The sequence below is a fragment of the Triticum aestivum genome, chromosome 6A (assembly GCF_018294505.1).
Source record: "Triticum aestivum cultivar Chinese Spring chromosome 6A, IWGSC CS RefSeq v2.1, whole genome shotgun sequence".
Classification (NCBI taxonomy): Eukaryota; Viridiplantae; Streptophyta; class Magnoliopsida; order Poales; family Poaceae; genus Triticum; species Triticum aestivum.
Genome location: NC_057809.1, coordinates 508,711,610 through 508,783,698, shown reverse-complemented (window position 1 = coordinate 508,783,698; position 72,089 = coordinate 508,711,610).

The window sequence follows — 72,089 nt, the reverse complement described above, 5'->3', positions numbered from 1 at the left end:
GCTCAAAAATGACTTAGCCCACTTCTTTTGCTCATCAGAAAATACTGGCTTGGGCTCGGGCTCTCTTTTCTTCTTGCAGTCCGCCTTCCATTTCTCCAAATCAGCAGCCGCGGCCGCGTCGACTTCCTCGGCACTACGTTCCCAAGGCCTTGTGGGGAGAGGCTTCAGTGATGGCTCCGGTACCTTTGTGGTCTTAGGTACATAAGGGTCCGGGTTAATAATCCAGGACTGCTTCTGCTTCTTTGCCGGAGGTGGATTGGGGGGCGGCGTCTGATCACCCGCCGGACGAGGACTGGGGGGCGGCGGCTGATCACCCGCCGGACGTTGTGGACTGGGGGGCGGCGTCGGCTGACGTGACGGAGGTGTAGGTGAACCGCCACCACCACCACCACCACCACCACCGCCACCGCCACCACCACCACCGTAGGGGGGTGGACTTGTTGTCCTTGGCGCCTCGCCTGGAAACTTGATAAACTTCTTTTGCCATAGAATGAAATGGCGCTTGACATCTCCAAGTCTTTTCTCCCCTTCAGGTGTAGCAATGTCAATCTCCAGGTCCTCAAACCCTTGGACTATGTCCTCCACCGTGACACGAGCATAGCCATCTTGAATGGGGTTGTTGTGGTGGAGTGCTCCAGGTAAACATGGTAAAGCACTGCCGATGGCTACCTTCATGGACATGTTCCCGATAGGATAATACAGATGACATTCTTTCATCTCCTTTATATCGTCCACGGGGTAGCGAGGAGGCTCCGGTGAAGTAATTTCGACCACCAGAGGCTCCGGTGCAGTAATTTGGACCACCAGAGGCTCCGGTGCAGTAATTTCGATCGTCGGTGCATCTGCACCAGCCGGTGGGGCCTCCGTGGAAGCCACGCTGCTTCTCCGCTGCTGGCTTCCGAGATCCGCTGGATGATCTTCATGCTGCACCCGAGCTGCATCTCTTTCGGCTACTAGTACACTCATGGTTTTCTTCATCACATCCATTTCCGATGCCAACCGCGCCACAACATCTGCTTCCCGATCCATCTTTCTCTTACGGCTTCTGTAACCGTACGGGTCATCGTTCTGGGGGAACCCTATTTTCCACGGAATGTGCCCCATGCCTCGTACACGTCCTCCGTGTTCAGGATTCCCGAGGGCTTTTGTCAGCGCGTCGTTCTCTCTGTTGAACTTGATCTTCCCCTGTTGAGCATCCCTCATTGCGTTAATAAGGGCTTGGGTGGGTTTAATTAATTTGCCCCGGTAAACACACTTCCCTGTCTCCGGGTTCAGCGTTCCCCCATGCCCGTACCACCAGCTTTTGGCCCTTGGGTCCCATCCCTCCGTACCTGGACGGATTCCTCGCGCCCTCAGCTCGTTCTCCATCTTCTCCCACCTAGGCTCCCAAAGGCGATACCCTCCTGGCCCCATAATATGATTGTACTCCTTCTTAGCCGCATTTTCCTTATTTTTTTTCGATATTTGAATAAACTGCTCCGATTTCTTTTGCTTCACAAATTCTGGCCAATCATGTTTTAGTTTCTCATATTGTCCTTTGAAATCCGGAGTCTTGTTCTGCTTGACAAAGTCATGGGCTAGATTTTGCTTGAATTTCCGGAATGCGTCGGCCATCTTATGAAGAGCGAACTGTTTGACTAGCCTCCTCCTCTCCTTGTTTTCCTCAATCTTGTTACCCTCCGCATCGAATTTGTTGTATTCCGGAGGTAGAACGAAATGTTCCATAAGCTTCTTGAAGCAATCTTTTTTTGTTCTCTTATCGACAAAAGTGAAACCATCAATTCGTGCCTTCTTTGGCTCATTCCACTCCTGGACGGTGATCGAGACGTTGTCTCTAACAATGGCTCCGCATTGGCTGACAAACTTGGTGGCGTTCTTGCGGGGCTCCAGCGGCCTGCCGGTTGCACTGTCGACAACCTCGATGGTGCATGTTTCTCCTTGTTTCATCGTCTTGGTTGCGCCACGCTTTGACGACGTACTCGATTGTTTCGACGATCCGGCCGAGGGCTAAAATAAGAAAGAGTCGCGCGCGTTAGTACACACATATTTATTCAAATCAGTTAGTTTGTATCACCAGAGGCTCAATGTATATATATACCTCGGCGCCGGAGGTGGTTGCTACTTCCATTTGAAGATCGTCGTTTATCGACGTTTGTTCGGCATCATCTTGCTGACGGCGCCCTTCATCTTCATCGTCAAGGTTCAGATAAGAAGAGATATCATCTTCTTCTTCTCCGGTCGGCACATATAGAATATCGCCGTTTATGATGCCGAACATATGTGCTTCACCGTCCGGATCATAGTTGTCCATAATCGGGTCAGCTCTATCGTCCGCCATTATGTCAGTCCTGAAAACATGTAGTAAAAACAAATTAATTAAGTGAAGAAGGGGGGCGGTGGCGGTGGCGGTGGCGAAAGGGCGGTGGCGAAAGGAGGGGGCGAGGAAGGGGTGGGAGAGGGTGTCGCGGTAGAGCGCGAGACGGGGCGGCAGACGACGGCGTCACGGAGAGGGGAGGCGAGGACAACACATTTATAACCCTCACCGTCCCCTCTCGATCCCTAAAAAAACACCGCGCGCATCGCCGCCCCCTCGCCGCCCCTCTCCGTATAAACAAATTGTCCGAACAGAGCTTGGAGTAGAGTGGCTAGGGTTTGGCCAGGGATGCGGATGGAGACGAATATATGTGGGGTCGGGATGGCCCATGTGCAGGGTGGGGGGTGCTGGCCACACTCTTTTTTCTTTTCTTTTTCATTTCATTTCATTTTTTCTTTTCCTGTTTTTATCCTTTTCATCTTTAAAACAATTCAGTATATCAAAATATAGCAATGAAAAAAGATATTTGAGAAATCATAAAATGTATGTGAATTCAAAAAAATGAATCATAAAATGTTCATGGATACAAAAACATTGTGATTTTGCAAAAAAAAAAGGTTTTCAAAAAATGTTGATGATTTTGTGGAAAAAACAGGAATAAAAACATATTGTGTATTCAAAAAATGTTTAGGGATTTCAGAATAGTTCACGTATTTAATTTTTTCACTGATTCATGACATATTCGTGAATTTAAAAATTATTCGTGTATTTCAAAAAATTGATTTTATTAGACACAAAAAAATTCATCAAAACAAAAAAATATTAATGAATTCCAAAACATATTCTTTCTTCTTTCTTTCTTCTTTCTTTTTTTCTTCTTCCTTTTTTTTCTTCTTTCTTTTTTTCTTCTGTTGTTTTCTTCCTTTTTCTTTTTTTCTTCCTTTTTCCTTTTTTCTTCCTTTTTCTTGTTTTTCTTCTGTTTTTCTTTTGTTTTCTTCTTCCTTCTTTCTTCTTCTTCCTTTTTCCTTTTTCTTTCTTCTTCTTCTTCCTTTTTCTTCTTCCTTCTTCTTCTTCTGCCGGCGCGCGGAGGACGGCAGGCAGGGCCAGCGGGCGGCGGGCGGCAGGGCGGCGGGCGGCGGGCGGCGGGCGGCGGGCAGCGGGCAGCGGGCAAGGGCGCAAGGCACGGGCGGCGGGCAAGGGCAGGGCACGGGCGGAGGCGGCGCTCACTGGGGACGGGGGCGGCGGCGCGCAGGGCTTCGGCGTCGGCGTCGGCGTCGGGGCAGGGCTTCGGCGTCGGCGTCGGGGCAGGGCTTCGGCGTCGGCGTCGGGGCAGCGCTTCGGCGTCGAGAGAGAGGAGAATGAGAAGTGGCAAAACTGCTAAGTGCAGTATTTATAGACGCACCTTTAGTCGCGGTTGGAGAGGCGGACCGCGACTAAAGGTACCCTTTAGTCGCGGTTGGAGAGGCGGACCGCGACTAAAGGTACCCTTTAGTCGCGGTTGGAGAGGCGGACCGCGACTAAAGGTACCCTTTAGTCGCGGTCCGCCTCCCCAACCGGGACTAAAGGGTTTTGGCGCCGCTTCCGTTCCCGCGCAGAAAGACCCTTTAGTCGCGGTTGGAGAGGCGGACCGCGACTAAAGGTACCCTTTAGTCGCGGTTGGAGAGGCGGACTGCGACTAAAGGTACCCTTTAGTCGCGGTCCGCCTCTCCAACCGGGACTAAAGGTCTGTGCTAGAACTGGCGCGGTTCGGTGGGATGTTTAGTCCCACCTCGCTAGCCGAGAGGCTTCGACAGTGGTTTATAAGCGCGGCTGCGCTCACCACTTCGAGCTCCTCTCAAATGCAGGCTTACGGGCCTATTCTGTCACTATGTGCCTGTGGGCCTACTCGGCCTTCTGCGGGCCTGAATCCTGGCCCTTTAATGGGTTTCTAGTCGTATTCAGGCCGTGGTGGCCCAGTAGGTGGCATATTTTCTTTTTTTCTTCCTTTTTTCCTTTTTCCATTTTTCTTCTGTTTTTTTCTTCTGTTTTTTTCTTATGTTTTTCTTCTGTTTGTTTTTTTCTTCTGTTTTTCCTTTTTTCTTCTGTTTTTTTCTTCTGTTTTTTTCTTCCTTTTTCCTTCTTTCTTCTTCTTCCTTTTTCCTTTTAAAATCAGAAAAATAAAACTAATTCATTTTAAAACCCCTTGAAGGTTTGACAAAAGGTTTGATACATCATTCAGTTCATCGACCAAATACAAAGTTTGGTACAATAAATTATTACACATCAATTCTTCCCTTGTGTCCCTGCTTGCTTACGATTGTGCCGTATCCATGGAGCATCCTCATCATTTAACTTAATGCTTGGGTCAATGTTCACTTTGAAGGGCGGAATTTCACCAAACATATTATAATCTTCTGACATGTCTGTCTTGTCCTTCACTCCCACGATGTTTCTTTTCCCTGAAAGAACAATGTGGCGCTTTGGATCATCGCATGATGTACTGATCGTTTTCTTATCTTTCCGTTTCCTCGGTTTGCTACTCATGTCCTTCAAATAAAAAACCTGAGCGACATCTTTGGCAAGGACGAATGGTTCGTCAAGGTAACCAAGATTGTTGAAATCCACCATTGTCATTCCGTATTGCTCGTCCACCTTTACCCCACCTCCTGTTAGCTTGAACCATTTGCACCGGAACAAAGGGACCTTAAAGGAGGGTCCATAGTCAAGTTCCCATATCTCCTCTATGTAACCATAATATGTGACCTTTTGCCCATTCTCGGTTGCTGCATCAAAGCGGACACCACTGTTTTGGTTGGTGCTCTTTTTATCTTGGACGATCGTGTAAAATGTATTCCCATTTATCTCGTACCCTTGGAAAGTCGTTATAGTCGAAGATGGTGTCTTGGCCAACATGTACAGCTGATCTACAACATCATTGTCATTCATTAAATGTTTTCTCAACCAACTGCCGAAAGTCTCCATGTGGGCCTTCCTAATCCAGGATTCAGGCTTCCCCGGGTTGTCCGAGCGTAAAATATTCTTGTGTTTCTCAAAGTACGGAGCCACCAAGCTGGAATTGGTCAGTACAGTGTGGTGTGCTTCAGTCAGAGAATGGCCGTCCATACATATCGTTGATTTCCTTCCGATCGTGCCTTTTCCACTTAGTCTCCCCTCGTGCCGCGATCGAGGAAGACCAATCGGCTTAAGGTCAGGAACAAAGTCAACACAAAACTCAATTACCTCCTTATTTCCATAGCCCTTGGCGATGCTTCCTTCTGGCCTAGCACGGTTACGAACATATTTCTTTAATACTCCCATGAACCTCTCGAAGGGGAACATATTGTGTAGAAATACAGGACCGAGAACGAAAATTTCTTCGACTAGGTGAACCAGGAGATGCGTCATAATATTGAAGAAGGATGGCGGGAACACCAACTCGAAACTGACAAGGCATTGGATCACATCGTTCTGTAACCGTGGTAGAACTTCTGGATTGATTACCTTCTGAGAGATTGCATTGAGGAATGCACATAGCTTCACAATGGCTACTCGAACATTTTCCGGCAGGAGCCCCCTCAAAGCAATCGGAAGCAATTGCGTCATAATCACGTGGCAGTCGTGAGACTTCAGGTTTTGGAACTTTTTCTCCGCCATGTTTATTATTCCCTTTATATTGGACGAGAATCCAGACAGGACCTTCATACTGCTCAGGCATTCAAAAAAGATGACCTTCTCTTCTTTGGTCAGAGCGTAGCTGGCACGACCTTGAAACCATTCCGGATGCCGGTCATCAGGGTCTTTCAAACGTTGCTGGTCCTGCCGTGCTTCCTTTGTATCATTTGTCTTCCCATACACGCCCAAGAAGCTTAGGAGGTTCACACAAATATTCTTCGTAACGTGCATCACGTCGATTGCAGAGCGGACATCTAGGACTTTCCAATATTCTAGCTCCCAGAATATAGATTTCTTCTTCCACATGGCTGCGTGCCCGTCAGCTCCCTTCGGAACTGATTGTCCGCCAGGACCCTTTCCAAAGATGACTTTCAAATCCTTGACCATATCAAATACCTCAGCACCAGTGCGTTCCGCAGGCTTCGGCCGGTGATCTGCCTTGCCGTTGTAATGCTTGCCTTTCTTTCTTACTGGATGAATTTTCGGAAGAAATCGACGATGCCCAAGGTACATGTTCTTCTTACAATTTGGCAAATGTACACTTTCAGTCTCATGTAAGCAGTGCGTGCATGCATTGTATCCCTTATTTGACAGTCCCGAAAGGTTACTAAGAGCAGGCCAATCGTTGATGGTTACGAAAAGCAACGCTCGTAGGTCAAATTCCTCTTGTTTGTGCTCATCCCACACACGGACACCACCCCACAGCTGTAAAAGTTCATCAACTAATGGCCTTAGGTACACATCGATGTCGTTGCCGGGTTGCTTCGGACCTTGGATGAGCACTGGCATCATAATGAACTTCCGCTTCATGCACAACCAAGGAGGAAGGTTGTAGATGCATAGAGTCACGGGCCAGGTGCTATGGCTGGAGCTCTGCTCGCCAAAAGGATTCATGCCATCCGTACTTAGAGCAAATCTTATGTTCCTTGCGTCAGCTGCAAAATCTTTGAACCATTTGTCGATCTTTCTCCATTGCGTTCCATCTGCGGTGTGTCTCAACTCCCCGTCCGACTTACGGTCCTCTTTGTGCCATCGCAACAACTTGGCATGCTCTTTGTTCCTGAACAGACGTTTCAACCGTGGTATTATAGGAGCATACCACATCACCTTGGCGGGAACCCTCTTCCTGGGTTTCTGGCCCTCAACATCGTCACCAGGGTCATCGCCTCTGATCTTATAACGCAATGCAGTGCATACCGGGCATTCATTCAAATTCTCGTATTCACCGCGGTAGAGAATGCAGTCGTTGATGCATGCATGTATCTTCAGAACCTCTAAACCTAGAGGGCAGACAACCTTCTTTGCTTCGTACGTACTGGCGGGCAACTCGTTATCCTTTGGAAACATATTCTTCAACATTTTCAGCAAGTTTTCAAATGCCGAGTCAGCTACACCTGCCTCTGCCTTCCATTTCAGCAAATCCAGTGTGCAGCCCAGCTTTTTCAGACCATCATCGCATCCGGGGTACAGCGCCTTTCTGTGATCCTCTAACATGCGATCCAAATTCTCCCTCTCCTTTTCAGTTTCGCAGCGTCTCCGTGCATCAGCAATGGTCCGACCAAGATCATCAACGGGATCATCACGTGCCTCTTCTTCACCTTCCCCTTCACCTTCAGCATCCTCCATGAAAGTATCACCGAAATGAGCAAGATAGCTTTCATCGATGAAATCATCCCCTTCTTCATCTTCTTCCATTATAACCCCTCTTTCTCCATGCTTGGTCCAACAATTATAGCTTGGCATGAAACCGTGCCGAAGCAGATGCATGTGAACATCTCTTGAGGAAGAGTAACCCTTCTGATTCTTACAGATAACACATGGACAGATAACAAAACCCCCCTGCTTGTTCGCATTAGCCACTACGAGGAAATCTTTCAAACCCGTAGTGAACTCGCCGGAGAGTCGGTTACCGTACATCCATTGCCGATTCATCTGCATTATTATAATATAAAATATATAATTAACCATCATGCATTTGTTAAACTAACTAGCTACAAACAATATAAATTAAACAATGAACTGCACACATGCATATTTTATCAATGACACACATGCATGAAAGGTTCAAGTTGCTAACCGCGATCGAGGAGGAAAAAATAAATGAGGAACCTCAAGTGTGGCTCCAACACTTCATATCATGTTTGTTTCACCCTCTTAGGGCATTTCATCAAACACCTTGTGTGCATAAGAGGAACCAAAAGCAAACCTACACCCCCTTGTGAAGCTTGTGAAGAGAAGTGGCACCAAATGGCTAAGTGAGCGTGCTGAACTGGTATATATAGGGGAGGAGCTTTAGTCGCGGTTGGCCTGGCCAACCGCGACTAAAGGCCTTTGCGCACCTTTAGTCGCGGTTGGCCTGGCCAACCGCGACTAAAGCCCCTCACGTGCACCAGCTGGCCACCGAGCGCCCTGGGCCCAGGCCTTTGGTCGCGGTTCGTCTGCCGAACCGCGACTAAAGACTTCATTAGTCGCGGTTCCTACAGTTTCGCGACTAATGGGGCTGGACGGAAGCCTCTTTTTCTACCAGTGCTACCTCACCAAAGAATGTAGCGAGATCACCCTTTAGGAGGCCTGCTTGCTTCTGCGCTCTGCTTCTAGCTTCAATTTTCTAGAGCACCACAATTGTTGGAGTAGCACCATCGAAGACCACCGCGTTTCTATGTTTCCACATCACCCAGAGGCCTAGTGCTATCAAGGTTCACAGATCCCTCTTGTCTTTGTTAAGGGCTTGGCAAGATTTATACCAATCGACAAGGGAGCTATGAATAGTGGGCGCCCAATCCGGCTTGCCTAAGGGATTCATCATCACCGCTCACACAATTCTTGCGAGTACACACGTTAGGAGGATACGATTGATGGTCTCTTGGTGCTGGTTGCCGAATGGGCATGATGCCTGGTGGGGTAGTCCACGTCGAGCTAGGCGGTCCGACGTCCAACATCTATTCCTAGCAGCCAGCCAAGTGAAAATCTACATTGCAGGGGTGCCTTCAATTTCCAGGCGCATACAACTTAGGGAGCACCTACCCCAGAAATTGGCTGCATAGGCTGAGCTTGCTGAGCACTCTCCGTTTTGTTCCAACAAATGCAGAACAATTATTCTTTAGAATTAGTTTTTATTTCACTCTTGATCGGAAAGTTCTTTAATAGAACCTATAGCAAGCACCACCATCGTTTGTTCCAAAAGGACTTGGGCTACGGTTGAACTTATAGAAAACACGCCACCTGTCGCAACCCAACCACTTCCTTACAAGGTAGCGGGAACGTGGTACAAGTTGTATCCGGTAGCCTACATCATGTGATCCGCAGTTAAAAGGAGAAAACCACTAGTCACTAGTTGCTAGGGATTTTCAGTTGAACTGTATGTATATGGAATTTGCAAGTGATAACATTTGTGGATGTCATGAACACCCTTGTGACGGTGTTCCAGAGAATGAGAGACGTCGTCGAACATTGCTTAGGCGCCGGCGGCGAGGGCAGGAGGACAATATTGATATACCCAGGACCCATGTTTTTATTTTCTAATTTTAAAGATGGTCTTGTAAAGCTAGAGAATTTTGATATGTATATGGTTTTGGCCTTCCCACAATTTTTTTAATCATTTATGCGTGTACACTCTCTTTTGAAGTAACTGTAATATCATTGCAAGGATGTTGATTAAACTGCGGTTCCGCACTCACGAACTTGTAGATAGCTAACAAAGCACTAATTAATTACAATCTCAACATGCCGGGAAGTTCGGATTTCACCGCTTTCGTTCTAATTCATGGGTTGATAAACTGATATGACATTTATTTAGTTATAATCAACAACATTACAAGCGGATACCCACTGCTACAACGGCAGCAATATACCACTTGCCACAATTTCATGCCGTGCTAGAAGGGCTCTCAATAGTAATTATAGTAAATCAATAATAGGTTGGGAGTTAATGCCTCCCTTGCCTCTGCATGGGCATTTACTATATATGGTGCAGATCTTCAGCTATGACTTTAGCTATATATGGTGCGAATAGTGTTGAACTTAGGTTACTGCGCGTAGTCGCAGAAGCCGTAGCTGCACTTGTTGCTGCATTGGTTAGAGCAGGTGCCGCAGTTTTTCTTGTCGGAGAGCAGATCCACGCAGCTCCCGCCGCAGCACGTCCGCCCATGCTTGCACGCCTTGTTGCAGCCGCCGCAGTGCTGGGCGCTGGCGACGGTGTCCACGCACTGGCCGCTGCAGCACGTCGTCCCCGTCGCGAGACATGCTTCAGCCGACTTCTTCGAGCACTCGTACTCTGACAGAGGCAGGTGGGCAGCGCCGCCAACAAGCAGAAAACGGCTCCTCCTTGCCGGTGGTTGTTGGGTTCCGCTGCTGCCGGCCGTGGCTGTAGCGACGCCGATGCTAGTGGCAAGCATCGTGATGAGGAGAAGCAGGGCGGCGTTCGCCATTGTGGAGACAAGAAGTAATGCAGATGTAGGCGGTTGGCTTATTGGCTCGTTGCTCTTGATTAGCAGGGAGCTGAAGGATGTGCTTGTTGTGTGGAGGGAATGTCTCTCAAGGGTCACTCTTTATATAGAAGAGATCATAGGCAGGAAGTCAGCAGGGTAGCTATGCTCTCTTGAGGTTGACTTTCTGGTGCAAAATTTCACTTCAACATGAAGCCAAGAAGCCACTTTTGTCCGGAACAGAAAACTGATTGAAAATAAACGAAGGGTTCCAGGTACAACGCTCACATGGAGTCTGGAGGTTTGAGAAAGATTAATTAGGAGCCGATTGGTCAATCCATAGTCCAGGTACTTGCAAAGCAACCAGTTCGCAACAATAGCGTTGAGCAGGCACAGAGAATGGCTGCGGCACTGTCGTAGCAAGAAGTGTAACTAAAGTAAACGTCAGTAAAGCTCCACGTAGCACTGATTTTGAATAACTAATGCACGGGATGAAATGAACCAAGTGCCGGCGGTCCTCGCATGCTAGACGTGTTGTGCGATCATAAGCCGGAGACTTATAATAAGGTAAGAAAAGATTAAGTATGATAAAATCAACACTCAAACTAATGCACATGGTGGTGGGCTGGTGGCTTTACATGCTACACCCTCAAATCGTGCAAAAGAGCAAAGGCCAGCAAGTCATCCTCTATTAATTTACATAAGCTATACATTGTACTTAGCTGTAATAAATATATACGCCAAGATCATCCTCCCCAAGATTGAGGTGGCTACAGATTGTCTTTTGTGGTGAACATCCACGCGAATAATATATGGGACTATGGAGTGATCATCGAGGAGTTAAATGAACTGTCAACTTGATTTGCATGAAATCAGTTTTATTCATGAGAGGTGACAATTTAACTTTGAAGCCCACAAGTGAGGTAAGGGGCAGATTTAAGCCTCGGGTTTGGTCGTCGTGTCTAGTTATCACCTGCGATATACTCCCTCTATTCCAAATTATCTTGTGTATAAGGTCACTTTCGGACAAATGTTTGATCAAAAATTACACTATTAGTATAGCGTTTGCGATATACAATCATAATCACAAACAAGTACTTCAGAATACGAATCTAATGACATCAATTTTAAGTCCCGTAAAATAAATACATACTAGTAGGTAATAACGGAACCGAATATGCAGCGTATTTTGAAGCGGTGAAAATATTGGCCTTGTTCCTAAAACTACAATGTAAGGATTATAAAGCCGTTGCTCAAAAAAGGTTTTGTTCATTTGGATGTTCTAAAACCGTTTGGAGAAAAGAAAACCCCTCTACTTTGGTATCGGCACCAACTATGGGCAAAGTTGTGCCAAGGCTGTCAAACTAGGAAATAGACTAACAAGTCAGCTCACAAGATGAAAACACACCATTGCATGCAGGTTACCATTTTGTTACACTGATACTAACCTAAGACGGGACACCATTGACGTCATGACGATTGATTTCTCCATTGGCATTCACAATGGTCGCGTCATAGTGATGTAGTTTTTAAGGACGACATCGCAAGAATAAGTTGGTAATCTAAAATTGTGTCTTCAAAAAAAAAAACTTGTATGTTGAAGGTGTTGGCTTCATGCATTCTCACCTTCTCGAACTCTGAACACCACCTAAAGATGGAAGACAACACATACATAGATGGTGTCGATTAATCAGTGAAAGTTGGATAGAGGTTGCTCACCCTAGAGAAACAACATAAGATCCTTGTCGTGAATTCAACAAGTGAGCCATGTTACCAGACTAACCCTTTGCTAACGGAGCTTACCTAGCAATATTTAATTGGGACTTTAATTTCTAGCTAGCCTAACTATTTTCCAAATATTTGTTGGTAACTGTGTGGCTGCCTTATGACTGCCGACTATTTACCAAAATTTCAAATTATTCGAAAACATAAATTCCAATTGTGATGAGAAACCTCATAGAATAATACTATGGAATATTCCCGTATACATGTTAACTACAAACCCCATCCTCACGCCATTTGGTAACCAAAGTTTAGGTCTCACTTTATCATGGCAACTTATATGCTTGCCTTGTTTTATTTTATTTTCACGGAAAAGAGTGGGGATTTTTCCTACTACACGTATCTTTAATATTTTAGGAGTATTTGTACATGATATATACGAAAGGAGAGTACAAGACAGAAAAGGGCACCAGAAAAGAGAGGCCAAAATGCTAGCCTTATAGAGAAGCAGCATAATTGTATAAGATGTGTTTCATGGTTGCATCATGACAAATCTATTAGTTCACTTGATCAAGTCAAATAAGTTAAATATATTTCACATACTGATAGTCAAACTTAATTATAAAATGTTTTATTGCACACATTTTAGAATGCTACTTGTTTCCTAGTGGATGCAGTAAGTCTTAAAGCATTGTGTTCCAACAAATGCAGAACAATTATTCTCTAGAATTCGTTTTTATTTCATTCTCGATCAATAAGTTATCTTGTTTTGCAACAAAAACTTTCAATCTATTCATCATTATTCATGGTAGTATAAAGAACACCAAAAGTAAGAGAAATTACATCCAGGTCCGTAGACCACCTATGAACGACTATATGCACTGGAGCAAGCCGAAGGCGTGCCGCCGTTATCGCCCCTTCCTTATCGGATTCGAGCAAAGCTTGTTGTAGTAGACAGTTGGAAAATCGTCATGCTAAGGCCCCATAGGGCCAGCGCAACAGAACAGCAACCATCGGCGATGAAGAAATGCGTAGATTAGAAGTATCCAATCTGTAGAGCCACAAACATAGACGAACGAAGACGTGATCCAAGTAGATTCACCAAAGACAAATGCCGACCAAATCATGCGAGATCTGCTGGAGACACACCTCCACATGCCCTCCGACGACACTAGTCGCACCGCTGAAATGGGGGCTACGCGAGGACAACCGTATTCCATCTTCAGAAAGTTGCCGCCTTGTCTTTCTGAACAGGACACAAACCCTAAAAAAACAAAAATACATCTAAAAACGGTGGAGAAGCCTTCCCATGGGTAAAGGCAGAGATCCACTACGCCTCCATGGGCCAAGTCCAGAGAAGACGAGGTAGATCTGCGACGCAGCCCGCAGGAGGCGAGAAACACGGGTCGCCCTTGCCTCGCGATAGCAAAGGCGAACGGGTACTATCCCTTGTCTGATCAGTAAGTTATCTAACACAACCTAGAGGAAGCACCATCACCGCTTGTTCCAAAAGGACATGGCGCTTCGGGGTTCCTACCGTGACTCAACCGCTTGTCTTACAAGGTGGCGGGAACATGGTAGAAGTTTTATCTGGCAGCCTGCGTCATGTGGCCACCGTAAAAAGGAGAAAATCCCTCCAGTAATTGGTTGCTAGGAATTTTCGGTTTGACTATATGTATATGGAATTTGCAAGTGATAACAATTGTAGATCTCAGAAACACCCTCAAAGCGAGGGTAACGGTTACCCTAGGGTGTTCCAGTGATGTAGTTGAACAGGCGCGGCACGCGAGGGCATGAGGAGGACAGTGTTGATATGCCCAGGTCCCATGTTTTTATTTTCTACTTCCAAAGATGGTCTTGTAAAGTTAGAGAATTTTGATATATATTGTTTTGGGCCTTCTAACAATTTTTCTAATCATTTATGCATCTACATTCTCTTTTGAAATAACTGTAATTCCATTGCAAGGACGTCGATTAAAATAAGGGTTCCGCACCCACGAGTTTGCAGGATAGCTAACAAAGAACTAATTAATCACAATCTCAAGATATCGAGAAATTCAGATTTGATCAGTTTCATTCTGACTCACGGGTAGATAAACTGATATGACAATTTTCCAGTTAATCAAAACCACTATAGCGGATACCACTGCTACAGCAGCAGCAATACTAATTATCACAATTTCATGCCTTATTAGCAGACTCGTCAATAATTATAGTAAATCAGTATGTTGGTAAACTGTAGCTCAATGCCTCCCTTTGCCTCTGCATGCGCATGCACTATATATGGTGCAGTTCTTCAGCTAAGACTTTCGACGGCAGACAGTAGTGTTGAACTCTGATTATTGCGCATAGTCACAGAAGCCGTAGCTGCACTTCTTGCTGCATTGGTTAGAGCAGGTGCCGCAGTTCTTCTTGTCGGAGAGCGGATCCACGCAATGCCCGTCACAACACGTCCGTCCATGCTTGCACGCCTTGTTGCAGCCGCCGCAGTGCTGCGCGCTGGCGACGGTGTCCACGCACTGGCCGTTGCAGCACGTCGTCCCCGTCGCGAGGCATGCTTCGGCCGACTTCTTCGAGCACTCGTACGCCGACAGAGGCAGGTGGGCAGCCCCGCCAATAAGCAGGAAACGACTCCTCCTTGCCGGCAGCCCGGGGCTCACGCTGGCGCGTGCCATGGCTGAGGCAATGTCGCTGGTCGTGGCCAGCACCGTGATGAGGAGAAGCAGGGTGGCGTTCGCCATTGTGGAGACGAGAAGTAATGCAGATGCAGGCGGTTGGCTTATTGGCTCGTTGCTCTTGATTAGCAGGGAGCTGAAGGATGTGGTTGTTGTGTGGAGGGAATGTCTCTCAAGGGTCACGCTTTATATAGAAGAGATCATGGGCAGGAAGTCAGCGGGGTAGCTATGCTCTCTTGAGGTTGACTTTCTTATGCAAAATTTGACTTCAAGATGACGCCAAGAAGCCATTTTTATCCGGAACTAAAAATGATTGAAAATAGACGAGAGGTTTTAGGTACAATGTTCATATGGAGTGTGGAGGTTTCAGAAGATTAATTATAGGTTGATCAATCCATAATCGGGTGCATGCTAAGCAACCAGTACGCAAGAATAGTGTTTGAGAACAGAGAATAGCTGCAGAGATTGTCGTGGTACAAAGTGTAACTAAAGTAAACCCACAGTAAAGCTCCACGGAGCACTAATCCTGCACAAGTAACACACGGGATACAGTGAACCAAAATGCCGTCCTTCCTCGCATGGTAGACGTGTTGCACGATCATACGGTGAGCACTTAAAATAAGGCTAGCAACGAGTAAGGATGATACAATTAACCCTCAAATTAATGTATAGGGCGGTGGCTTGACACCCTACACCCTCTTCTCGTGGACAAGGAAAAAACCATCATCAAGGCATCCCCCGTGGATCAAACGGTACTTTTTCTTTTTTCTGAAAGCAAAGCAAAGCTTCTTTTACTGTACCCCCTAATAGATATGGACCGTCTATTATCAAAATCTAAGGGTGGCGATCCATCCATACTGCTCAACTGCGGGAGGACCATCGCCAGCGGCATAGGTACCATTGGCCGCTTCAGGTGGAGCAGTATACTTGCCGTGAGGATGATTTAGGAAGAGAAAAAAGTCAGCCCGCCTCATGACCGAGCGACCCGTTCTCTTCACTTGTTCTGCTCGGCCGTAAGCACGCGTCCGTCGGCTAGGATTCCAGCGGCCGCCTCATCACTTCCATATTGTCGACCATGCTCGTGGACCGATGCTGCTACCACCGCCCGTGCACCTGTAACGTCTTCCTCGACGAGGCCTTCTTTCGTCCCGGCTCCCCTTCCGCTCCTTCCGGCGGTCGCCGCTGCATCTCATCTTCTTCCGCGTCCTTACTCAGCCATGGCCGTGGACTGAGCGCGATTTCGACGAGCTCCTCTTCTTCGGCAGGGCCGCTCGCGACCGCTGGGCGCCATATAGCTAGGGAAATTAGAGGTGGTATTTCAGAAGCCACCAATCATCGACTCTATCAATCAACCAAAAACAGAACATTTCCGTCGAGAACGTGACCTATACTGACTAGGGCGTGGACGTACAACAAGGGTGATACGAGGCCCGGCTGGAGGTTCGACAACACTACGGCCAGGTCGACCAATGTCCGACGGTCAAGGTCAAGCACGCGGGCGGAAGCCAGTGGCGAGGGCGAGCTGGGAAGCCAGGACGTAGTGGCGAGTTCGATGACGGCGGAGCCGACTAGTCGTCAAGTGGGCGGCGGGGAACAGGGCGACAGCACAACCAGGACGGACATACCAATTGCTGATGGGTTAGCGTTATTCTAGAAAACGGAAATCTGACGAGACTGCCCTCGGGAAATCAACGGCGTAGATGATTGTATACTGCTCACTTTCATCTATAGCAGTATAGGGTACCATAAAAAAGCTCTTATAGATTAGCGGTGCGTGGGCAAATCACCCAATGCACAAGCAGCCACTGAGGGCGGTACATCATTTTCCCACTCCATGCATATACCAGGCATACACATACGACCAATCTGGCCCAATTCATGTGCTGCGGTATTCTCACTCTGTCTACATGCGCGAACCCTATGTCTCGCAAACCAAAGCTTGAGCTGGAGCTTAATGTCTTTAAGGGCGACAGCGTAAGGCGACGAGTCATTTTTGCGTACGTCAAGCGCCTCGGCCAGCAGCTGGGAGTCGGTCTCGAATATAACCCGGGCAGCGCCAATGTCAGCCGCAAGAGCGACCGCTCCAGCCGTTGCCTGAATTTCCGCTCCAAAGGCATCCTCATTTTGCTCTTGTCGACTTGCTCTAGCCGCAATGATGTGCCCTGTAGAGTCCTGGATCACAGAGCCCCACACGCAGAAATTACTGCCGGGTATAAAAGCTCCGTCGAGGTTAACTTTGAGCTCGTCTGCACTAGGTGGCTGCCATTTCCCCGTCTGTCTATCCTTCTTGTTAGGCACAAATCTTTCCTCATACTCCAAGGCGCTGCATCTCATCCTTTTTATAGTTTCAAAGACCCCCGGAGCTAGCTCCCCCTCTCTGATCTTGTTTCTAATGTTCCACCAATGCCACCACAAAGTGATGACAATTACCCGTCTGTTTTCAGAAAAGCCCCACAGGGCATCCAGCATGGCGCGCACACTTGTTAATTCCTCTAGCTTGCTTCTCTCCTCCTCCATGCCCAGCTCCCTCCAGGCTTGCTTGACGTGCTTGCATTTTATGAACAGATGCACTCCATCTTCCTCAGCTCTACTGCAGAAGAAGCACTTCGACTAATCTAACTTAAGGCCCCTCCTCATCAAATTTACACATACAACCAACGATTCATGGCACGGCCGCCAGACAAACATTTGAAGCTTCCGTGGGCACGACATTTTCCAGATCCTTTTCCAGGACTGATCTCCGGTTGCATCCAGTCGCCCTCTGCCAGCTGAGCTCGTCCCTGGTGCCCCATTCTGCTCATGTTTGCCTAGCTCGACGTGCAGCTTATAAGCGCTTTTGACCGAGTGGTTCCCCTTGCTATCAAAGTGCCAGGCGATGAAATCATCCACACCGTCTCTCAAGGGGATTTGTAAGATATACCGGGCATCTTCTTCATAAAAAGTGTCTCGCACTAGTTCTTCGTCCCACTGTCTGGTAATCGGGCTTATAAGTTCCTCGACCCTAGTCAGCAGGCTCGCCCCTCTCGGCGTAATGACACGTCTCGACCAGGTCCTTGGAAGCCACGGGTCGCTCCAAATATCCACTATAGCCCCATCACCAATCCGCCATATGTATCCTTGTTTCACAAGATCCAGCCCATGTAGGATGTTGCGCCAAGAATATGAGATGCCATCATGAGCTACCGCCTCAATTGCACTGCTATGCGGGAAATACCGGGCCTTGAGAACTCTAGCACACAAACTCTCAGGGTTTTGGATCAATCTCCAACCCTGCCTCGATAGCATAGCAATATTGAAACTATGCATGTCCCGGAAGCCTAGACCTCCCATTGCTTTGGGTTGAATAAGTTTGTCCCAGCTTAGCCAGTGCATCAGATTCTGTTTGTCTTGTTGACTCCACCAGAAGTTGCCCAGTAATGTGTTCAGTTCCGTGCAAAAGGTTTTAGTCAGATCGAAGCAGGACATTGCGTAAGTAGGGATTGCCTGCACTACACCTTTAACAAGCACTTCCTTGCTCTCCTTTGCCAGTAGCCTCTCGTGCCAGCCATAGACCCGCCCACACATATTCTTCTTTATGTATGCAAATGTCTCCCTTCTAGAACGCGCGACGTGTACAGGGAGGCCAAGGTACTTCTCATTCCAATTTTCACTCATTATATTGAGTGTATTCTTGATGCTCTCTTTAAATCCATCCTCTGTATTGGGACTGAACATGAGGGCTGACTTCTCTACATTGATGCATTGACCCGGACATTCTTTGTACAACTGTAGTATCTCATGTAGTGCCTCGGCCTCTTGTTGCTTCGCCTTTATCAACAACATCGAGTCGTTTGCAAAGAACAAGTGTGATACGCATGGTGCTCTCGGGCACACCTTGATCCCACTTACCTTCCCTCGCTGTTTTGCATGATGGAGTAAGGCTGACAGCCCCTTGACACATATCACAAAAAGATAAGGGGAGGCCGGATCCCCCTGGCGCAATCCTCTAGATGGGCAGAACTGGTGTGTAAGACCCCCATTAACTTTGATCTGGTATCAAACCGTTCTGACGCATTTCATGATTAAGTCCACCCACTCTCTCCTGAAGCCCATCTTGCACATCATCGCCTCAAGGAAGCACCACTCTACTCGATCATATGCCTTGCTCATGTCGGCCTTCACCGCCATGTACCCATCCTTCCAACTCTTCTTGTTCATGACATAGCGAGAAAGCTCATAAGCGATAAGTACATTATCCGTTGTTAATCTTCTCGGGACAAACACACTCTGGTTGTCAGAAATCAGCGATGGGAGAATCATCTTCAGTCTGTTGGCTATCACTTTGGAGACTAACTTATACAGAACATTGCATAGGTTGATCGGCCGTAGATCCTTTATCCTCTGTGGATTCTTTACCTCGGGAATTAGGATCACATGCGTGTCGTTCCATCCTTCAGGCATGTCTCCTCCATTTAGCACTCGCAGCACCTCATCCATTACTTGGTCCCCCATGAAATGCCAATGCCTTTTAAACATAATCGCCGGCATGCCATCCGGTCCCGGGGCCTTTAGATCGCCGATATGGTCAAGGGCCGCCTTTACTTCCTCACGAGTGAATTCAGCAAGCAAGATGTTGTTCATGGCCTCAGTTACCCGCGCCTGCACCTTTTCAAGGAGTTCCGGCAATCGATGAGGATTAGAGGATGCTAAGAAAAGGTCCTGAAAAAACGAACACACATAGTTAGTTAACTCCTCACCTTCCTCTACCACCGTTCCATCCTCCTTCCACAACTCCTTTATTCGGTTAGTTTTCTTCCTAGCCGAGGCTTCCGACTCCAGATATTTAATGTTCATATTGTCATCCCTAAGCCACCACATATGGGCCCGTTGCTTCATTTGCGCATGCTTCTTCTCCTCAAGCTCCTCAATCAGACACCGCAGCCGAGCCTCTTCTTTGATTTTATGCTCCGACACTATCTCCCTCATGCACGCTTCCAGCTCTTTTTTTTTCCCTTTTTAGTCTTCCCCCCAACTCCCCTACTACCTCCCTGCTCCATATGCTCATATCTCCCGCCACTTTTTGTAGTGCTTTGGCCACCTTTCCATCCCCCGTCTCCCAGCTCTTCTCCCAGGCTCCACGTACTATAACTTCACACCCTTCCTCTTATAACCAGTGAGCCTCAAACCAAAAACTCCCATCCCCTTTCTACCACTCCCTATCAAGAGCTTCTGTATTCAAAATAATAGGCTGATGGTCAGAGTGTATGGGCAGGCCATTAATCACTGTGTACTCCAGGAACTGCTCGCACCATTCTGCATTCGATGTGGCCCTGTCCAATCTCTCACAAATATATGTGCGCAGCTCCTTGCTATGATTCCTCCACGTGAAAATGTCCCCCTCAAATCCAATGTCACCAAGCTCGCAGGTCTGCAAGGCCTCCCGGAAGCCATCCAGGTAATGTTGGGGCCGGGCTGCCCCTCCTGCTTTCTCCATGGTCATCAAAATCTCATTAAAGTCGCCGAGACATAGCCAAGGCCTTCCACCCTGATGTTGTTGTTTCAGAATGCGCATCATTCTGCAGGTCTCCTTTTTCCTATCCATTTCCGATTCTCCGTACACACCCGTGAGCCTCCACACCAAACCATAATCCCTCCTTACATCAACATCTATATGCCTCCTCCCAGACGATCTCAGAGTCACATCCACTTCCTTCCTCCAGAACTATGCCACACCTCGACTCCTCCCCTCTCCCTTCCATGAGCACATGTGGGTGAGCCCTAACAGCCACCTAAACCGGTCCAACTCCTTCTCCTCCATCCTAGTTTCACACAAAAACAGAATATCGGGTTCCTCCACTCTTCCCAGATCGAGAAGAGAACGAACTGTCGGGCCATTCCCGAGCCCCCACCAGTTCCAACTTACAATTTTCATTGGTTCCGATAGGGCTGCCCTAACAGCCCGGCCGATATAGTCGTGTTGTTCTCTTCATCCTTCTGATCTTCTGCCTCTGCCATCCTCTCCCCCGCTTGCACTACAACCTCTCCCTGCTTGCCCCTCTTTGCGTTAGCAGCAACATCTATGTCCATCTCCTCCCCACCTTGTTTAACCAACTCAACACCCAATTTCTCTTGTTTATCGTCTCCTCCTGTGCGTACCTTACACCTGAATGTTTTGCCCCTATTGCCTTTACCTTCCTTCCCTTCAGCCCCTTCCCATCGCTCCTGCATTCTGTTCTCCAACGCCCCTTCCTTACTCTCCTCTACCGACTGACTACCACTCCCTGCATCCACTGAATCCTTTCCAAGCTCATAGCCAACCATTTCCTTCGCTCCTTTATCAGCACTATCAGGTCCAAAAGTAAGTTGTTTCACTGTGTGATTCTTCCCTGCTTCTATCTTCTCCCTGACCTATTTGCCTTTGATTGGACTATTGACATCCATCTCCTCTCCTACCCCACCATTATCAATGTTTTTAGATGATGTTTGATCCTTCCTCCAATTTGATGCATCGCTCCCCGAACCACCAGTGCCCCTCTCCAGGTTGTACTGTCGCCGCTCGCCCACTAACTGACTGCTTCCGGTGCCTCTACCCGTACTGTTTGATCTTGTGCCACTGCTGCTCCTACTGCCTGATACGTCTCCAGCGTATCTATAATTTTTGATTGTTCCATGCTATTATATTATCTGTTTTGGATGTTTAATGGGCTTTAATATACTCTTTTATTATTTTTGGGACTAACCTATTAACCGAAGGCCCAGTGCTAGTTTCTGTTTTTTTTGCCTATTTCAGTGTTTCGTAGAAAAGGAACATCAAACGGAATCCAAACGGAACGAAACCTTCGCAAGGATCTTTCTTGGAACAAACGCAAACCAGGAGACTTGGAGTGGAAGTCTAGAACTCCGTGAGGCGTCCACGAGATAGGAGGGCGCGCCCCCACCCTCGTGGACCCCACGGAGCTCCACCAATGTACTTCTTTCGTCTATATGTACTCTTATACCCTAAAAGCACCAGGGGGAGCCACGAAACCACTTTTCCACCGTCGCAACCTTCTGTATCCGTGAGATCCCATCCGGGGCCTTTTCCAGCGATCTGCCAGAGGGAGATTCGATCACGGAGGGCTTCTACATCAACACTATAGCCTCTTCGATGATGTGTGAGTAGTTTACCACAGACCTTTTTATAGGTGGCTGCCATTTCCCCGTCTGTCTATCCTTCTTGTTAGGCACAAATCTTTCCTCATACTCCAAGGCGCTGCATCTCATCCTTTTTATAGTTTCAAAGACCCCCGGAGCTAGCTCCCCCTCTCTGATCTTGTTTCTAATGTTCCACCAATGCCACCACAAAGTGATGACAATTACCCGTTTGTTTTCAGAAAAGCCCCACAGGGCATCCAGCATGGCGCGCACACTTGTGAATTCCTCTAGCTTGCTTCTCTCCTCCTCCATGCCCAGCTCCCTCCAGGCTTGCTTGACGTGCTTGCATTTTATGAACAGATGCACTCCAGCTTCCTCAGCTCTACTGCAGAAGAAGCACTTCGACTGATCTAACTTAAGGCCCCTCCTCATCAAATTTACACATACAACCAACGATTCATGGCACGGCCGCCAGACAAACATTTGAAGCTTCCGTGGGCACGACATTTTCCAGATCCTTTTCCAGGACTGATCTCCGGTTGCATCCAATCGCCCTCTGCCAGCTGAGCTCGTCCTTGGTGCCCCATTCTGCTCATGTTTGCCTAGCTCGATGTGCAGCTTATAAGCGCTTTTGACCGAGTGGTTCCCCTTGCTATCAAAGTGCCAGGCGATGAAATCATCCACACCGTCTCTCAAGGGGATTTGTAAGATATACCGGGCATCTTCTTCATAAAAAGTGTCTCGCACTAGTTCTTCGTCCCACTGTCTGGTAATCGGGCTTATAAGTTCCTCGACCCTAGTCAGCAGGCTCGCCCCTCTCGGCGTAATGACACGTCTCGACCAGGTCCTTGGAAGCCACGGGTCGCTCCAAATATCCACTATAGCCCCATCACCAATCCGCCATATGTATCCTTGTTTCACAAGATCCAGCCCATGTAGGATGCTGCGCCAAGAATATGAGATGCCATCATGAGCTACCGCCTCAATTGCACTGCTATGCGGGAAATACCGGGCCTTGAGAACTCTAGCACACAAACTCTCAGGGTTTTGGATCAATCTCCAACCCTGCCTCGATAGCATAGCAATATTGAAACTATGCATGTCCCGGAAGCCTAGACCTCCCATTGCTTTGGGTTGAATAAGTTTGTCCCAGCTTAGCCAGTGCATCAGATTCTGTTTGTCTTGTTGACTCCACCAGAAGTTGCCTAGTAATGTGTTCAGTTCCGCGCAAAAGGTTTTAGTCAGATCGAAGCAGGACATTGCGTAAGTAGGGATTGCCTGCACTACACCTTTAACAAGCACTTCCTTGCTCTCCTTTGCCAGTAGCCTCTCGTGCCAGCCATAGACCCGCCCACACATATTCTTCTTTATGTATGCAAATGTCTCCCTTCTAGAACGCGCGACGTGTACAGGGAGGCCAAGGTACTTCTCATTCCAATTTTCACTCATTATATTGAGTGTATTCTTGATGCTCTCTTTAAATCCATCCTCTGTATTGGGACTGAACATGAGGGCTGACTTCTCTACATTGATGCATTGACCCGGACATTCTTTGTACAACTGTAGTATCTCATGTAGTGCCTCGGCCTCTTGTTGCTTCGCCTTTATCAACAACATCGAGTCATCAGCAAAGAACAAGTGTGATACGCATGGTGCTCTCGGGCACACCTTGATCCCACTTACCTTCCCTCGCTGTTTTGCATGATGGAGTAAGGCTGACAGCCCCTTGACACATATCACAAAAAGATAAGGGGAGGTCGGATCCCCCTGGCGCAATCCTCTAGATGGGCAGAACTGGTGTGTAAGACCCCCATTAACTTTGATCTGGTATCAAACCGTTCTGACGCATTTCATTATTAAGTCCACCCACTCTATCCTGAAGCCCATCTTGCACATCATCGCCTCAAGGAAGCACCACTCTACTCGATCATATGCCTTGCTCATGTCGGCCTTCACCGCCATGTACCCATCCTTCCAACTCTTCTTGTTCATGACATAGCGAGAAAGCTCATAAGCGATAAGTACATTATCCGTTGTTAATCTTCTCGGGACAAACACACTCTGGTTGTCAGAAATCAGCGATGGGAGAATCATCTTCAGTCTGTTGGCTATCACTTCGGAGACTAACTTATACAGAACATTGCATAGGTTGATCGGCCGTAGATCCTTTATCCTCTGTGGATTTTTTACCTCGGGAATTAGGATCACATGCGTGTCGTTCCATCCTTCAGGCATGTCTCCTCCATTTAGCACTCGCAGCACCTCATCCATTACTTGGTCCCCCATGAAATGCCAATGCCTTTTAAACATAATCGCCGGCATGCCATCCGGTCCCGGTGCCTTTAGATTGCCGATATGGTCAAGGGCCGCCTTTACTTCCTCACGAGTGAATTCAGCAAGCAAGATGTTGTTCATGGCCTCAGTTACCCGCGCCTGCACCTTTTCAAGGAGTTCCGGCAATCGATGAGGATTAGAGGATGCTAAGAAAAGGTCCTGAAAAAACGAACACACATAGTTAGTTAACTCCTCACCTTCCTCTACCACCGTTCCATCCTCCTTCCACAACTCCTTTATTCGGTTAGTTTTCTTCCTAGCCGAGGCTTCCGACTCCAGATATTTAATGTTCCTATTGTCATCCCTAAGCCACCACATATGGGCCCGTTGCTTCATTTGCGCATGCTTCTTCTCCTCAAGCTCCTCAATCAGACACCGCAGCCGAGCCTCTTCTTTGATTTTATGCTCCGACACTATCTCCCTCATGCACGCTTCCAGCTCTTTTTTTCCCTTTTTAGTCTTCCCCCCAACTCCCCTACTACCTCCCTGCTCCATATGCTCATATCTCCCGCCACTTTTTGTAGTGCTTTGGCCACCTTTCCATCCCCCGTCTCCCAGCTCTTCTCCCAGGCTCCACGTACTATAACTTCACACCCTTCCTCTTATAACCAGTGAGCCTCAAACCAAAAACTCCCATCCCCTTTCTACCACTCCCTATCAAGAGCTTCTGTATTCAAAATAATAGGCTGATGGTCAGAGTGTATGGGCAGGCCATTAATCACTGTGTACTCCAGGAACTGCTCACACCATTCTGCATTCGATGTGGCCCTGTCCAATCTCTCACAAATATATGTGCGCAGCTCCTTGCTATGATTCCTCCACGTGAAAATGTCCCCCTCAAATCCAATGTCACCAAGCTCGCATGTCTGCAAGGCCTCCCAGAAGCCATCCAGGTAATGTTGGGGCCGGGCTGCCCCGCCTGCTTTCTCCATGGTCATCAAAATCTCATTAAAGTCGCCGAGACATAACCAAGGCCTTCCACCCTGATGTTGTTGTTTCAGAATGCGCATCATTCTGCAGGTCTCCTTTTTCCTATCCATTTCCGATTCTTCGTACACACCCATGAGCCTCCACACCAAACCATCATCCCTCCTTACATCAACATCTATATGCCTCCTCCCAGACGATCTCAGAGTCACATCCACTTCCTTCCTCCAGAACTATGCCACACCTCGACTCCTCCCCTCTCCCTTCCATGAGCACATGTGGGTGAGCCCTAACAGCCACCTAAACCGGTCCAACTCCTTCTCCTCCATCCTAGTTTCACACAAAAACAGAATATCGGGTTCCTCCACTCTTCCCAGATCGAGAAGAGAACGAACTGTCGGGCCATTCCCGAGCCCCCACCAGTTCCAACTTACAATTTTCATTGGTTCCGACAGGGCTGCCCTAACAGCCCGGCCGATATAGTCGTGTTGTTCTCTTCATCCTTCTGATCTTCTGCCTCTGCCATCCTCTCCCCCGCTTGCACTACAACCTCTCCCTGCTTGCCCCTCTTTGCGTTAGCAGCAACATCTATGTCCATCTCCTCCCCACCTTGTTTAACCAACTCAACACCCAATTTCTCTTGTTTATCGTCTCCTCCTGTGCGTACCTTACACCTGAATGTTTTGCCCCTATTGCCTTTACCTTCCTTCCCTTCAGCCCCTTCCCATCGCTCCTGCATTCTGTTCTCCAACGCCCCTTCCTTACTCTCCTCTACCGACTGACTACCACTCCCTGCATCCACTGAATCCTTTCCAAGCTCATAGCCAACCATTTCCTTCGCTCCTTTATCAGCACTATCAGGTCCAAAAGTAAGCTGTTTCACTGTGTGATTCTTCCCTGCTTCTATCTTCTCCCTGACCTATTTGCCTTTGATTGGACTATTGACATCCATCTCCTCTCCTACCCCACCATTATCAATGTTTTTAGATGATGTTTGATCCTTCCTCCAATTTGATGCATCGCTCCCCGAACCACCAGTGCCCCTCTCCAGGTTGTACTGTCGCCGCTCGCCCACTAACTGACTGCTTCCGGTGCCTCTACCCGTACTGTTTGATCTTGTGCCACTGCTGCTCCTACTGCCTGATACGTCTCCAGCATATCTATAATTTTTGATTGTTCCATGCTATTATATTATCTATTTTGGATGTTTAATGGGCTTTAATATACTCTTTTATTATTTTTGGGACTAACCTATTAACCGGAGGCCCAGTGCTAGTTTCTGTTTTTTTGCCTATTTCAGTGTTTCGTAGAAAAGGAACATCAAACGGAATCCTAACGGAACGAAACCTTCGCAAGGATCTTTCTTGGAACAAACGCAAACCAGGAGACTTGGAGTGGAAGTCTAGAACTCCGTGAGGCGTCCACGAGATAGGAGGGCGCGCCCCCATCCTCGTGGACCCCACGGAGCTCCACCAATGTACTTCTTTCGTCTATATATACTCTTATACCCTAAAAGCACCAGGGGGAGCCACGAAACCACTTTTCCACCGTCGCAACCTTCTGTATCCGTGAGATCCCATCCGGGGCCTTTTCCAGCGATCTGCCGGAGGGAGATTCGATCATGGAGGGCTTCTACATCAACACTATAGCCTCTTCGATGATGTGTGAGTAGTTTACCACAGACCTTTTTATAGGTGGCTGCCATTTCCCCGTCTGTCTATCCTTCTTGTTAGGCACAAATCTTTCCTCATACTCCAAGGCGCTGCATCTCATCCTTTTTATAGTTTCAAAGACCCCCGGAGCTAGCTCCCCCTCTCTGATCTTGTTTCTAATGTTCCACCAATGCCACCACAAAGTGATGACAATTACCCATCTGTTTTCAGAAAAGCCCCACAGGGCATCCAGCATGGCGCGCACACTTGTGAATTCCTCTAGCTTGCTTCTCTCCTCCTCCATGCCCAGCTCCCTCCAGGCTTGCTTGACGTGCTTGCATTTTATGAACAGATGCACTCCATCTTCCTCAGCTCTACTGCAGAAGAAGCACTTCGACTGATCTAACTTAAGGCCCCTCCTCATCAAATTTACACATACAACCAACGATTCATGGCACGGCGGCCAGACAAACATTTGAAGCTTCCGTGGGCACGACATTTTCCAGATCCTTTTCCAGGACTGATCTCTGGTTGCATCCAATCGCCCTCTGCCAGCTGAGCTCGTCCCTGGTGCCCCATTCTGCTCATGTTTGCCTAGCTCGACGTGCAGCTTATAAGCGCTTTTGACTGAGTGGTCCCCTTGCTATCAAAGTGCCAGGCGATGAAATCATCCACACCGTCTCTCAAGGAGATTTGTAAGATATACCGGGCATCTTCTTCATAAAAAGTGTCTCGCACTAGTTCTTCGTCCCACTGTCTGTTAATCGGGCTTATAAGTTCCTCGACCCTAGTCAGCAGGCTCGCCCCTCTCGGCGTAATGACACGTCTCGACCAGGTCCTTGGAAGCCACGGGTCGCTCCAAATATCCACTATAGCCCCATCACCAATCCGCCATATGTATCCTTGTTTCACAAGATCCAGCCCATGTAGGATGCTGCGCCAAGAATATGAGATGCCATCATGAGCTACCGCCTCAATTGCACTGCTATGCGGGAAATACCGGGCCTTGAGAACTCTAGCACACAAACTCTCAGGGTTTTGGATCAATCTCCAACCCTGCCTCGATAGCATAGCAATATTGAAACTATGCATGTCCCGGAAGCCTAGACCTCCCATTGCTTTGGGTTGAATAAGTTTGTCCCAGCTTAGCCAGTGCATCAGATTCTGTTTGTCTTGTTGACTCCACCAGAAGTTGCCCAACAATGTGTTCAGTTCCGCGCAAAAGGTTTTAGTCAGATCGAAGCAGGACATTGCGTAAGTAGGGATTGCCTGCACTACACCTTTAACAAGCACTTCCTTGCTCTCCTTTGCTAGTAGCCTCTCGTGCCAGCCATAGACCCGCCCACACATATTTTTCTTTATGTATGCAAATGTCTCCCTTCTAGAACGCGCGACGTGTACAGGGAGGCCAAGGTACTTCTCATTCCAATTTTCACTCATTATATTGAGTGTATTCTTGATGCTCTCTTTAAATCCATCCTCTGTATTGGGACTGAACATGAGGGCTGACTTCTCTACATTGATGCATTGACCCGGACATTCTTTATACAACTGTAGTATCTCATGTAGTGCCTCGGCCTCTTGTTGCTTCGCCTTTATCAACAACATCGAGTCGTCTGCAAAGAACAAGTGTGATACGCATGGTGCTCTCGGGCACACCTTGATCCCACTTACCTTCCCTCACTGTTTTGCATGATGGAGTAAGGCTGACAGCCCCTTGACACATATCACAAAAAGATAAGGGGAGGTCGGATCCCCCTGGCGCAATCCTCTAGATGGGCAGAACTGGTGTGTAAGACCCCCATTAACTTTGATCTGGTATCAAACCGTTCTGACGCATTTCATGATTAAGTCCACCCACTCTATCCTGAAGCCCATCTTGCACATCATCGCCTCAAGGAAGCACCACTCTACTCGATCATATGCCTTGCTCATGTCGGCCTTCACCGCCATGTACCCATCCTTCCAACTCTTCTTGTTCATGACATAGCGAGAAAGCTCATAAGCGATAAGTACATTATCCGTTGTTAATCTTCTCGGGACAAACGCACTCTGGTTGTCAGAAATCAGCGATGGGAGAATCATCTTCAGTCTGTTGGCTATCACTTCGCAGACTAACTTATACAGAACATTGCATAGGTTGATCGGCCGTAGATCCTTTATCCTCTGTGGATTCTTTACCTCGGGAATTAGGATCACATGCGTGTCGTTCCATCCTTCAGGCATGTCTCCTTCATTTAGCACTCGCAGCACCTCATCCATTACTTGGTCCCCCATGAAATGCCAATGCCTTTTAAACATAATCGCCGGCATGCCATCCGGTCCCGGGGCCTTTAGATCGCCGATATGGTCAAGGGCCGCCTTTACTTCCTCACGAGTGAATTCAGCAAGCAAGATGTTGTTCATGGCCTCAGTTACCCGCGCCTGCACCTTTTCAAGGAGTTCCGGCAATCGATGAGGATTAGAGGATGCTAAGAAAAGGTCCTGAAAAAACGAACACACATAGTTAGTTAACTCCTCACCTTCCTCTACCACCGTTCCATCCTCCTTCCACAACTCCTTTATTCGGTTAGTTTTCTTCCTAGCCGAGGCTTCCGACTCCAGATATTTAATGTTCCTATTGTCATCCCTAAGCCACCACATGTGGGCCCGTTGCTTCATTTGCGCATGCTTCTTCTCCTCAAGCTCCTCAATCAGACACCGCAGCCGAGCCTCTTCTTTGATTTTATGCTCCGACACTATCTCCCTCATGCACGCTTCCAGCTCTTTTTTTCCCTTTTTAGTCTTCCCCCCAACTCCCCTACTACCTCCCTGCTCCATATGCTCATATCTCCCGCCACTTTTTGTAGTGCTTTGGCCACCTTTCCATCCCCCGTCTCCCAGCTCTTCTCCCAGGCTCCACGTACTATAACTTCACACCCTTCCTCTTATAACCAGTGAGCCTCAAACCAAAAACTCCCATCCCCTTTCTACCACTCCCTATCAAGAGCTTCTGTATTCAAAATAATAGGCTGATGGTCAGAGTGTATGGGCAGGCCATTAATCACTGTGTACTCCAGGAATTGCTCGCACCATTCTGCATTCGATGTGGCCCTGTCCAATCTCTCACAAACATATGTGCGCAGCTCCTTGCTATGATTCCTCCATGTGAAAATGTCCCCCTCAAATCCAATGTCACCAAGCTCGCAGGTCTGCAAGGCCTCCCGAAAGCCATCCAGGTAATGTTGGGGCCGGGCTGCCCCTCCTGCTTTCTCCATGGTCATCAAAATCTCATTAAAGTCGCCGAGACATAGCCAAGGCCTTCCACCCTGATGTTGTTGTTTCAGAATGCGCATCATTCTGCAGGTCTCCTTTTTCCTATCCATTTCCGATTCTCCGTACACACCCGTGAGCCTCCACACCAAACCATCATCCCTCCTTACATCAACATCTATATGCCTCCTCCCAGACGATCTCAGAGTCACATCCACTTCCTTCCTCCAGAACTATGCCACACCTCGACTCCTCCCCTCTCCCTTCCATGAGCACATGTGGGTGAGCCCTAACAGCCACCTAAACCGGTCCAACTCCTTCTCCTCCATCCTAGTTTCACACAAAAACAGAATATCGGGTTCCTCCACTCTTCCCAGATCGAGAAGAGAACGAACTATCGGGCCATTCCCGAGCCCCCACCAGTTCCAACTTACAATTTTCATTGGTTCCGACAGGGCTGCCCTAACAGCCCGGCCAATATAGTCGTGTTGTTCTCTTCATCCTTCTGATCTTCTGCCTCTGCCATCCTCTCCCCCGCTTGCACTACAACCTCTCCCTGCTTGCCCCTCTTTGCGTTAGCAGCAACATCTATGTCCATCTCCTCCCCACCTTGTTTAACCAACTCAACACCCAATTTCTCTTGTTTATCGTCTCCTCCTGTGCGTACCTTACACCTGAATGTTTTGCCCCTATTGCCTTTACCTTCCTTCCCTTCAGCCCCTTCCCATCGCTCCTGCATTCTGTTCTCCAACACCCCTTCCTTACTCTCCTCTACCGACTGACTACCACTCCCTGCATCCACTGAATCCTTTCCAAGCTCATAGCCAACCATTTCCTTCGCTCCTTTATCAGCACCATCAAGTCCAAAAGTAAGTTGTTTCACTGTGTGATTCTTCCCTGCTTCTATCTTCTCCCTGACCTATTTGCCTTTGATTGGACTATTGACATCCATCTCCTCTCCTACCCCACCATTATCAATGTTTTTAGATGATGTTTGATCCTTCCTCCAATTTGATGCATCGCTCCCCGAACCACCAGTGCCCCTCTCCAGGTTGTACTGTCGCCGCTCGCCCACTAACTGACTACTTCCGGTGCCTCTACCCGTACCGTTTGATCTTGTGCCACTGCTGCTCCTACTGCCTGATACGTCTCCAGCATATCTATAATTTTTGATTGTTCCATGCTATTATATTATCTGTTTTGGATGTTTAATGGGCTTTAATATACTCTGTTATTATTTTTGGGACTAACCTATTAACGGGAGGCCCAGTGCTAGTTTTTGTTTTTTTTGCCTATTTCAGTGTTTCGTAGAAAAGGAACATCAAACGGAATCCAAACGGAACGAAACCTTCGCAAGGATCTTTCTTGGAACAAACGCAAACCAGGAGACTTGGAGTGGAAGTCTAGAACTCCGTGAGGCGTCCACGAGATAGGAGGGCGCGCCCCCACCCTCGTGGACCCCACGGAGCTCCACCAATGTACTTCTTTCGTCTATATATACTCTTATACCCTAAAAGCAACAGGGGGAGCCACGAAACCACTTTTCCACCGTCGCAACCTTCTGTATCCGTGAGATCCCATCCGGGGCCTTTTCCGGCGATCTGCCGGAGGGAGATTCGATCACGGAGGGCTTCTACATCAACACTATAGCCTCTTCGATGATGTGTGAGTAGTTTACCACAGACCTTCAGGTCCATAGTTATTAGCTAGATGGCCGCTTCTCTCTCTTTGGTTCTCAATACAAAGTTCTCTTCGATGTTCTTGGAGATCTATTCGATGTAATACTTTTTGCGGTGTGTTTGCCGAGATCCGATGAATTGTGGATTTATTATCAAGTTTATCTATGAATAATATTTGGTTCTTCTCTGAATTCTTATATGCATGATTTGATATCTTTGCAGGTCTCTTCGAATTATCGGTTTAGTTTGGCCTACTAGATTGATCTTTCTTGCAATGGGAGAAGTGCTTAGCTTTGGGTTCAATCTTGCGGTGTCCTTTCCCAGTGACAGTAGGGGCAGCAAGGCACGTATTGTATTGTTGCCATCGAGGATAAAAAGATGGGGTTTATATCATATTGCTTGAGTTTATCCCTCTACATCATGTCATCTTGCTTAAAGCATTACTCTGTTCTTATGAACTTAATACTATAGATGCATTCTGGATAGAGGTCGATGTGTGGAGTAATAGTAGTAGATGCAGAATCGTTTCGGTCTACTTAACACGGACGTGATGCCTATATTCATAATCATTGCCTAGATATTCTTATAACTATGTGCTCTTCTATCAATTGCTCGGAAGTGATTTGTTCACCCACCGTAATACATGCTATCATGAGAGAAGCCACTAGTGAAACCTATGGCCCCTGGGTCTCTTTCTTATTATATTGCATCTCTTTTTATTTACATCGCATCTTGTTTACTATTTTGCAATCTTTATTTTCCAATCTATACAACAAAAATACCAAAAATATTTATCTTATTATCTTTATCAGATCTCACTTTTGCGAGTGACAGTGTAGGGATTGACAACCCCTTTATCGCGTTGGTTGCAAGGTTCTTGATTGTTTGTGCATGTACTAGGTGACTTGTGTGTTATCTCCAATTGGATTGATACCTTGGTTATCAAAAACTGAGGGAAATACTTACACTACTTTGCTGCATCACCCTTTCCTCTTCAAGGGAAAACCAACACATGCTCAAGAGATAGCAAGGAGGATTTCTGGCGCCGTTGCCAGGGAGATCTACACTCAAGTTAAGACATACCAAGTACCCATCATAAACTCTTCTCCCTCACATTACATTATTTGCCATTCGCCTCTCGTTTTCCTCTCTCCCACTTCACCTTTGCTGTTTTATTTGCCCATTTTTTGTTCGCCTTCTTTCGCTTGCTTCTTGTGTGATTGTGTGTTGGATTGATTGTTTGTCACGATGGCTCAAGATAATACTAAATTATGTGACTTTTCCAATACCAACAACAATGATTTTATTAGCACTCCGATTTCTCCTCTTACTGATGTCGAATCTTGTGAAATTAATGCTGCTTTGTTGAATCTTGTCAGGAAAGATCAATTTTCTGGCCTTCCTAGTGAAGATGTGCTGCTACCCATCTAAACAACTTTGTTGATTTGTATGATATGCAAAAGAGGAAAGATGTGGATAATGATATTGTTAAATTGAAGCTATTTCCGTTTTCTCTTAGAGATCGTGCTAAAACTTGGTTCTCTTCTTTGCCTAAAAATAGTATTGATTCATGGAACAAGTGCAAAGATGCTTTTATCTCTAGATATTTTCCTCCCGCTAAGATCATCTCTCTTAGAAACGATATTATGAATTTTAAGCAACTTGATCATGAGCATGTTGCACAAGCTTGGGAGAGGATGAAATTAATGATATGTAATTGCCCTACACATGGTTTGAATTTATGGATGATTACACAAAAATTTTATGCCGGATTGAATTTTGCTTCTAGAAATCTTTTAGATTCGGCCGCAGGAGGCACTTTTATGGAAATCACTTTAGGAGAAGCTACTAAACTCCTATATAATATTATGGTTAATTATTCTCAATGGCACACTGAAAGATCCACTAGTAAAAAAAGTTTGTGCGATTGAAGAGATTAATGTTTTAAGTGGAAAGATGGATGAACTTATGAAATTGTTTGCTAATAAGAGTATTTCTTCTGATCCTAATGATATGCCTTTGTCCACTTTGATTGAGAATAATAATGAATCTATGGATGTGAGTTTTGTTGGAAGGAACAATTTTGGTAACAACGCATATAGAGGAAACTTTAATTCTAGGCCGTTTCCTAATAATTCCTCTAAAAATTATGGTAATTCCTACAACAACTATTATGGAAATTTCAATAAGATGCCCTATGATTTTGAGACTAGTGTTAAAGAATTCATGAGTTCGCAAAAGAATTTCAATGCTTTGGTTGAAGAAAAATTCCTTAAGATTGATGAGTTGGCTAGGAACGTGGATAAATTTCTCTTTATGTTGATTCTTTGAAACTTAGATATATTCCACCTAAGCATGACATCAATGAGTCTCTCAAAGCCATGAGAATTTTCATTGATGAGTGCAACGAAAGAACCGCTAGGATGCATGCTAAAAAAGATTGCTTTGTAAAAGCATGTTCTTCTAGTTTTCATGATAATGATGATGAAGATCTAAAGGTGATTGATGTGTCTCCTATTAAATCTTTGTTTTCCAATATGAATCTTGATAAATAAGGGACTAGAGATGAGTCAACTTTAGTTAAAAGGCATCCCAATTATTCAGAGTTTTTAGATCATGATGCTAAAATTAATAAAAGTGCGATTGAAGAGGTCAAAATTTTACATAGCAATGAACCCACTATTTTGGATTTCAAGGAATTTAATTATGATAATTGCTCTTTGATAGATTGTATTTCCTTGTTGCAGTCCGTGTTAAATTCTCCTCATGCTTACGATCAAAATAAAGCTTTTACTAGACATATCATTGATGCTTTAATGCAATCCTATGAAGAAAATCTTGAACTAGAAGTTTCTATTCCTAGAAAACTTTATGATGAGTGGGAACCTACTATTAAAATTAAGATTAAAGATTATGAATGCTATGCTTTGTGTGATTTGGGTGCTAGTGTTTCCACGATTCCAAAAAATTTGTGTGATGTGTTAGGTTTCCGTGAATTTGATGATTGTTCTTTAAATTTGCACCTTGCGAATTCCACCATTAAGAAACCTATGGGAACGATTAATGATGTTCTTATTGTTTCAAATAAGAATTATGTGCCCGTAGATTTTATCGTTCTTGATATATATTGCAATCCTACATGTCCTATTATTCTTGGTAGACCTTTCCTTCGAACGATTGGTGCAATTATTGACATGAAAGAAGGAAACATTAGATTTCAATTTCCGTTAGGGAAAGACATGGAACACTTTCCTAGAAAGAAAATTAAATTGCCTTATGAATCAATTATGAGAGTCACTTATGGATTGCATGCCAAAGTGACAATACCTAGATCTATTCTTATTTTTATGCCTAGCTAGGGGCGTTAAACGATACCGCTTGTTGGGAGGCAACCGAATTTTATTCTTGTTCTTTACTTTTTGTTCATGTTTAGTAATAAATAATTTATCTACTGTTATGATTTTTTTATGTTTTAATTAGTGGTTGTGCCAAGTAAAGCCTTTAGGATCTTCTTGGGTGATTGTTGTTTGATCTTCCTGAAGAAAACAGAAAGTATGCGCTCATGAAAATAATTTTCATTTTTTCACATAGAGAGATAAAATACCAATTCCAACTGCAGTCGATCAACATACAAATTATTTAGGTCGTCCTAATTTTTCAGAATTTTTGGAGTTACAAAAGTATTCGAAACCTCCAGATTGCTACAGACTGTTCTATTTTGATAGATTCTATTTTTCGTGTGTTGTTTGCTTATTTTTACGAATCTATGGCTAGTATCGGGGGTATGAACCATAGAGAAGTTGGAATGCAGTAGGTTTAACACCAATATAAATAAAGAATGAGTTAACTACATTACATTAAAGTGGTGGTTTATTTTCTTATACTAACGGAGCTCATGAGATTTTCAGTTAAGTTTTGTTTTGTGAAGTTTTCAAATTTTGGCGGTAAAGATTTGCTGGATTTTGGAACAAGGAGTGGCAAGAGCCTAAGATTGGGGATTCCCAAGGCACCCCAAGGTAAAATTCAAGGACAACCAAAAGCCTAAGCTTGGGGATGCCCCGGAAGGCATCACCTCTTTCGTCTTCGTCTATCGGTAACTTCACTTGAGGCTATATTTTTATTCACCACATGATATGTGTTTTGCTTGGAGCGTCTTGTATGATTTGAGTCTTTGCATTTTAGTTTACCACAATCATCCTTGCTGTACACACCTTTTGGGAGAGACACACATGAATCGGAATTTATTAGAATACTCTATGTGCTTCACTTGTATCTTTTTAGAGCACGGTGGTGGTTTTATTTTATAGAAATTATTGATCTCTCATGCTTCACTTATATTATTTTGAGAGTATTTTGGAATAGCATGGTAATTTTCTTTGTTTATAAAACTAGTCCTAATATGATGGGCATACAAGATGGGTATAATAAAAACTTTCATATAGAGTGCATTAAATACTATGAGAAGTTTGATACTTGATAATTGTTTTGAGATATAAAGATGGTGATACTAGAGTCATGCTAGTTGAGTAATTGTGAAATTGAGAAATACTTGTGTTGAAGTTTGCAAGTCCCATAGCATGCACGTAAGCAGGGACGATTCCAAGGGGGGACGAGGGGGGCTAGACCCCCCCCCCCAACGATCACGTTTCCCCTTAATCACGATGAGGTGTTAGCAGATTTTTGTGTGTACGCACATGATTTGTGTTTGTCTCGCCCCCCCTATGGCCTCTCGTAGTGAAAGCCCATGTATATATCACGTAGTTTAGCAGGTCAAAGCCCATGTATATGCACACGTAGTGTAGCAGGAAAATTGGCCCAAATATTATAGGAGAAGAAAAAGGAAAGAAAAACAGCCCACCGTGAAAGAGGACCCAGGCTCACGCACGTCGCACGTACACGGTAGTTTTCTCTAATCGCTTGTTTCCGATCTGCTAGTTTCTGCGATCGGAAAAAAATCGCCGCCGCTGCCGCCGCCTCCGCCTAGTAGGCAAGCTCCGTCGTGCAGATCTACAGGCACATTCCGGCCGGCCGACAGCGACCAAGCGAGGAGAAAAGGCTGGTTTGTTCTTTTTAGGATTAGATGAGTTTGTGTCTTACAATGTCATAGTAGAACTACATACAAGGAAAACTAATAAGAAAATTTTTGATTCTCTAATTGTGTTTGTGTAGACATGAAGATGAAGAGAGATGAATCAATTCATAATTTTTTATGCCAATTGGTTCAAGCTGTCAGCTGTGAGCATGATGCAAATGCAAACGATCTGCAACCTAGCCAAGAGAACTACCCTAATCCTGCTGAAGATGATCATCAACCTGATCCCACCATGGACCTAACTATGCATGACTTCCTCTATGCCTCCATGGTACGACTCCTCTCATCAACATCAAATCTAAAAAAAAATTGTCTAACATGAATGATCGTTGATTGATGGGCATGAAAATCAGATTGGAATCAATTATTTGTAGTCCAGTGTACCAAATTTTGCTATATAAATTTAATAAAATTTGAAGTTGTCTTGTAAAAGATGGAAAATTTGGTAGTCTTCTTCTATTGTTTACATCAATGAAAACATGGTTTCAGTTTTGGCCTTTTACACGGTCTTAATGTTTTTTGGCTGGGTTGAAGCTCACTAGTATGTAAGAGCTCAGGTGAGGGACTCGCCCCCCCATACCAAATTTCTGGCTCCGTCCCTGCACGTAAGGTAACCGTTGTGTGACAAATTTGAAGCATGAGGTGTTCTTTGATTGCCTTCCTTATGAGTGGCGGTCAGGGACCAACAATGGTCTTTTCCTACTAATCTATCCCCCTAGGAGCATGCACGTAGTGCTTGGTTTTGATGACTTGTAGACTTTTGCAATAAGTATGTGAGTTCTTTATGACTAATGATGAGTCCATGGATTATACGCACTCTCACCCTTCCACCATTGCTAGCCTCTCTTATGCCATGCAACTTTCGCCGGTACCATAAACCCATCATTTACCTTCCTCAAAACAGCCACCATACCTACCTATTATGGCATTTCCATAGCCATTCCGAGATATATTGCCATGCAACTTTCCACCGTTCCATTTATTATGACACGCTTCATCATAGTCATATTGCTTTGCATGATCATGTAGTTGACATCGTATTTGTGGCATGGCCACCATTCATAATTTTTTATACATGTTACTCTTGATTCATTGCACATCCCGGTACACCGCCGGAGGCATTCACATAGAGACATATTTTGTTCTAAGTATCGAGTTGTAATTCTTGAGTTGTAAGTAAATAAAAGTGTGATGATCTTCATTATTAGAGCATTGTCTCATGTGAGGAAAGGATGATGGAGACTATGATTCCCCCACAAGTCGGGATGAGACTCCGGACGAAAAAAAGAGGCCATAAAAAAAAGAAGGCCCAAACAAAAAAATGAGAGAAAAAGAGAGAAGGGGCAATGTTACTATCCCTTTTCCACACTTGCGCTTCATAGTAGCACCATGATCTTCACTATAGAGAGTCTCTTATGTTATCACTTTCATATACTAGTGGGAATTTTTCATTATAGAACTTGGCTTGTATATTCCAATGATGGCCTTCCTCAAATTGCCCTAGGTCTTCGTGAGCAAGCAAGTTGGATGGACACCCACTTAGTTACTTTTGTTGAGCTCACATACACTTATAGCTCTAGTGCACCCGTTGCATGGCAATCCCTACTCACTCACATTGATATCTATTGATGGGCATCTCCATAGCCCATTGATACGCCTAGTTGATGTGAGACTATCTTCCTCCTTTTTGAATTCTCCACAACCACCGTTCTATTCCACCTATAGTGCTATGCCATGGCTCGCGCTCATATATTGCGTGAAAGTTGAAAAAGTTTGAGAATGCTAAAGTACGAAACAATTGATTGGCTTGTCATCGGGGTTGTGCATGATGGGATCATTTTGTGTGTCGAAAATGAAGCATGACCAAACTATATGATTTTGTAGGGATGAGCTTTCTTTGGCTATGTTATTTTGAGAAGACATAATTGATTGGTTAGTATGCTTGAAGTATTATTATTTTTATGTTAATATTAAACTTTTGTCTTGAATATTTTGGATCTGAACATTCATGCCACAATAAACAAAATTACATTAAAAATTATGTTAGGTAGAATTCCACATCAAAAATTCTATTTTTATCATTTACCTACTCGAGGATAGCAGGAACTAAGCTTGGGGATGCTTGATATGTCTCCAACGTATCTATAATTTTTGATTGTTCCATGCTATTATATTATCTGTTTTGGATGTTTAATGGGCTTTAATATACTCTTTTATATTATTTTTGGGACTAACCTATTAATTGGAGGCCCAGTGCGAGTTTCTATTTTTTTGCCTATTTCAATGTTTCATAGACAAGGAATATCAAACGGAATCCAAGCGGAAAGAAACCTTCGTGAGGATCTTTCTTGGAACAAACGCAAACCAGGAAACTTGGAGTGGAAGTCTGGAACTCCGTGAGGCGTCCACAAGATAGGAGGGCGCGCCCGGGGGTAGGCGCGCCCCCACCCTCGCGGGCCCCATGGAGCTCCACCTACGTACTTCTTTCGCCTATATATACTCTTATACCCTAAAAACATGAGAGGGAGCCACGAAACCACTTTTCCACCGCCGCAACCTTATGTACCCGTGAGATCCCATCTGGGGCCTTTTTCGGTGATCTGCCAGAGGGGGATTCGATCACGGAGGGCTTGTACATCAACACCATAGCCTCTTCGATGATGTGTGAGTAGTTTACCACAAACCTTCGGGTTCATAGTTATTAGCTAGATGGCTTCTTCTCTCTCTTTTGTTCTCAATACAAAGTTCTCCTCGATGTTCTTGGAGATCTATTCGATGTAATACTTTTTGAGGTGTGTTTGCCGAGATCCGATGAATTGTGGATTTATGATCAATTTTATCTATGAATAATATTTGGTTCTTCTCTGAATTCTTATATGCATGATTTGATATCTTTGCAAGTCCCTACGAATTATTGCTTTAGTTTGGCCTTCTAGATTGATCTTTCTTGCAATGGGAGAAGTGCTTAGCTTTGGGTTCAATCTGGCGGTGTCCTTTCCTAGTGATAGTAGGGGCAGCAAGGCACGTATTATATTGTTGCCATCGAGGATAAAAATATGGGGTTTATATCATATTGCTTGAGTTTATTCCTCTACATCATGTCTTCTTGCTTAAAGCGTTACTCTGTTCTTATGAACTTAATACTGTAGATGCATGTTGGATAGCGGTCGATGTGTGGAGTAGTAGTAGTAGATTGCTACCTGTTGAGCACTGCGTTGGTTTTCCCTTGAAGAGGAAAGGGTGATGCAGCAAAGCAGCATAAGTATTTCCCTCAGTTTTTGAGAACCAATGTATCAATCTAGTAGGAGACCATGGGCGAGTCACCTCGTACCTACACAAACAAATAAGAACCTCGCAACCAACGCGATAAAGGGGTTGTCAATCCCTTCACGGCCACTTGCAAGGGTGAGATCTGATAGAGATAATGATAATAAGATAAATATTTTTGGTATTTTTATGATATAGATTGAAAGTTAAGATTGCAAAATAAAAAATAGATTGGAAACTTATATGATGGAGAATAGACCCAGGGGCCATAGGTTTCACTAGTGGCTTCTCTCAAGATAGCATAAGTATTATGGTGGGTGAACAAATTACTGTCGAGCAATTGATAGAAAAGCGAATAATTATGAGAATATCTAGGTATGATCATGTATATAGGCATCACATCCGTGACAAGTAGACCGACTCCTGCCTGCATCTACTACTATTACTCCACACATCGACCGCTATCCAGCATGCATCTAGAGTATTTAGTTCAAAAGAACAGAGTAACGCCTTAAGCAAGATGACATGATGTAGAGGGATAAACTCATGCGATATGATATAAACCCCATATTTTTATCCTCGATGGCAACAATACAATACATGTCGTTTCCCTTTCTGTCACTGGGATCGAGCACCGCAACATTGAACCCAAAGATAAGCACTTCTCCCATTGCAAGAAAGATCAATCTAGTAGGCCAAACCAAACTGATAATTCGAAGAGACTTGCAAAGATAAACCAATCATACATAAAAGAATTCAGAGAAGATTCAAATATTGTTCATAGATAAACTTGATCATAAACCCACAATTCATCGGATCTCGACAAACACACCGCAAAAGAAGATTACATCGAATAGATCTCCAAGAGAATCGAGGAGAACATTGTATTGAGATCCAAAGAGAGAGAAGAAGCCATCTAGCTACTAGCTATGGACCCGAAGGTCTGAGGTAAACTACTCACACATCATCGGAGGGGCCATGGAGTTGATGTAGAGGCCCTCCATGATCAATGCCCCCCTCCGACGGAGCTCCGGAAAAGGTCCCAAGATGGGATCTCTTGGGCACAGAAGGTTGCGGCAGTGGAAATAGGGTTTCGTGGTGCTCTTGGATGTTTTTGGGTATATGGATATATATAGGAGGAAGAAGTAGGTCGGTGGAGCTACGAGGGGCCCACGAGGGTGGAGGGCGCGCCCAGGGGGGTAGGCACGCCCCCTGCCTCGTGGCCTCCTCAATTTTTCTTGACGTCCACTCCAAGTCCACCGGATCACATTTTTTCCAACAATAACTCTCCCGAAGGTTTCATTCCGTTTGGATTCCGTTTGATATTCCTTTTCTGCGAAACACTGAAATAGACAAAAACAGCAATTTGGGCTCGGCCTCCGGTTAATAGGTTAGTCCCAAAAATAATATAAAAGTGTAAAATAAAGCCCAATAACATCCAAAAGAGATAATATAATAGCATGGAACAATCAAAAATTATAGATACGTTGAAGACGTATCAAGCATCCCCAAGCTTAATTCCTGCTCGTCCTCGAGTAGGTAAATGATAAAAACATAATTTTTGATGTGGAATGCTTCCTAACATATTTCTCAATGTAATATTTCTTTATTGTGGCATGAATGTTCAGATCCGAAAGATTCAAGATAAAAGTTTAATATTGACATAGAAATAATAATACTTCAAGCATACTAACTAAGCAATCATGTCTTCTCAAAATAACATGGCGAAAGAAAGTTATCCCTACAAAATCATATAGTCTGGCTATGCTCTATCTTCATCACACAAAATATTAAATCATGCACAACCCCGATGACAAGCCAAGCAATTGTTTCATACTTTTAATGTCCTCAAACTTTTACAATTTTCATGCAATACATGAGCGTGAGCCATGGATATAGCACTATAGGTGGAATAGAATGGTGGTTGTGGAGAAGACAAAAAGGAGAAGGTAGTCTCACATCAACTAGGCGTATCAACGGGTTATGGAGATGCCCATTAATAGATATCAATGTGAGTGAGTAGGGATTGCCATGCAACGGATGCACTAGAGCTATAAGTGTATGAAAGCTCAACAAAAGAAACTAAGTGGGTGTGCATCCAACTTGCTTGCTCACGAAGACCTAGGGCAATTTGAGGAAGCCCATCATTGAAATATACAAGCCAAGTTCTATAATGTAAAATTCCCACTAGTTTATGAAAGTAACAACATAGGAGACTCTCTATCATGAAGATTATGGTGCTACTTTGAAGCACACGTGTGGAAAAAGGATAGTAACATTGTCCCTTCTCTCTTTTTCTCTCATTTTTTGGGCCTTCTCTCTTTTTTTGGCCTCTTTTCTCTTTTTTTCGTCCGGAGTCTCATCCCGACTTGTGGGGGAATCATAGTCTCCATCATCCTTTCCTCACCGGGACAATGCTCTAATAATGATCATCACACTTCTTTTTACTTACAACTCAAGAATTATAACTCAATACTTAGAACAAAATATCACTCTATGTGAATGCCTCTGGCGGTGTATCGGTATATGCAATGAATCAAGAGTGACATGTATGAAAAAATTATGAACGGCGGCTTTGCCACAAATACGATGTCAACTACAAGATCATGCATGGCAACATGACAATGATGAAGCGTGTCATAACAAACGGAACGGTGTAAAGTTGCATGACAATATATCTCGGAATGGCTATGGAAATGCCATAATAGGTAGGTATGGTGGCTGTTTTGAGGAAGGTATATGGTGGGTTTATGGTACCGGCGAAAGTTGTGCGGTACTAGAGAGGCTAGCAAGGGTGGAAGGGTGAGGGTGCTTATAATACATGGACTCAACATTAGTCACAAAGAACTCACATAGTTATTGCAAAAATCTATTAGTTATCGAAAAAGTACTACGTGCATGCTCCTAGGGGGATAGATTGGTAGGAGAAGACCATCGCTCGTCCCCAACCGCCACTCATAAGGAAGGCAATCGATAAATAAATCATGCTCCGACTTCATCACATAACAGTTCACCATACATGCATGCTACAGGAATCACAAACTTCAACACAAGTATTTCTCAAATTCACAACTACTCAACTAGCATGACTCTAATATCACCATCTCCATATCTCAAAACAACCATCAAGTATCAAACTTCTCTTAGTATTCAATGCACTTATATGAAAGATTTTATAATGCCAAAAGAAAATTGCCATGTTGTTCTAAAGGACTCTCAAAATAATATAAGTGAAGCATGAGAGGTCAATTATTTCTATAAAATAAGACCACCACCGTGCTCCAAAAGATATAAGTGAAGCACTAGAGCAAAAACTATATAGCTCAAAAGATATAAGTGAAGCACATAGAGTATTCTAATAAATTCCGATTCATGCGTGTCTCTCTCAAAAGGTGTGTACAGCAAGGATGATTGTGGTAAACTAAAAAGGAAAGACTCAAATCATACAAGACGCTCCAAGCAAAACACATCTCATGTGGTGAATAAAAATATAGCTCCAAGTAAAGTTACCGATGAACGAAGACAAAAGGGGGCTTTTTGGTGTCCTTGGATTTTACCTTGGGGTATCTTAGGCTCTTGCCACTCCTTGTTCCATAATCCATCAAATCTTTATCCAAAACTTGAAAACTTCACAACACAAAACTTAAAAGAGAATCTTCGTGAGCTCCCTTAGTAAAAGAAAACAAACCACCACTTCAAGGTACTGTAATGAACTATTTATTTATATTTGTGTTAAACCTACTGTATTCCAACTTCTCTATGGTTCATAAACTCTATTACTAGCCATAGATTCATCAAAATAAGCAAACAACACACGAAAAACAGAATCTGTCAAAAACAGAACAGTCTGTAATAATTTGTAACTAACACAAACTTATGGAACCCCAAAAATTCTAAAATAAATTGCTGGACGTGAGGAATTTATCTATTAATCATCTTAAAAAATAATTAACTAAATAGCACTCTCCAATAAAAAATGGCAGCAATTCTCGTGAGCGCTAAAGTTTCTGTTTTTTACAGCAAGATCAAAAAGACTTTCCCCAAGTCTTCCCAATGGTTTTACTTGGCACAAACACTACTTAAACACAAAAAACACAAACAAAATAGAGGCTTGATAAATTATTTATTACTAAACAGGAGCAAAAAGCAAGGAATAAAAATAAAATTGGGTTGCCTCCCAACAAGCGCTATCGTTTAACGCCCCTAGCTAGGCATAAAAGCGAAGATAGATCTAGGTATTGCCATCTTTGGTAGGCAATCCATAAGTGGCTCTCATAATAGATTCATATGGCAATTTAATTTTCTTTCTAGGGAGGTGTTCCATGCCCTTCCTTAATGGAAATTGGAATCTAATATTCCCTTCCTTCATATCAATAATTGCACCAATCGTTCTAAGGAAAGGTCTACCAAGAATAATAGGACATGAAGGATTGCAATCTATATCAAGAACAATGAAATCTACGGGCACATAATTCCTATTTGCAATAATAAGAACATCATTAATCTTTCCCATAGGTTTCTTAATAGTGTAATCCGCAAGGTGCAAGTTTAAAGAGCAATCATCAAATTCACGGAAACCTAGCAAATCACACAAAGTTTTTGGGATCGTGGAAACACTAGCACCCAAATCACACAAAGCATAGAATTCATGATCTTTAATTTTTATTTTAGTAGTAGGTTCCCACTCATCATAAAGTTTTCTAGGGATAGAAACTTCCAACTCAAGTTTTTCTTCATAAGATTGCATCAAAGCATCAACGATATGCTTAGTAAAAGATTTATTTTGACTACAAGCATGAGGAGAATTTAGCACGGATTGAAACAAGGAAATACAATCTATCAAAGAGCAATTATCATAATTAAATTCCTTGAAATCCAGGATAGTGGGTTCGTTGCTATCTAAAGTTTTGACCTCTTCAATCCCACTTTTAACAATTTTAGCATCAAGATCTAAAAACTCCAAATTTTTGGGACGCCTTCTAACTAAAGTTGACTCATCTAAAGTTCCATCATTATCAAGATTCATATTGAAAAACAAGGATTTAATAGGGGACACATCAATAACTTTTAGGTCTTCATCCTTATTATCATGGAAACTAGAAGAACACACTTTTACAAAGCAATCTTTCTTAGCACGCATCCTAGCGGTTCTTTCTTTGCACTCATCAATGGAAATTCTCATGGCTTTGAGAGACTCATTGATATCATGCTTAGGTGGAATAGATCTAAGTTTCAAAGAATCAACATCAAGAGAAATTCTATCCACGTTCCTAGCCAACTCATCAATCTTAAGCAATTTTTCTTCAATCAAAGCATTGAAACTCTTTTGCGAACTAATACATTCTTTAATACTAGATTCAAAATCAGAGGGAATCTTATTATAATTTCCATAAGAATTGTTGTAGGAATTACCATAATTATTAGAGGAATTACTAGGAAATGGCCTAGAATTAAAATTACCTCTATACGTGTTGTTACCAAAATTGTTCCTACCAATAAAGTTCACATCCATAGATTCATTATTATTCTCAATCAAAGTAGACAAGGCATATCATTAGGATCAGTAGGAGCACTCTTATTAGCAAACAATTTCATAAGTTCATCCATCTTTCCACTCAAAACATTAGTCTCTTCAATTGCATGCACTTTTTTACTAGTAGATCTTTCTGTGTGCCCACTACAAAAAAATACACTTCCGTGATGATACATGTTTGTCACAGTAGGTCGCGTTTTTTTCATGCATGTACATCCATGACGATTTCATGACAGAATCAAGATAGTCATACCTGTGCTGTCGTAGAAGTGTTCCATGACATTACCAAAATTATCATCACGGAAGTGTCCACTTCCATGACGATAAATCGCGCGTCACAGAAGTGCTTTCGTCAAGGGTGACCGACACGTGGCATCCACCGTAACGAAATGCCGTTAAGCTATCGGGTCAGGTTTTGGATCCGATAACCCTTTAACAGCCCCGACCAATGGGGATTTTCCACGTGTAAAATCATCATTGGCTGGAGGAGACACGTGTCAGGTCCGCGTTGGCACAGGTGTCACTCATCCAATGGGCGAGACGTGCCTATGATATGTTGACACGTGGACTGGCCCATCAAGATTAAATGGGCCGGCCCAACTGAAGGCCCACAAGATTTTGCGGACCATAATGGACCGGCCCAGCTAAAGGCCCATGATATTTTGTGGACCATAATGGGCTGGCCCAGCTAAAGGCCCACAAGATTTTGCGGGCCATAATGGGCCGGCCCAGCTAAAGGCCCACAAGATTCTTGCGGATCATAATGGGCCGGCCCAGCTAAAGGCCCATGAGATTTCGCCGACATTAATGGGCCGGCCCAGCTGTAGGCCCACAAGATTTTGAGGACCCTAGTAGGCCAGCCCATTAACTGGCTACCATGTTTTGGGCCAAATGCCGGCCCATATTTGATCCAGTCCATTAATGGCCTGCCATGCTCTGGGCCTAATAGTGGCCCATATGAGATCCGGCCCGTTAAAAGCCTACCATGTTCTGGGCCAAATTACGGCCCAGATCAGGTCCGACCCTTTAAGAGGCTTTGGGCTCAATTATGGCCCATATCAGATTCGGCCCGTCAACTGGACACTATGCTTTTGGGCCCACTTGCTAAAGGCCCACTTAGTAATTCAGCCTGATATTAGTTTTGGCCTGTTAAGGGCCCGTTTAACATTTCGGCCCTATATTAATTTTGGCCCGTTAAAAGCCCGTCATATAGTTGGGCCTAACTACGGCCCATTTTGCATCCGGCCTGCTCGCAGCCGATATCTGATTGGGCCAAACAAGGACCGAGACAATTTTGGCCTGTTAAAAGCCCATGATTTGATTCGCACAATCATGGGCCGGGGTTCATTTCTGGCTGCTGCCGGCCCGTGAGCTGTTCGTCACGTTTCAAGCCCAACCTACATCGTGATTGCATGACGGCCCAATTATGTACCGTAATTTTACGGTTTGGCCGGTTTACTACGAAGACAGGATATATATACAGTAAAATAACTGCATCATCGTGAATAAGAAAAAACCTAGACTATACAATAAAGAAATTACGGCATATTACATCCACTGGGCATCAAAGTTCGCCACTATGATAATAAAGCACAAGCAGACAGCAGATTACATACACTGGGCATCAAAGATCGCCACCAGTGCAAATAAACACGCTGACAAAATAATATACAAAACCGACAGCACTTCAATAGAGTTCAAGAAAGGTTAGCCCTACCGGGGAGCTGCAGCGCAAGCAGCTGAGCAAGATGATGAAACCGCGCTTGTTCAACACTTATATCTTCCTCACTCTGAAAGATAAACAAGCAGACAGATGACATGTTTTGCACATAAAAGTATCAGTGCTGACAATTCATCACATTTCTTACTGAAGAATAAAGTGACACAGTTTAAAATTGCATTAACACAATATGGTATTGTTCAGGTCAAGACATGGCAGGAAATGACATTATGAAGGAGTTGGCAGCTTCACGACACCACTGGATTACAGATCAAGAACTCATAAGTATCAATGGTTAGTGTGCTGTCAATTTATACCATTTCAGATTGGCAAATAAAGATATGGTTTAAATAATAGTGGAATGATATGACATTGTTCATAGTTAAGACATTGCAGAATATGACATTGTGCCGTAGTGGGTAGGTTCACCACACCACTGGATTACGAATGAAGAACAGAAGCATAGATGCAGTGCAAAAGAAGATCACTTGCTCTGTATAGTTTAATTTACATGGTATGAAGAAGGAACTTGGTTGTACAACTAAAAACTTAAATTGAGAAAGGAAAAACTTTTGTTTATGAACTACATAATAAACTTTAAACAAGCAATTTGATGCAAACACCAAAAATAAACAGCTGTTGCAGTCATGCCTAACCAAATATATACAACAAAGTTTGAAGGCTTGAGATGGACAAACTTACATTATTGGTGAAGACAGGCTCTATAAAGGCCTTGTCCATGCTGATGGAGGGGCAATTCAAGAAGTTTACCATAGAATCTTCTTCAAAAGCATTGCCTTTATTCTACATTTTGTTAAGAGTAAATATAGATGTGATAATATACGAAAAAATGGAGAATATTTAAGATAAGATGATGAGTGATGCTACATAACCAAGTAGCTATAAATGTAAGTGCAGCGATACAGGCAAAAGGTACAGCCAAGAGTAATGCACAACTAAACTTCTTCAGTACCAACCTTATGGTAAGAGTAAATATAGATCTGATGTGTAGAAAATGGAGGGTACAGGAAAATAAGCTGCAGAGTGATGGTACATGAACAACTACCTGTCATTATAAGTACACTAATAAAGGACAACATGTACTTACAAGAACAATGCAGAGCTAAAAAACATTGGCATTGGATATATTCTACACTAATGTAACCATTCATACAGATCAGATAATTTGGAGCGAACAATTGATAAGCAAGCTATCATGCATACTACTGTCACATAATGAACCAGGTATGTATGCAAGTACAGTGATACAGGACAACAGGTACTAACAAGAGCAAAGCAGCGGGCAGCATATTTGCGATATCCTGTCATTCTTGTCAAACCAGAATTCTTCTTCGAGCAGATTTCCTGCAAAAAAAGATCCGTAAGGCACATGCGGAAAAGTAGAAGTTCAAATTGTCATGTGATTTCATAGACAGTACCTCATCCTGGGAACGAGACCAGTGCATAACAAGGTTTTTCCATTCAATGTCTTCTAAATTTAGCACAGGAGACTTCACCAGAAATTCGTTTATAGACTTGCCATCAAAGTGTGATTTGCTCAGGTAGCATCGATACTGCTGCAATGCTTCCTTGAAAATCACAAGCAAGCTTTGCTCGTCATGACTATCAAGATTGACCCTCGCCTAGTTACAACAATGTAATGTAAATCATTGATGTGTTCAATCAACAGAAAACAGGAAAACAATAACCATGAATAATAGGACTTACACGTAAGTTGGACAGGAAGATGTGAAAATGGTGTTTATCTTCACAATAATCTTCCCATGATGGGAATATATGCATGTAGTCCCTAACAACATTGAAAGAATTGTCTTTTAAACTGGGAATAAATGGAACGGGGTTCCAATCTGCAGGAATTGGCCGTCTCTGCAGTTGGGATAGGTCTTCGGCCGGTGGACTTGCTGTACTTTTTGCTGGAGTGGGATTTTTCTGTGGTACAGCTGGTGCTATGGCAAGTGAAATCGGTATACCTTTTGCTGGAGTGCAGGTCCTCTGTGGTGGGGCTAGTGGTGTGGCTAGTGAAGTATGGGTACAGTCTGCTGGAGTCGGTCCTATGTTTTGTGTCACTGGTTGTACAACCAATATAAGTGGGGTGCTGTCTGATTTCTCCACCACCACCATGTTTTTCAAGGACTTTGCTGGTGCTCCTTCAGGTTCGGCAATAACCCTCTTCCTTTTTGATGTCTGATGCGCAAGAACACCATTTGAGTGGGAAACATGGTATGATGATAGATGGAATATGTATTGATAATGGATGGACATGGCATCTCGACATATATGATGAGTAAACTAAGCAGATGGCGGTGCAACAAAGTAGAAGAAATGCAAGACAACATATGCAAGATACCCGCAATCAATAAAACATTGCCAAATTAGAACAGGCACCTTGATGGGTGAACAGGACAGGCCATCTGCCTTTGACTCCTCGAGGTTAGAATATGAAGGAAATATGCCCTAGAGGCAATAATAAAGTTATTATTTATTTCCTTATTTCATGATAAATGTTTATTATTCATGCTAGAATTGTATTAACCGGAAACATAATACATGTGTGAATACATAGACAAACAGAGTGTCACTAGTATGCCTCTACTTGACTAGCTCGTTAATCAAAGATGGTTATGTTTCCTAACCATAGACAAAGAGTTGTTATTTGATTAACGGGATCACATCATTAGGAGAATGATGTGATTGACATGACCCATTCCATTAGCTTAGCACCCGATCGTTTAGTATGTTGCTATTGCTTTCTTCATGACTTATACATGTTCCTATGACTATGAGATTATGCAACTCCCGTTTACCGGAGGAACACTTTGTGTGCTACCAAACGTCACAACGTAACTGGGTGATTATAAAGGAGCTCTACAGGTGTCTCCAAAGGTACATGTTGGGTTGGCGTATTTCGAGATTAGGATTTGTCACTCCGATTGTCGGAGAGGTATCTCTGGGCCCTCTCGGTAATGCACATCACATAAGCCTTGCAAGCATTGCAACTAATGAGTTAGTTGTGAGATGATGTATTACGGAACGAGTAAAGAGACTTGCCGGTAACAAGATTGAACTAGGTATTGAGATACCGACGATCGAATCTCGGGCAAGTAACACACCGATGACAAAGGGATCAACGTATGTTGTTATGCGGTCTGACCGATAAAGATCTTCGTAGAATATGTAGGAACCAATACGAGCATCCAGGTTCCGCTATTGGTTATTAACCGGAGACGTGTCTCGGTCATGTCTACATTGTTCTCGAACCGTAGGGTCCGCACGCTTAACGTTACGATGAAAGTTTCATTATGAGTTTATGTATTTTGATGTACCGAAGGTTGTTTGGAGTCCCGGATGTGATCATGGACATGACGAGGAGTCTCGAAATGGTCGAGACATAAAGATCAATATATTGAAAGCCTATATTTGGATATCGGAATCGTTCCGGGTGAAATCGGGATTTTACCGGAGTACCGGGGGGTTACCGGAACCCCCCGGGGGTTATTGGGCCTACGTGGGCCCTAAGGGAGAAGAGGAAAGGAGGCAAGAGGTGGCTGCGCGCCCCTCCCCTCCCTAGTCCGAATAGGACAAGGAGAGGGGGGCGGCGCCCCCCCTTTCCTTTCCCTCTTCCTCTTCTTTCCCACTTCTCCTTCTCCAACTAGGAAAGAAGGGAGTCCTACTCCCGGTGGGAGTAGGACTCCCCCTTGGCATGCCCTCCTTGGCCGGCCGCCCCCTCCCCTTGGCTCCTTTATATACAGGGGCAAGGGGGCACCCTAGAACACACAAGTTGATCTTCGTGATCGTTCCTTAGCCGTGTGCGGTGCCCCCCTCCACCATATTCCACCTCGGTCATATTGTAGCGGTGCTTAGGCGAAGCCCTGCGACGGTTGAACATCAAGATCGTCACCACGCCGTCGTGCTGACGGAACTCCTCCCCGAAGCTTTGCTGGATCGGAGCCCGGGGAGCGTCATCGAGCTGAACGTGTGCCAAGAACTCGGAGGTGCCGGAGTAACGGTGCTCGGATCGGTTGGACCGGGAAGACGTACGGCTACTTCCTCTACGTTGCGTCAACGCTTCCGCTTCGGTCTATGAGGGTACGTAGACAACACTCTCCCCTCTCGTTGCTATGCATCACCATGATCTTGCGTGTGCGTAGGAATTTTTTTGAAATTACTACCTTCCCCAACAGTGGCATCCGAGCCTAGGTTTTATGGTTTGATGTTATATGCACGAGTAGAACACAAGTGAGTTGTGGGCGATATAAGTCATACTGCTTACCAGCATGTCATACTTTGGTTCGGCGGTATTGTTGGATGAAGCGGCCCGGACCGACATTACGCGTACGCTTACGCGAGACTGGTTCTACCGCCGTGCTTTGCACACAGGTGGCTGGCGGGTGTCAGTTTCTCCAACTTTAGTTGAACCGAGTGTGGCTACGCCCGGTCCTTGCGAAGGTTAAAACAGCACCAACTTGACAAACTATCGTTGTGGTTTTGATGCGTAGGTAAGATTGGTTCTTGCTTAAGCCCGTAGCAGCCACGTAAAACTTGCAACAAACAAAGTAGAGGACGTCTAACTTGTTTTTGCAGGGCATGTTGTGATGTGATATGGTCAAGGCATGATGCTAAATTTTATTGTATGAGATGATCATGTTTTGTAACCAAGTTATCGGCAACTGGCAGGAGCCATATGGTTGTCGCTTTATTGTATGCAATGCAATCGCCCTGTAATGCTTTACTTTATCACTAAGCGGTAGCGATAGTCGTAGAAGCATAAGATTGGCGAGACGACAACGATGCTACGATGGAGATCAAGGTGTCGCGCCGGTGACGATGGTGATCATGACGGTGCTTCGGAGATGGAGATCACAAGCACAAGATGATGATGGCCATATCATATCACTTATATTGATTGCATGTGATGTTTATCTTTTATGCATCTTATCTTGCTTTGATTGACGGTAGCATTATAAGATGATCTCTCACTAAATTTCAAGATAAAAAGTGTTCTCCCTGAGTATGCACCGTTGCCAAAGTTCGTCGTGCCCAGACACCACGTGATGATCGGGTGTGATAAGCTCTACGTCCATCTACAACGGGTGCAAGCCAGTTTTGCACACGCAGAATACTCAGGTTAAACTTGACGAGCCTAGCATATGCAGATATGGCCTCGGAACACTGAGACCGAAAGGTCGAGCGTGAATCATATAGTAGATATGATCAACATAGCGATGTTCACCATTGAAAACTACTCCATTTCACGTGATGATCGGTTATGGTTTAGTTGATTTGGATCACGTGATCACTTAGAGGATTAGAGGGATGTCTATCTAAGTGGGAGTTCTTAAGTAATATGATTAATTGAACTTAAATTTATCATGAACTTAGTCCTGGTAGTATTTTGCAAATCATGTTGTAGATCAATAGCTCGCGTTGTTGCTTCCCTGTGTTTATTTTGATATGTTCCTAGAGAAAATTGTGTTGAAAGATGTTAGTAGCAATGATGTGGATTTGATCCATGATCTGAGGTTTATCCTCATTGCTACACAGAAGAATTATGTCCTTGATGCACCGCTAGGTGACAGACCTATTGCAGGAGCAGATGCAGACGTTATGAACGTTTGGCTAGCTCAATATGATGACTACTTGATAGTTTAGTGCACCATGCTTAACGGCTTAGAATCGGGACTTCAAAGACGTTTTGAACGTCATGGACCATATGAGATGTTCCAGGAGTTGAAGTTAATATTTCAAGCAAATACCCGAGTTGAGAGATATGAAGTCTCCAACAAGTTCTATAGCCAAAAGATGGAGGAGAATCGCTCAACTAGTGAGCATGTGCTCAGATTGTCTGGGTACTACAATCGCTTGAATCAAGTGGGAGTTAATCTTCCAGATAAGATAGTGATTGACAGAATTCTCTAGTCACCATCACCAAGTTAGTAGAACTTCGTGATGAACTATAGTATGCAAGGGATAACGAAACGATTCCCAAGCTTTTCATGATGCTGAAATCGATGAAGGTAGAAATCAAGAAAGACATCAAGTGTTGATGGTAGACAAGACCACTAGTTTCAAGAAAAGGGCAAAGGGAAGAAGGGGAACTTCAAGAAGAACGGCAAGCAAGTTGCTACTCAAGTGAAGAAGCCCAAGTCTGGTCCTAAGCCTGAGACTAAGTGCTTCTACTGCAAAGGGACTGGTCACTGGAAGCGGAACTACCCCAAGTATTTGGCGGATAAGAAGGATGGCAAAGTGAACAAAGGTATATTTGATTACAGATTATTAATGTGTATTTTACTAGTGTTCATAGCAACCCCTCGGTATTTGATACTGGTTCAGTTGCTAAGAGTAGTAACTCGAAACGGGAGTTGCAGAATGAACAAAACTAGTTAAGGGTGAAGTGACGATGTGTGTTGGAAGTAGTTCCAAGATTGATATGATCATCATCGCACACTCCCTATACTTTCGGGATTAGTGTTGAACCTAAATAAGTGTTATTTGGTGTTTGCGTTGAGCATGAATATGATTTGATCATGTTTATTGCAATACGGTTATTCATTTAAGTTAGAGAATAATTGTTGTTCTGTTTACATGAATAAAACCTTATATGGTTACACACCCAATGAAAATGGTTCATTGGATCTCGATCGTAGTGATACACATATTCATAATATTGAAGACAAAAGATGCAAAGTTAATAATGATAGTGCAACTTATTTGTGGCACTGCCGTTTAGGTCATATTGGTGTAAAGCGCATGAAGAAACTCCATGCTGATGGGATTTTGAAATCACTTGATTATGAATCACTTGATGCTTGCGAACCATGCCTTATGGGCAAGATGACTAAGACTCCGTTCTCCGGAAGAATGGAGCGAGCAACTGACTTATTGGAAATAATACATACTGATGTATGTGATCCAATGAGTGTTGAGGCTCGCGGCGGGTATCATTATTTTCTGACCTTCACAAATGATTTGAGCAGATATGGGTATATCTACTAGATGAAACACAAGTCTGAAACATTTGAAAAGTTCAAAGAATTTCAGAGTGAAGTGGAGAATCATCATAACAAAAATAAAAAGTTTCTACGATATGATCGCAGAAGTAAAATATTTGAGTTACGAGTTTGGCGTTCAGTTAAAAACAATGTGAAATAGTTTCACTACTCACGCCACCTGGAAAACCACAGCATAATGGTGTGTCCGAACGTCATAAACGTACTTTATTAGATATGGTGCGAACTATGATGTCTCTTACCAATCTACCACTATCGTTTCAGGATTATGCATTAGAGATAGCTGCATTCATGTTAAATAGGGCACCATCTAAATCCGTTGAGACGACACCGTATGAACTATGGTTTGGCAAGAAACCTAAGCTGTCGTTTCTTAAAGTTTGAGGTTGCAATGCTTATGTGAAAAAGTTTCAACCTGATAAGCTCAAACCCAAATCGGAGAAGTGCGTCTTCATACCCAAAAGAAAAATGTTGGGTACACCTTCTATCACAGATCCGAAGGCAAGATGTTCGTTGCTGAGAATGGATCCTTTCTAGAGAAGGAGTTTCTCTCGAAAGAAGTGAGTGGGAGGAAAGTAGAACTTGATAAGGTAATTGTACCTTCTCCCTTATTGGAAAGTAGTTCATCACAGAAATCTATTCCTTTGACTACTACACCAATTAGTGAGGAAGCTAATGATAATGATCATGTAACTTCAGATCAAGTTACTACCGAATCTCGTAGGTAAACCAGAGTGAGATCCGCACCAGAGTGGTACGGTAATCCTATTCTGGAAGTCTTGTTACTAGACCATGACGAACTTGCGAACTATGAGGAAGCGATGATGAGCCCAGATTCCGCGAAATGGTTTGAGGCCATGAAATCTGAGATATGATCCATGTATGAGAACAAAGTATGGACTTTGATGGATTTGCCCGATGATCGGCAAGCCATAGAAAATAAATGGATCTTCAAGAGGAAGACGGACGCTGATAGTAGTGTTACTATCTACAAAGCTAGAATTATCGCAAAAGGTTTTCGACAAGTTCAAGGTGTTGACTACGATGAGAGTTTCTCACTCGTATCTATGCTTAAGTCTGTCCGAATCATGTTAGCAATTGCCGCATTTTATGAAATCTGGCAAATGGATAAACAAAACTACATTCCTTAATGGATTTAAAGAAGAGTTGTATATGATGCAACCAGAAGGTTTTGTCAATCCTAAAGGTGCTAACAAAATATGCAAGCTCCAGCGATCCATCTATGGACTGGTGCAAGCATCTCGGAGTTGGAATATACGCTTTGATAAGTTGATCAAAGCATATAGTTTTATACAGACTTGCGGTGAAGCCTGTATTTACAAGAAAGTGAGTGGGAGCACTACAACATTTCTGATAAGTATATGTGTATGACATATTGTTGATCGGAAATAATGTAGAATTATTCTGCAAAGCATAAAGGAGTGTTTGAAAGGATTTTTTCAAAGAAAACCTCGGTGAAGCTGCTTACATATTGAGCATCAAGATCTATAGAGATAGATCAAGACGCTTGATAAGTTTTTTCAATGAGTACATACCTTGACAAGATTTTGAAGTAGTTCAAAATGGAACAAGCAAAGAAAGAATTCTTGCCTGTGTTACAAGGTGTGAAATTGAGTAAGACTCAAAGCGCGACCATGGCAGAAAATAGAATGAGAATGAAAGTCATTCCCTATGCCTTGGCCATAGGTTCTATAAAGTATGCCATGCTGTGTACCAGACCTATTGTATACCCTACACTAATTTTGGCAAGGGAGTACAATAGTGATCTAGGAGTAGATCACTGGACAGCGGTCAAAATTATCCTTAGTGGAATAAGGATATGTTTCTCGATTATGGAGGTAACAAAAGGTTCGTCGTAAAAGGGTTACGTCGATACAAGTTTTGGCACTGATCCGGATGACTCTTAGTCTTCATCTGGATACATATTGAAAGTGGGAGCAATTAGCTAAAGTAGCTCCGTGCAGAGCATTGTAGACATAGAAAATTGCAAAATACTTACGGATCTGAATATGGCAGACCCGTTGACTAAACTTCTCTCACAGGCAAAACATGATCACACCTTAGTACTCTTTGGGTGTTAATCACATAGCAATGTGAACTAGATTACTGACTCTAGTAAACCCTTTGGGTGTTGGTCACATATCGATGTGAACTATGGGTGTTAACCACATAAAGATGTGAACTATTGATGTTAGATCACATGGCGATGTGAACTAGATTATTGACTCTAGTGCAAGTGGGAGACTGAAGGAAATATGCCCTAGAGGCAATAATAAAGTTATTATTTATTTCCTTATTTCATGATAAATGTTTATTATTCATGCTAGAATTGTATTAACCGGAAACATAATACATGTGTGAATACATAGACAAACAGAGTGTCACTAGTATGCCTCTACTTGACTAGCTCGTTAATCAAAGATGGTTATGTTTCCTAACCATAGACAAAGAGTTGTTATTTGATTAACGGGATCACATCATTAGGAGAATGATGTGATTGACATGACCCATTCCATTAGCTTAGCACCCGATCGTTTAGTATGTTGCTATTGCTTTCTTCATGACTTATACATGTTCCTATGACTATGAGATTATGCAACTCCCGTTTGCCGGAGGAACACTTTGTGTGCTACCAAACGTCACAACGTAACTGGGTGATTATAAAGGAGCTCTACAGGTGTCTCCAAAGGTACATGTTGGGTTGGCGTATTTCGAGATTAGGATTTGTCACTCCGATTGTCGGAGAGGTATCTCTGGGCCCTCTCGGTAATGCACATCACATAAGCCTTGCAAGCATTGCAACTAATGAGTTAGTTGTGAGATGATGTATTACGGAACGAGTAAAGAGACTTGCCGGTAACGAGATTGAACTAGGTATTGAGATACCGACGATCGAATCTCGGGCAAGTAACATACCAATGACAAAGGGAACAACGTATGTTGTTATGCGGTCTGACCGATAAAGATCTTCGTAGAATATGTAGGAACCAATATGAGCATCCAGGTTCCGCTATTGGTTATTGACCGGAGACGTGTCTCGGTCATGTCTACATTGTTCTCGAACCGTAGGGTCCGCACGCTTAACGTTACGATTACAGTTTCATTATGAGTTTATGTATTTTGATGTACCGAAGGTTGTTTGGAGTCCCGGATGTGATCATGGACATGACGAGGAGTCTCGAAATGGTCGAGACATAAAGATCGATATATTGGAAGCCTATATTTGGATATCGGAATCGTTCCGGGTGAAATCGGGATTTTACCAGAGTACCGGGGGGTTACCGGAACCCCCCGGGGGTTATTGGGCCTACATGGGCCCTAAGGGAGAAGAGGAAAGGAGGCAAGAGGTGGCCGCGTGCCCCTCCCCTCCCTAGTCTGAATAGGACAAGGAGAGGGGGGCGGCGCCCCCCCCCTTTCCTTTCCCTCTTCCTCCTCTTTCCCACTTCTCCTTCTCCAACTAGGAAAGAAGGGAGTCCTACTCCCGGTGGGAGTAGGACTCCCCCTTGGAGCACCCTCCTTGGCCAGCCGCCCCTCCCCTTGGCTCCTTTATATACGGGGGCAAGGGGGCACCCTAGAACACACAAGTTGATCTTCGTGATCGTTCCTTAGCCATGTGCGGTGCCCCCCTCCACCATATTCCACCTCGGTCATATTGTAGCGGTGCTTAGGTGAAGCCCTGCGATAGTTGAACATCAAGATCGTCACCACACCGTCGTGCTGACGGAACTCCTCCCCGAAGCTTTGCTGGATCGGAGCCCGGGGAGCGTCATCGAGCTGAACGTGTGCCAAGAACTCGGAGGTGCCGGAGGATCGGTTGGACCGGGAAGACGTACGACTACTTCCTCTACGTTGCGTCAACGCTTCTGCTTCAGTCTACGAGGGTACGTAGACAACACTCTCCCCTCTCGTTGCTATGCATCACCATGATCTTGCGTGTGCGTAGGAATTTTTTTGAAATTACTACGTTCCCCAACAGAATAGTCATTAGGATCATATTCTGAACAAGAATCAACAGGTGGGGAGCATATGATTTTCATTGCATCCAGAATGGCACTCAATGCCTTGGTGCCAATTTTGTAAGTCATTGCAGTGTTTAGCTTCAAGAGTGGACTGCTGCTAGTGCGACACAAAGCAGCTACAAAGATCATAGTGTAGATATAACAGGAAAACCTTAAGCATCAGGGTAAAATCAGCAAAGTGGAACTTGCTGGAATATATGTGCTAGTATTGCCGGTACGGTTAGAAAGGCTTCGGATACCAGCTCTCTTCAAGTGAAGGTGTGGTACTGTTAATATCAGTGTAACTCTCAAAGGCGACACAGCTCCCCATATTTCCTTGTTATTCTTATAGGATTCAAGTGGGTAGGCCACTACAAATCCTATTCCCATGTTTACAAGATCCTACGAATCAAAGTGGCTCAAAGTGTCCATCACAACCGACCGTATAGACCTCTACACTGCAAATGTCCCTGCTCATCTTCAGTACAAGGAACATACTGTACTACTATCATACCCCCTCCGTTCCAAAATATAAGTCTTGGTAGAGATTTCCACTATGGATCACATACAGATGTATCCAGATACATTTTAGAGTGTAGATTCACTCATTTTGCTCCGTATGTAGTCCATGGTGGAATCTATACAAAGACTTGTATTTAGGAACGAAGAGAGTACATGTTAAAGAAGAACGGAAGAGGAACATGGTAAAGAAGAAGAAGCAGATTTTGGATAATAAAATGTTGGTTGCGCAGTGCCCACACATGATGAACCAGAGCGCATTAAGAATGCAACTCCCAGCTGTCTCTCGACCATTTCAGGCGGCTGGATGAAGATCCTACGTCTCCTAACCCTTCTTCTTCCTCGTCTCTGATTCTTCCCATACAAAACACCGCACGGGCCGCCGGCCGGACCACCGGCCCCCATCGCCTGTGTTCCTCTGCCACCCCCACCCCCACCCGCATCGAGTTTTCTTCGTTCGGCGAGGCCCCACAACCACCCAAGCCCCTTCGATCGCACCGGCGAACTTCGGCGAGCTCTGAAAAATTGACTGACCCAATTTTGAAATTTAGTCTACTGTGATTTAACTAGTATGGAATATAGAAGGGGAAAACCATAAGCATTGGGAGTATAGTCTTGAGCGTGCCATGGCGGATCTGAAGGTGCAAACCGGACAAAGGAAACTTCGCAACCAAGACAAGAAATCAGAGTAAAGCAGTGGCGATCTATTTTCTTGCTGCAATAAATAAGTTGAGCGGATACGAAAGAGTACCACCTCTGGTGCAGCGCCGTGTACGCATCTGCTGAGAATTTGATGGTGCTGTAGTAGCGATGGCTGTCGACGGAGTGGAAGTAGATCTAGGAGGGTAGACGGTGGCGGCAGGGCGCGGTGGACGAGATGGTCGTAGGAACGGCGTCGGCAAGGTGGACGACAGCGGGGATGAAGCGAGAGGACGGGATGCAAGGATCTCGGTCCGAAGCCGTGGATGAGAGAGGTCGATCTCTTGTAATGGACGGCGGCGTCGGGGTATCAGCTCTGGCATGGTGGAGGAGGACGGTGGTGGATGGGGTGGTGGACGGCGGCGGACGGAGGAGGGTGGGGTGGAGAGGGTGTTTTGGCGCCAACGGAGTATGAATGGAGAAAAGGGAGGTAGAGAGGAAGGGGGAACCATGTATTCAGGGCGCGCTTGTCTCAAATGCGAGGAAATTTACAAACTTAGCACCCGTTTCAAATTTCTACTACACCACAGCAACATTAGTCGGTTGGCGATAGGACGGTAATCTCGCATACACCGAATATTTGCGATGAGAGTTTGTTTTTGGCGCCCACCGTGTATGAATATGAATCGGGGAGGGAGTCGATTTCGGCCGAGGAGACACTGTGTTTTGGGGCCCACCATGTATGAATCCGGGTGAGAGGCGGTTACGTCACGTTTGGGTGAAATTACAAACCTACCCCTATCGAAACCTATAGAAATCCAGCAGATAGGCTTTGCGTGGTAGGGATAGGCAATAGTGATTTCCATCTCGCAGATTTTGGTTTCGGGCGATTACTGTGACTTTCCTCGCTTCGTTCAAATTTTGCAGAGTGCATGTTTACCGTGCCTACTCAATTCGAATCCCATTTGTGTTCTAATTTTTTTCGGGCAGGATCCATTTTCAATTGGAATTACATTCTATATACATCATTTTTTATATATATACTTTCAAAAGCACAACAAAGAATTCTGCTCCTTTATATGTATAATATGATTTACAAATACAACGATCTCGAAATCTTAAGGTTGAATTCGAAAAAATTAACCAAATTATGTTCTACTAAAATGTATGGATCAGTAATATCTACATATTAAATAACATAGATGTGCGTGAATTCATATGAGTATGCATGTTTGATAGATCAATTTTGGTTCAAGTATGGATTACATGTATCATCATCTCGAATTCAAATATTTGAATCCCTTTTTTGTTCACTCCTTTCACGCCCATCTCTCTCGCATGCATGCTCCTTCAGGTAGCTATCACTCTCTTTTCTCCAGCTCACCTGCACGCTCACTTCATGTTTCTCCTATCCTCGCAAACATGGTCTCTCGACGTCTCCCTTGAGAAGTGTCACACTCTCCCTATCATTATACATTACACGGTTTTCATTATCTCTCACGTCTCTACTGTTCTCTTGTATCACTCGGTACCTAAGCTTTCTTTTTCACCGCCACACACACAGTCTCCACTCGTCTTTCACTTTGTCTTTCTCTCTATGGGATTCTCTCACACACCCTATATGTCTCTACATATGACTCATACCACTAAAATTACTCTCTCTCTCTCTCTCTCTCTCTCTTGTAGAAACAACATTTGTTGCGGTCTCCTTTTCGTCTCCATCCCAGACTGACATTATTCATTTGTTTACCGATCAGACAACCCCGACTACCGTCTCCTCTCTCTCTCACAGACACACACACAACTACTGCTTCCACTCCCCTTCCCGACTACCGTCTCTCTCTCACACACAGAAAACTCTCGCTTTCGCACCCCGACTCGCATTTCTCTCACAAACATTTATCGACTAGCTAGCCTCTAGATAGGTTTATACACCCGCACACTCGTGCTTCCACCATCGCATACATGTCTCTCTCCCGCTCCTTGTATCTATGTAGATTTTTCTTCCCTTCTTGAGACACGCCCTCTGGATCGTGCACACACACGCGCACTATCGCCTCATTTTAAGTTGATACCTATCGCACACACACTCCTTGTGTCTTTGTCACACATGCACTCCGTCGTCCTCCACTCCCTCTCTCTCTCACGCACATGGGCTTTTTGCAACAACTAGCAAGATGCCCATGCGTTGCATGGAACATCAAGATGCATTTGTATGAGTAGTTTATCTTGTGGGGGGAAAGGATGAACGAGGGAAGGCCTTATTTGCAAATGTGGAGAGGGGTGTGGGTATCTTTTTGCAAAATTGCCATAGTTTCCTTCCTATCCATCAGATATAGATCGGACGACCTATATTGCAGGATGGCAGGCACATGATCATCACCGACAATGCTTTTTATAAGAGTAGAGATAAAAAAATAGAGTTGGTGATGATGGTGGGCCCGCCATCCTGCAATGTAGGTCGTCCGATTTATATCTGACGGATAGGAAGGAAAATATGGCAATTTACCCGCACTCTTCACCACATTTGCAGATAAGGCCTTCCCTCGTTCATCCTTTTCTCCCACAAGATCTTGATGTTCCGTGCAACACACGGGCATCTTGCTAGTAAGAGTAGAAATTAGACATATACCACTTCTCGAATCTTGAAACCAACAACATTCCTCCCTCATCTCATCAAAACCACCAAAGGAATATATTTTGAGTGAAACATAACATATTTTTAGTGATATACGTATTTCAAAACTAGACTTTTTTCTATCAAATTGGTGAATATGTATTAATCTACTTTGATCGTGTGGCAACGCATTGGCACATTGCTAGTAGTTATTATAATTTTTTGGACACCAGACAAACGGTGGAGTACATATAAGAAGAGAAGAAGCGCACGCACGCAGTCGGCCTCTCGCTGTCTCGCACACATGAGTGTTACGTAAAGGCGACGTTAACAAATAAACCCTAAAACCCTAGGTGCACGATTGCTGCGTTCGCGGGTACCGGGTACATGATGGAGCACCTTTGTACGAATAGTCAGGTCGCGTGATAATTTGATCCGTAGGAGTTGATGGTCGGGACCACAGGTGAACGACTTGGAGCACGGTGGCTCGCCAGTTGCCATAGATCGAGTAGCCACGTTTAAAATATCGTTTTTAGTGTGGTTAAGAGTTCCGATTTTCAATGGCGCGTTATAAGTAGTAAGTAGTTTTTAGAACGATTGGTATGGAGACAAAATGGAATTCATAGTACTACGTACCTCCTTGGCGTATGGTTGTATGGTTTTTTTTGCGATGGAGGTTGTATGGGTTTATGTTGTGAGATGTTGAACCTGGTAGTTCTAGGGAAATACTATGGTTTAGATTTAGATGCTGGTTTTCAGTAATGAAAATCGGAAAGGGGAAACCCTTCTTTGATTAAAAAAACTACTACCTCCATTCTGGTTTACTAGTCCCCATCGTACTTTGGGTCAAAGTTTGTCCATGAATTTTACTTGTAAAATGTGAATGGAAAACAAGATGCATGCATGAACACTAGTTACTCTAACCCCCTCTAACCCCCTCTCTTCTTTAATTCTTTGCCACATCAGCATGTTTGCTATTCCCGTGTGCATGATACCAGCTAAGATACCACCATTATGGCCAGCCTTAATCATCGCATGCAATAATTTAGTGCACCTTGAAATATGAACATGTGTGGGGCGTGTATGTTTTTAATGACTTGAGACTATACCTAGCCCGGCATGCAAGATGACTTATTATGCACCGTTCCCAATACCTGGCAGGAAGCGCCGTTCGTCTCCAAATCTTTTCCTCTCCCATGTGTGGAAACAATATGCCTGCCAAACTCTCCTTCTCCCTCTGGCGGTCCCACCACTCCACCCCATGTGAAAAAATTTGCATTGCTGACTCTCCTCCCCCCAACGCTCGTCCAATCCATTGTGACCAGCAATATCTCCACCCCTTCGCTCCCCCCGTAATTTACTCCAACAAATATGCCCACGTAGCTGTTACTTAACTGCAGGTGCATTGGGTCACTGACATATGGGCCCAACAGGGGTCCTGGCCCACATGTCAGTGACGCAACTGGACCTGCAGTTAAGTCAGTGCAGCTCAGTCCATATCTACATAGGTGTGCCATTGCTCGCTATAAATACTCGCCTCCCACTGACATCGCTATCTCCTCCCCCTCACATTCGACGTTCATCGCTATCTCCTCCCCCTCCCTCTCACGTCGACCACCATGGCATCGCCCCTCCCAAGACCTAGGAGCCCCTCGCTGCACCACGCGGACGGTCATGCGTCGCCGTTCCATTCCTCGCCGCCACTAGTCGAGGAGGACACATCGGTGTTCCGCTCCTCGCCGCTACGCGACGTGTCGCCGTTTTGTTTCTCGCCGCCATTAGTCGAGGAGGACGCGTCGGCGTTCCGCTCCTCGCCGCGACGCGTCGCCATTCCGTTCCTCGCCGCCACTAGTCGAGGAGGACGCGTCGGCGTTCCGCTCCTCGCTGCGACGCGTCGAGGTGGACGCGTCGGCGTTCCCAATCTCGCCAGCACGCGCGCCGGAGGACGCGTCAGCTCCCCGCTACGAGGAGAACGCCGCGCCGCCCCCCGAGCCCCCCCAGCCTTGAGGAGCTTTGGAAAAAATGGATGTCGCCTTGTGGGAGGCTTTGCCTCCAGCAGAGCGCACCAAAATAGAGGCGGAGAAGAAGGCCGAGGAAGAGAAGTGTACCATGGAACAAGCTGCCTGGGAGGCCTATGTCGCGTCCGAGAGAGTCAGGCGATTGGCTCTTTGGCAGAAGGCTCGTGCGAGGGCTGTGAGGGTGGCGGAGGACGCTTGTGCCGACGCCTTGAGTGCAGTCGGGCCCAAGCGCCTCATCTACATTTGGCGGTACATGGACCGGGTGCACGCTTCCAGCAAGGAGGAGTACCTGTTGGCGTCGGATCACCACACCGGTGAGATCACGCTCGCCCACCGGCAAGCCGCCAATCAGCACCTCGTGAATTGCAAGGCTGAGGAAGAGGCGTTGTGTCAGCGCGCTGGGAAACGGCCGCGCACCAGGGCACTCGTGGCGCGCCGCAAGCGCTCCTGCGAGCGTCGTGGCTTTTAGGAGGAGTATAATTTTTGTTTCGTAAGGCGATCTCATTAGTTTTGGGACGCAAATGATAAATGCCGAACGTTCAGGAATTTTTAGCGTCCTTAATTAAGTATGTAAAAGGGAAAGTTTGGAAACCTTGTGTATTCGTATGCATTTTGCAAGTACGTGCATATAGCACAAACTTTACTATATACTATCGCACTACACGTCTCTCTCGATATATGCTTGCTGACTGTGCTACTCCCTCCGTCCAGGTCAATAAGTCATCTTTGGTTGTGCACCGTGACCAAGAAGGAGGGAAGACTTATACACCTAGACGGAGGGAGTACTACTATTACTTATGTACGTGCAAATGCACGTTTTAACATTACGATGCGGTTTTTGTAAAAGTAGAAAAACAACACTAGTCAAGCTTGTGAAACGATTCAATGCAAAACAAATGCAAAAATGCTCGTTTGATTGTTTACTTTTAGCTTCCTTCTCTGTGGTTATTTCTCTGTCGTACTTTGTACGGAGTATCTCACTGGTTGGAAAGGCATGCAAATTCCCAAACCGCTTCCTACACCCTGTATCGAATTTTTTGCCTAACAAGTTGTGCCGTGCAATTGGAATTCCAACTTGAGTACTACTACTAGTAGGAGTACCAGGGGCCAGTTCTTTTAGGCTTCTAGATTAGTAATCCCATAACTACTACCTCCGTCCTGGTTTATTGGTCCCCATTGTAATCTGTGTCAAATTTTGATCATAAATTTAACTAATGAAATGTTAGTGCATGTCACATGCACTACTCCATCCGTCTAGGTGAGTAAGTCATCTTAGAGCAAGGTTAATAGTAAAGCCTGCTGCCGGCTCTATAGTAGAGCCATGTCACCTATAGCCTGTATTTGAAAAAGTTCATACAGTAGAATGGCTGTAGTGTTGGCTATACATTTAATGCATGCATGCTGTGCTAGGCAAAGGAAAGTGACAGGATTGGCTGGGGGGAGCTGAACGCCGGCCGTAGCGCTCGCATGGGCTGCATGCAGGCTCCTTTTCCTTGTTGCTTGTGCTATCGCCTGGCGACTCGCGAAGCGCCCGCTTGGTCCTTTCTTCTCACTTCTCTCTCCTCCAGCTATGATTTTGCTGATGTGGAAGATGCTATAGCCTGCTGACTAGTCTCTATTGTACTTGCTCTTAGGATGTGCACCGTGACCAAGGAGGTGGATAAAACGAGAAACGTTAATCTTTATTTGCTAATTAATAGTATTGCATGCAATGAACTAACCACTGCATGTCGTGTTTGATATCTCAAGTCATTAAAAGCATGCACACTCTTTATCTCTTATTGGTTGATATGTCAAGAAACAAGAAACGAGGTAGAAGTTAATGCACCGCGCCTAAGTGTTTTGGGATTATTTGGTTTTCGTAAGATGACTTACACACCTAGACGGAGGGATTACAATGGTGAGGAATAAACCAGTTAAATCTTTGGTCAAAATTTAGCACAAATTACAATGGTGAGGAATAAACCAGGACGGAGTAGTAGTTTAGAAGCCCAAATAAATGAGTGAGGCGCCTTATTGTTACTCTCCACTGTGACTAGTCTTGTGGGAAAAGCTGGGGAAGCCGCCAAAAGAACTGGCCCTAGGAGTAGTAGCTAGGGATCGAGTGTGCGAGATGAACCGGAGAAAGTAAATGCAGAGAGATGAAATGCAAAAAAGACGGAGGGATGTGATGGTTGCTTGTCCGTTTATTTTACCAGGCCACTTATTACTGGGAGTGGTTGGGTTTTGTGATATGACGGCTTTACTGCCGCGCCACGAGCGGGGTGAGAGGTGAGACTCCCGTGCAGCGCCGCCCTCTACACTTGTACTACATCGGTCGTGGTTTATTAGTCCCCCATTGAATTTGACTGAAGATTTAACTGACAAAATGTTAGTGCATGTCAACAAAAACTATATCGTTGGATTCGTATTTGAACATAGTTTTGAATGATATAATTTTAGGTGACATGCATCAGCATTTATCGTACTATATATAATGTTAGTTCAATTTTTGGTCGTACTAATCTATAGTAGTAAGGTGCCCGTGCGTTGCACCGAAGAGTGAAATGCATTGATCGGGGAGTTGTTTATTTTGACAAAGGATGTGGGGGTCATCTCATGTGTAACGGGTATCGATAGGTTTCTTCGGATATTATTTCATCTCTAGAGCTCACAAACATCCGGGTGAAATAGATAAAAAGGTATCTTTTGCAAACAAAAGCGTTCAACTGTTCAACCTGCATCCAAAACTTGTGAAGAAATAACACTTAATTGTGCTTTGCAAGAAATGATCTTTTCTATACTATCTATACTACTACTACTACTATGTAGTATACGAGTCCTGGATTGCACCTAGAGCATCAATCCTAGCCACTCATCTCCTAAATCTAACGGCTGATATTGGAGGGATTCGCAGTGAACAGTGCCTGCAGCTGAATCTACTTGGTTCTGGAACCATCGCTGCAATGTGGCATACCTTCCTGAAAAGAAGACCTATGCCTCCTCTACTATGCTGCAATTGTCAGGTTGTGATGAGTAAAAAAAGAGTTGGTTGTGAGCCGATGTGAGATGGTCTGGAGGAGAAACTAAAGTTGAAGTAAACAATTTGTGGGTTCCACCACGTACTTTTTTATATTCTTCGAAAAATTTCTGGATGACCGCAGGCAGTAGTTGCATTTTGTACTACCAATTAGTAAATTTCTAAACTCTATTTCGTGTGCATCAACAATATTTTTTTGCTCGGAATTCATTTTTCAAAGTATTTTTTGGTGGAATCACACCATACTATTAAGACGTGCATTGCACGTGCATACACACTAGTAAGAATTAGTTTTTTAGTATCGATTGTTATACATGTTGGCTACAGATGACATGGCACTTTCTTATAGTCAACAATTGGCTATACTATGAAGTAATATTAACCATGCCCTTATACACCTAGACGGAGGGATTAAATCAGGATGACTTGCAAGCGGGCAGAGGAGATGTAAGAAATGGTTCATCATAAGTCTTTCACCAGTACTGTAGTAAAAATTCATACATGGAAGATTCTAGACTAAACCATAAACGGATACACTTTTATTCATGCGTGATACTCCAATAGAGCAAGATCCTGCATGGAAGTCTCCACATGCTTAGACAACGGATTACATTGAGCGAAGACTAATGATCAACATTTAACTTGATAATGCGTATGTCTAGGTGAACCTCCTTGGAGTCCCCGTGCACCGCGTCGGCGGGTAAAGGATGCCATGGGTTTTCCAAGTCCACATTGGCGGGATAGTCCCAGCTCCCCAGAGTCCAAGTCTGTTTGATGAGGCCGGTGTCGCCGCCCACGCAACCCGGAGGGATAGTAACACTGACCATGCACCCATACATCGACCTCATGTCAATGTCAGCGTCAGCGGCGTCGCCCCTGACGCACATTACAGAGATGGGGCGGCGGCCTGCGCTGGACTCGCCGGTGCCCACGATCAAGAGGAAGATGCTGCCGTCCTCCTCCAAGACTAGCAGGCGGCGGTGATCCTCCAGCGACTCCGACATGGTGAATGGGTAGCACGTCTCGTACTTGATGTTCTCCACCAAGGGCCAGCAGTTACTGTTGCACGCATCCGTGAGGTGATGCACCATGTCCGTCGGTGAGCCACAAAACGACATCGGGCACTCATAGCAGTGGACGAAGGGCTCCTTGGAGGCATCGACCAGGCCGTCCATGAAACGGGAGTGGCTGTAGGGCACGTTGCGCCAGTTGAATATATGAGCAAGTTACTACGAGATTTAATCCGAATGAGCACAAAATAAATCATGACGGCTATAACAAAGATGAAACTAATCATGTGGACTAGCATAGTAGTAGGATACAGAGTAGAAACATGAATTCTACCATGATTTCAAACGGGAAGGACAGAAACACATACAGTGCAACGGGAGCAGCACCGTTGGCGTTGAGGTTGTCGCCCATGTCCAAACACCACGTAGAGATGGGCCCTGTTTGGATACTCTAACTCAGTTAGAGGTTAGAGTTAGATTCTAACCTTGAACTAGCTCTGAACTAACGCTAACCAAAAAGATTTTTGGATGGAAGGGTTAGATGGAGCGCAGATACGGCGAGGCGCCTTCATGGGCGGTGCGAGAGGGAGGGAGGAAGAGGACGAGACGCCTTCATGGTCTTTGAGCACGGTTCGTAGTCGTTCCACGCTCGGGCATTGAAGTTTGTAACTATCTTAGATTAGAATATACTACTCCGGTTCTAGTAGTAGAGCAGAGTCCTACTCTACTACTCTACTCAAGCAAGTTAGGGCATAGCACTGTAGGGAGTACCAGTACTGTGATCACTCAAGCAAGTTGTCTGGCATCGACATGACCCTATGCTGCTGGTATGTGTCTCGTAAGTCAAGCGGCGTGCGGTAGTCATCATCACCTGTCCACTTCCCGCAGCATATATTCGCTTCTCCATCTTTGTCCGCACATAATATCGTCCAATCTTCCATCCCCGCAAAGGCGCCTCCCCCCTCGTCCGAAAACCAAGCACTAACAATGGCAGAACCGAGCAGCGTCCGCCGAAAGAGTGGCTAGAATTCGCTCCCCACAAAGGTAATCAAGCTCATTGTTTCGCGTGTGGACAATCTCAGTACCATGCAAGGATCATGATGGCAGCTCGGTTTCGTTCATCAGGCAAAACTGTGTGTACACAATGTACCATGCGTCTCTGCATGCACCATACCCTGATATGTGCCGCCATGCTCTCCAGCCCAAAGTAGGAGAGAGGGTCGCAAGTATCAGACTTCGACATGCTGGCTGGAGTTTCCCCCGTCAAGCACCCATCTGGTTCAAGCCGTTAGCCAATCTCCACAGCTTAATAGATAGTAACGTCTAACTGAGCCAGTTAGTTAGATGCGTACACTTGGTGTAGTATGATCTTTATTTAGTTTGATGCATACACTTGTTCTTTTTTGTAGCCCTTTTGTAATGATGGCTGATGTTTGGTTTGAAAGAGAGAGCTGCGTCTTCACTCTTCTGGCCTGCTTACTGCATCTGTTGCACCCCCAACCCTGGTTGCTGCTGTTGCTGTTTTATGTACAATCAGTAGTATATTTTGTCTATTGGTTGAATAAATGTGTTGTTAGAACGACAAACACAATGTTTTGGAAGTCGTTGCACGGTTCGATCCTTTAGTGCCCCGTACCGTACGTAGCGCATACTATTTTTCATACAGAACACATTTTCCACTTGTTGATAACATGCAGCCCACTGATGAAGGCCCAATAGAGAAGCCCATAATTAACTGGAAGGGAGGCTCTCACATGGATCCGGCCCAGGTACATGCTCATGGTCCCATAAACATAAATAAGTAAATAAATAAATAAATCTAAATGCTCATGCACCAGTTCTTTGGGAAAATAGGTAGCCCAGTATTTCTTTTTGAAGAATACCCAAGCTAGGCCTATTTGTTTTCTCCGAATTACTGGGCTGCAAATCTTTCAAGACGAGGAGGGATGCATTCCGGCCTGGCTTAAGAGTATGGTCAATGTCTGTTAAAAGTAATATCAAAAGGGGTTGAAAATTCCAAAAAAATTATAGCAAATGGGATATAAGTTTCTTTTTTTGTTTTTGTTCTTCACTGATATCTTATACGTATTTCATTGGATTTAACATGACATAGTACTAATTTATTTTTAAATTTGTTTTAGTATGGCTATTAATTTTTGGATTAAGAATATTTCGTTCCCCAGCAAAAATTTGTGAATTTTCAAAATTTCCCACATATTTAGTTAAGTTTTTGACCCTGGTACTGACCAGAAAATGGCCAGCAATTCTAAAAATGGAAAACGGGCTGCAATAAATTCCATATGAATCAGAAAATGAGTAAAAAAATTATAAAAATAATAGCAAATGGGTTGTACATGCCACAAATTTAGAGGCTGACTTGTTTACGCAAGGCTTTATCAGTGAACACACGATTCTAGCAGCAGTAACTGTTGGATGTCCATCCAACGGCCGACGTGCTTCTTCAATCTCTGATCTTCCTGCTCCAACCGCCTAAACTAGCACCGGCGGGACTGCCTGCTGCCTCCTCTTGTGGCCCGCTGTGATGTCGCGCAGGCTTCCCCGGCCCACCCTACTCCCTTCGCTGGCCTGGCCGCACGCAATCAACTGCCTCCTTATTACGTAAAAAAATATTCCTCCCACTGACATCTGGGGCACACCGGTTGGGAGGCTGACCTGTGGGCCTACTAAGTTGACACGTACGCAGGGCTTGTCAAATTAGTCAACAAACGATTCTAGCAGCAATAACCGTTGGATTTGAATCGAACGGTCCTGCTGCTTCTTCAATCGCTGCTCTTCTTGCACCAGCCGCCCAAACCAGCGCCGAGGGAGACCGCCTACTCCTGCCTCCAGTGGCCAGCTGTGCTGCTGTTGAGGCCTCATCGCCCCCTACTACTCCCACCGCTAGCCAGGCCCTACGGCGACGGCAGCCTCACACCGTAGCCGAACCAGTGAACCCTCGTACTCCTCTCCACGTGGGCATCCACTGCGCATCTTCCCCGGCTTCGGGTCATCCCCTTCCTAGGCCTCGCCGTCGTCCACCGCCTTGGTGCTCTCGGCGTGGCGTGGTCAACGTGGTCAACGACATTCCATCGGAAGAGTACTGTACGTGGAGAGGCTGACAGCTAGGTCCACGGCCACAGCCCAGTTTTTTTGTGATTTGCCAAGTAAGTCGCTTTGTCAGGCCTGTTGGGCCGCAAATATTTCAAGACGAGGAGAGCTTTCATTCGGCTGGCCGAGAAAATGGCCCATCAGTAATGAGAAATGGGATGTACATTTTTAAAACACATCAAACCGGCAATTAGTTTCAAATATCTTTTTTTTTCATTTCGAGATTTTAAATTACATTAATTTTTATGCGTGGAGAATTTGTTGGATTTTATATTGATATACATTTATGTTTAAAATCAGTTTGAATGTGAGTCGAAATTTCGGGATTAAAAACAGTTCGGACCGCACCAAAATATGCAAAATTTTGTATAATTTTTTAACCGTGGCCGCAATATGGGCTGTAATGCTAACAAAAAGAATATGGGCTCCAAAAAATCTTAATAATTAGCAAATGGGCTGCAAATTATTAGAAATAATGGCAGATGGGTTGTATGTTGTTTTCCACAGATTTGAGGCTTTCCTAAAAAAAGGTTGACGCACAAGCAGTGACTGTTGGATGGCCATCCAACGACCGTCATGCTTTTTCAATCTCTGCTCTTCCTGCTCCAGCCGCTCAAACAAGCGTCGGTGGGACTGCCTGCTCCCTCCTCCTCGCGGCCGGCTCTGCTGCCGCGCAGGCCTCACCACCCCACTGTACTCCCATCGCTGGCCTAGCCATCCCTCTACTCATCCACACCTGTTGTTATTCTCCGGCGAC